Below are 70,117 nucleotides of genomic sequence, written 5' to 3' on the forward strand. Positions count from 1 at the left end.
TACATAAAGCTCTGTCACATGTTTTTTAACCTTTAAGTATAAAATAATTTGCTTTGTGTATAATAATCATCATTCAGTGTTTACTGTATTCAGTGTGTTGCTCATCTTACTATAGTTTGTTTCCAGGACACAACTGTTTATCCATGGTTCAGTCACTGTCTGAATCTGTTGTTTGCACATTTGCCTCCAGGTCAGATAGTATCTCAGATAATCAAGAAAAGTCTAGAAAAGAAGAAAGCAGCATCGGTTTTCAGTTAATCAGTATTTATTATTGCATCATAACAGAGTGACACTATAAAACCACAACACAGTCTGACTCGTCGTATGCAAAATGTTGTATATACAGTTGAATTCCTTTAATGTTGAATTTTTTTGTATATTGTAAATATGAAGTCTGCACACATGTACTGCTGGGTTACTGTTAGTGAGCTGTAATGTTAGCTTTGTTCTCATCTCCACTCTTTTCCACTGAAAAACAGCATCTCCTGGAGCATCTACTCAAACAGCTTCTTCCTGCCTTCCATCCCAGACATGGCCTCCACGTTCTTCCGCCAGTCGCTCACCTCCTCCTTCTGCTCATGACAATAAAGTCAGATTTAGTAATAATGTCTGTTAACTGACTGTTCTCATAATCACAAGGTATCCAGAAATATTGAAGCCTCTTACCTTTTCTTCTTCCTTCTTCACTGTCTTCAGGTTGACCTTAAAGTCCACAGACTCTTTGACCTTTGATCCCAGTAGAGCACCCAGCATGGCATCTGCTGAGATCTTCACCCTCTTCAGAGCAGGTCTTTTCATCTTACCCTTCAGCTCAGAGATCTTCTGAGACAGGTTTTCAATCTGCAGAAAACAAGAAAAAAAAGGTAAGAAGTGCCTGATAATAGAAGCCCAGTTTAAACAAATCACAATCGGTCACAGTTAAACTTATAAATGTAACAGAAGTCAACAAATATAAATATTACAAAATGAAAAAAGCTCCAGAAAGCTTTAAGATTAATCTGATTATTAATAAAGACAGAAAATGTATGAAAGCATACCTCCTTGTTATTTTTTGTCACCTTGGCTTCAATGTCATAGCGTTCTTCATCTACCACATCAATCTTATGGTGCAGGTCTTTGCACAGAGCCTGGAAACCAAAAAAAATTACGTCAAACTCATTTAACGTCATCACAGATGTCCTAGGTTTTCTGTATAAAAACAGTTCAACATCTCAAAGTCAGAGTTATACTTCTGTAAGGTGCATATGAGCACGATAACTTTGAAGGGTTTTGTCAGCTTTTTTAGCACTCATTTTGCTTTTTAGTCCAATGGCCCGAAAGGTCCAATGGACTATTGGTATCAGTTGTTGTCCGTCCATCATCTGTCCATCGTCCATTTGTCGTTCGTAAACAATTTTTCAAGAATCTTCTTCTCCAAAATGATCAGTCAGAATGACTTGATATTTGTTGTGGAACATCTTTGGGATAAGGTCTACTAAGTTTGTTTAAAGAATTGAGAAATATTGATTTTTGAATTTTTTTTTATGAATTTTTGAAATATTTAAAATCCCTGTTGGTTTATAATGGGACAAATTTCAAAGTGCTATAACTTAAAAACAGTTGAAGATGTAGATATAATCACTATTGGCAATAGATAGGAAGTCAGATATGGGCTTTCATTTGGTGTCATGACCTTTGACCTTGAGCGACCTTGAAAGGTCAAACAAATACGAATTAATGTATTTAAATATGCTGCTGGACTACAGGACCCTTGGTCCTATTTTTATTTCTTTCATTGTTTTGTTTGTTTTTCATGGTTCATTTTTTTGGTTCATTTTACTGGAAGAAGAGCTGTTTAAAGAGATTAATTTGAGAAGTAATGAATTAGTATTAGGAGATAATAGGTGACATGAGGCTGTACTCTCATCAGAGGTTTAAATATCCACATGGTGCAGTGGATAGCACTTGTGCCTCACAGCAAGAAGGTCCTGGGTTCGATTCCAACACCAATCAGTGGGGATGGGACCTTTCTGTGTGGAGTTTGCATGTTCTCCCCGTGTCTGTGTGGGTTCTCTCCGGGTACTCCGGCTTCCTCCCGCCATCCAAAGACATGCACTGATAGGTTAACTGGTTAATCTAAATTGCCCATAGGTGTGAATATGAGAGTGATTGTTTGTCTCTATATGTCAGCCCTGCGATGAACTGGTGACATGTCCAGGGTGTACCCCGCCTTCGCCCGTAAGTAGCTGGGATAGGCTCCAAGCGACCCCCATGACCCTAGTGAGGATAAAGCGGGTTCAGAAAATGAATGAATGGTTCATTTTTGATTATTTTGTTTACTTTTATTTAATTATTTCATTCAAATAAAATATGTTTTCCATCTAACTTTCTTATTCTTTTGATTAATAACAACAGGAAAAAATGCCTCATTTTATGAAGTAAATCTGAAACTAAATTTACTGTTTGTGGTTTCATTGAAGACATAATTTATATAGCTTTTAATTTTTATCAGCTCCATGTTAAAATACTGGAAGAAGAGCTGTTTAAAGAGATTAATTTGAGAAGTAATGAATTAGTATTAGGAGATAATAGGTGACATGAGGCTGTGCTCTCATCAGAGGATTAAATATCCACATGCAATTTCTGCACCCTGTAGCCAATCAGAACTGTTTTTATTTTTTTGTCTATGTTTGATTGGATAATTTTCACTGGATTGGAAAGTGGGCTTGAGTGAAATACAAATGCTTTTTGGTCTCCACAATGAACATAAAGCTGATGATTCCCAAAAAGAAAGCAAAGCCACTGGGGTCAAAAGCCTCTGACAAGCATTATCAGCAGACTGAAACACTAAAAATCTGATTGAAAAGGAATGTACACATACTTGTACAACATTTGTTTAGCACCAGTCGCCACTGACATACAGACTGACTGAGAAGTTAAGAAGTTCATTAGTGACCACAGGTGCACAGAAACAGACAAAAAAAATAATATGTTTTATGTATTATAGATTAGGAATGTCTGTGAGCCAAGTGAGCTAACATTAGTTAGTGTCATAAACTGTATAGGATAGGACTGTAAAGGATATGCTGGCTTTTTAAAACCAGAAGTGGCAATATATGGATAATAGTACTAGCTAAGTACTAGCTTTATGAAACAAAGCTATTTTATGGATTTATTAGTGATACCTATTAACCACAACTACAGTAGTGTAATTTATTAAATTACAGCAGATGTCTTTTTTTTTTTTTTTTGCCACAAGACGTGATTAAAAGAGAAAAAATTCTATGTGTACCACTTTATCACATAAAATGGATGAGACTGGAATGAGTCCTGGAAAAGAAATACCCACCAAGTAGTTTTAAAGACAAGTTCTTGAAGCAGCATTTAGTGGCCATCAGTGGTATTACAACTTTAAAATGTTTTCATTTTGGGGCTGAGGTCCTGGCCCTTTGATTACATGTTTTATTCCATTTACACACCTGAAGATCCTGTACTGACAATCCCGACAGCTGCAGTGGAGGGACTTTCTCACTTATAGTGTTTTCTTTCTCCAGCTTCTTTTCCTCTTTTTCTTTTTCCAGCATCGCAGTTGCCATTTTCAGCAGTTTGGTCTGAGCAAAGCCATGAAGGGAGGAAATATTAGTCTTCTGATAGTTGGGAATAATTATTGATCTGATGGATTATTGTATCGATAAGATGTAGAGAACAAAACCTTGAGAGTAAGTCTCCGGGATGCAGAAATCTTTGGCTTTTTCTACATAAAAAAGCAGAAGGCAATCTTTTTTAGAAAGCAACATTTATATAAAGAAAAGGGACACACAGGTTCCAGTTTAACTTACCGATCTGTGGTGGATGTTAACATATGAAAAGGACAGAGCAAAAAGATGGTTAGAATCTACAGTGTATAAATCTGAAAATGACCATAAGTGAACAAATATTAAGTTGGAATATAGAAAAATGTAACTTACACCTCAGACATGATTGCAGACTTTTATCTGTTAAGGAATAATTACATTTAAACTCATTAAAATTCACATACACTTATATACTTCTGTCGTGTTTACTGCCAAAATGAAAGGAAATACAAATTCAAAATGCTTTTATCTGTATTTTGCCATTCATGCTACTTGTCTTTTTCTTACATCAGAGACTATGGAAGATCCACCATTTGGCCTTTAAATGAGAAACTCTCCATGCTCAGATGCTGCGGATTCTTAAAATAATTTCCTTTTTAATCCTGATCAGTCAGCTCACTTTAAGGGCAACTGCAACCAGGATCACAAACAGCATCACTTTTTCTTTTCTTTTTTTTTCTACTTACTTTTTTTTGCCCACATCGTTGGAATAAGTGATTGTGACACATAATGCTGGTGTACATGATGTACCATATCAATCAATAATAACAAAAAACAACTCTTGCAAGGGTGTCAATGTGCATTATTTGTTGTTATTTTGGCTAAAATAATGCACCACAGATAGACACTGACATTGAAACACATTCACTGAACAATGACAGAACAGTTTGACCTTGATTTGGTGATTTAGCAATTGTTCATGATTTAGAGAAAACACTAACTCAAGTCAATGAATTTAATTCAATTAACTGCAACAGGTGAAAATCTACATACCTTCTCTCTGCAGAAAACCTGTCAAGGTTAGCAGACACTGTCTTTGAGTGTGAAGAAACTACAGATGATCAGATCAGATGTAACAGATGCTGCTTCCTTCTGTGAGTGGCTAACTAAAATAAACTCCAGTCAGTCTACTGTTTATCACTGCACCACTGAGTGGAAGCCACCAGGACTAGGTTTCAGATTGTACCACTCTAACAGTGTACGAGTACAGGACGTAAAACACTGATTGAGTCATATCTAGGTAGTTTGTATCATGTTTAGGAAAAAGTTAGATATATAAATGTTACATTTTGAAATATTAACAAAAACACACCAGACGACTGGTCGTGGTTGTTTATTCAGTATCACACATACAGTATTATATAAAGTGAGACAGCACCACCACCTGTATGACACAAGTATTACACTACACAAGAGGCACTAAACCTCAGTCTGACAAAACTGTTAAATGTACTGTATGTTATCACACTTTATTTCACATAGGCAGAGATTTATTAAGATAAAAAGCCTCTCAATGTTCTTTACAATACAATAATACATACAATGATTTCTTAACATCCTGAAACTGTTGTAAAGAGGAATAGAGATTCAACATCACTGGGCTAAATGTTTGCAAATATAAGGTTTGCCGTCTAAAAATTGATGTGGTGCTAAGACAGCTTTGTCTCACATGAGTGGTTTCTTATTGTCCTGCATCAAACAGCTTCTTCCTGCCCTCCATCCCAGACATGGCCTCCACATTCTTACGCCAGTCAGTCACTTCTTCCCTCTGTGAAATACAGGTGAACAATGATATCTATTTTTTTCCTAATATACTATATTTACTATTATTTGGTTGCTGGAGCATAACTGTTTCACAACATTAAATCAAAATGACAAAATAAGCACCAGTTATTAAAAATGCACAAAATAATAAATCCATTGAATGAAAAAGTTGTCAAAAATGAACAAAAACTGAAAGTCCAAATATGACCAAAAATTTAATTAAAATGGAGTAGAATTGTCAAAAAATGTTGAAGAATGCAGAAAAATAAATAAATAAATAAATAAATAAATGTGAATTTCTAATAAAACTGGGGAGAAATAATGTTGATTGGTATCAGCAAAAAATGAATAACATAATCCAAAAATAATAAATAAACAAAAATCACTAGAAGTGAACAAAATATAAAAAAAAAAAAAAATGATGGGCAGATAAACCAAAATAAACACAATATTTCAGACACCAACAAAAATTAAACAAAATCAATAAACATATGTGAAAAAAATCAATAAAATGAACCCAAATTAATAAAATTATCCAAAAAGTAACATACAGGAACAAAATTATTTTTTAAAAATGAGCAAAAATTAACAGAATAACAAAAGTGAACAAAAAAATGAACAATATAATCGAAACATGAACAAAAATCAGTATAAACAAAATTATCAAAAATGATGGGCAGATAAACAAAAATGAACAAAATAAGTCAGAAAGGAACAAAAATTTTATCGGTCACAAAAGTGACTAATAAAATGAACAAAATCATCCAAACTGGATGAAAAAAAAAAAAAAAAAAGATGACCAAAACCTTAACTAAATGTCAAGACATACGTATACCTTTTCATCCTCTTTCTTCACTGTCTTCAGGTTGGCTTTGAAATCAGCCTTCATGAGTTTGGAGGTGTCACTGTAGGCACCTAGCATGTCATCTGCCGTTTTCTTCACCCTCTTTAGGCTCGGCCTCTTTACTCCCTTAAGCTCAACGATCTTCTGATTCAATGACTGGATCTGTGCCACAAAGAACCAGGTCAACACCCAAACACATCTGTTGACCTTTTAACATCATCTCTCATTTCCTGATTCATATTAGATTGACCTCTTTTTCATTTCTGGCTACTTTAACCTCCATATCATAACGTGCTTCATCTACAACATCGATTTTCCGATGCAGGTCTTTGCAGAGCTCCTGTAAACAACACAAACAGTCATGAAAATATCCAACCATGATATGATCCAACTGTCATGATCACTGTCGACAGTACCTGGAGCTCCTGGACTGACAAACCTGACAGCTTCAGTGGAGGGAAGCTCTCATTCACAACTCGTTCTTTCTCGTGTTTCTTCTCTTCACTTTCAGCTACCAGTAAAGATGCTGCCTTCTTTAGCAGTTTAGACTTTAATAGAATGAAACTTTAATGAAGCGCTGATTTAATGAGGTTCTGTGCATGTAGTGACTGTTGGTCAGGACAATACCTTTAGAAGCAGTCGGCGTGTAGCTGAATACTTAGGCTTTTTCTGTGATTAAAATAAGAAAAGTTTCTATATTAAACATAGTCACTGACACAGATTTTGATAAATGGTTAAAATAGTAAAACGGTTTTAATGAATGTTCCTTTGAACTCACCGGTCTTCATCAATACAGGGCATGAAAAGCAGGCCAAAGAGTTATTTATATATGCATATAGTATATGAATACACTGAATACAATTGTAGTTAATACTCACCCCTCAGACATGCCTGCAGCTTACAGCACCTTAGGGACAAACATGCTTTTGTCATTTATTTTATACATCACTTATGAGACACAACATTTCTTATCAGAAGCAAATTGATGTCTGTCACTGTCACAGTTGTCTTTGTTCATGTGAAAGATGTATTTGCAAATTGTTAACTGTTAAATACATTTGCTCAGACTTAACTGTCCTCAAGAGCTTTCAGATCTGTTTCACTGCCAATAAGCTCTGTCTGATCTCTCCTATTGTTTTAGAGTCTGACCAGGAGCCTGTTGGACAGCTATATTTGGCCACATTGACCCAGCAGCTGCTGTGGCAGTCATGGTGATGCCAGAGGAAGGTTAGCCAAACTACTCTCACATGATTATTTAGAATAATTAAATTACATTTCTCAAATCCTGATCCTTCACATTTTACACTACTGTTTTCTACTATGCCAAACACCATCATTTAGTTTGTTAGTTAGTTTAGTTAGTAAAAAAGCATAAAATTCCACACTCAATGACCCAAGTAAAAATAAGTGGGATAAAAATAAGTGGGAGCCACTGATAAGTCTGTTATCATGATATAAAACCCATTCAAGTCATTACAGTATTTTTGTTCAAGACTAAAGTCTGATTTGTGATTAAAATGGAAGAAAACAGATGGTTATTTGTGGTTTCAACCTTTTTTTTTTAAATGATTAGAATGTTTCAGAAATCTGGATCCAAAACAGTCAAATACATTTAAAATTACAAAATAAAGGCTGTATGTAGAATATGCATGAGTAAAAACTAAGTAAACCCTCCACAAAAAAAAATACTGTGACATAAAATTTCAATTTTTATAATAATTATAGCAGCTGATCAAGGAAAATTTATCATCATATAAAAATTATATTATAGGTACAGTAGTTACTGTTATGATTTTTACAGCCTGGCCTTACCACTGACCTACATAATGTTATATTTCCTTCTTTTTTTAAAAAAAGAAATGAACAAAAATAGGAAAAATAATAAAAATGAGCAAGAATGAACCAAAAAACTTAACATGAATGAAAGAAATTGTCAAAAAAAAAAAAAAAGAGTAAAGATTCAAAGAAATTTTTAATGAACAAGAAAGATCCTCATTATCATTAACTTGGTAAACAAGTTAAAAATTCCATACTAGATGACCAAAGGAAAAGTAAGTTGGGTTGTGTGTCAATAATAACACTGAGAGACATGGGCCAAAATGTTATCATCATAAAAAGTTAATATGAGTATACCACTTTGTTCAAGTCATCATAATCATAATTGCGTAAGACATATTTTTTTCAGGTCATAGCCAATGATGCAAAATGAGGCAGTAGTTTCAGGACAGTAAAGTTACACAGATATCACAATTTTGCCAAACATATGACTTAGGCTATTATGCTATGAGGCTAACAAATGGTTGTAGTAGATGGTTATTTTTGGTTTCAGTCTTTTTTTTAATGGCCATATGCATGTTTGATCAATGTCAGAAACTGAAACATCATCACAATACGTCATTGAAACATTTTATGTTTTATTTAACAGTGTAAAACAAAACAAACGCTAAAGGCAAAAATGATGTGATATAGAATTATATTATGATAATTATAGCTGTGAATCAAGGAAAAGTATCTTGCTAAAATGTAAAGGTTTGTATGATATATGTGATCTATCATTATTTCAGAATTGTTATTGTTGAGTAAGCTGCATGTCTGTCTTTTAGCCTTAAGTTTACACTCTGAATATCTTAAATAAACCTAACCAAACAGAAAGAGATGTCACTGCTTGTTTTGACAGAGTATTATAACAATTAAAATTAAGACAGCCCGGCATCCAGCAGCAGATGGTTTCAGGAAGCCTGTTGCTTGCCCTCCATTCAGACGTCTCTTGGTTTATAAGAACCAGCCGTCATCACTTATGACCCCAGATTTTCAGCTGCAGTGCTGGGTCAGGCGCGTTTTTATCAGCAGCCAATAGTTTGGCAGGCAGTGCGAGCCTCAGATTACATTTCCTTGCTTAGCACTTAAAGAGATAATCAAGAAGCTTGAGGTGTCGTAGAAGTCAAAGGTGGGGAGCCATGTCGGAGAAATTGTTTTAAGACTCCGACAAGTAGCGACATAGCAGGGATTACCTTATGTAAATGCCAAGCGCAGTATCTGTGTCAGAGGCACGTTGATATGCAGTCTGCATTAAAACTGAACTGACCAACACAAGGCTGTAAAAACTGACACCTTTACTCAGGAGAGAAGGTAGAAGAGGCCCCTTAAATAACTGTCTGTAACTAGTGAGGCTGTTTTGGTTTATTGTGTGGAACTTACCTTTAAAGTGAGGTCAGTCAGGAAGAGCAGCAGGATCAGTGAGTCAGGAAAACAAAAAGCACTTTACGATTATTAGTGAAATGCATTCATAGCCTCATGTGAATGGCTGGCTAAAATAGCCTCCCTGTCCACCTGACAATTACTGCATCATGCAACCTTTTCTGATTTGCCCTCAACCTGTGACACGTTTAATTCACGCGATTACATTTCCCAGGGACACATCTCACACATCCCTGTCCGACTGACAGCTGACCTCTGCCTTTGTAGCCCTCAGCTGCTCACTCACTGCTTCACTTCACCAAAAGTGAATATACCAACCCGATCACTTGTTGAAATATCAAGTTTATTTATGAAACAGTATTTTTAATCTCTGGACAAACTGGTTTCGGCTGAGCTTTCAGTGAGATTTATTGTGTCTCAGTACTACAAATCCTCCTAATTCTGCACATGTCACGAGCTGGGCTGTTTTAAAGAGTATTTTTACATTCAGTACTTGGATCAAAGTGCGTCATAGTTGCAACTGCCACTCAAACACAAAACCCTCTACATCATCATCATCTATTCTGGTCAGACTTCAGTGCCACATGACTGTTGATCTGCCTGTCTTAGTGTTGTGTAAACTGAGCTCAATGTCCAGTAGGAGACAGTAACGCCAACACAAAGCGATAGGAATTAACACATAACCACAGCCGCATTTTTGTCCCATAGATGCTGAGCTCTACGGAGTAAGCAGCAGCTGGAGCTGAAGGTTTAGGGCTTATTGTGTTCACAAACCAGGGCCGCCTGTTGGCTTTGAGTCATGATCCTCTGAACTCAAATCTACATTATCTGTGTATTTAGGAGACGTTACCTGGAGGTTGTAAGAGGTCAGACTCAAACCAAAATATGCTTTCAACAGGTTGGCTGTGTTTAAGACAAGATTTAAGCACCCAGAACATCTCAAGAAATACATATTGATGTATCATTCTGTCCAACCACTGAACAAAACTTACTGTCTTCGAATAAGAAATTTAGCACATTTAGCCGCTGCTGCTCCCTAGTGGTTAATTTGATAGTTTTACATATTAAAGTTCAGGGCATCAATAAAGAGAAATGGATTCCAGATTGGCTGAGTTTAACACTTATCACAAAACTGTTTAGGAAATTGTAGATGTGCAAAGTAGAACTTGAAGCTAATGCAGCTATAAACCACATTTACATCCTTCCTGTGAATTCAGATGTCACTTTCTGATAACACAAAGCCAGTCACATTGAAACTGACTCACACGGTGAAGCCTTTGTCTAAACTATTCCTGCGCTCTGACCAAAAGAATCTGTATATTTCTGTGTTTCCTTTATACAGTGGAGCTTCCATAGATGTTACAATGATCCATATTTCTTTTCTCTTTGTTTACTTCACTGCTGGTCTCAGAGTGTCATCTTCTCTCAGGATTCTGGACAAACGTCTGGACTGCAATCAGCCAGTGAGGATACAGACTAAACTCACAAATACTCTACACTGATGTTTCTCAAAGGCTAATCTTGTGTGTTTCTTTCAGGATCTTGAACACTGCAAAATAGGTAAGTGTTTTGTGTGCAAAACTGAGATATTTACATTACTGATCAGTGTGTAAACTATCAATATTTATGTAAATTTCTGGTACATGTCAGGGTTTTCCCTTTCACTATAAGGCACAGGTGCAGCACTTTAGCATTTTAGGCATCAAATTAAGTCAAATTAATGTGAAAACAATCCAGAGAGCATCAAGCGTAACTAAATTGCTTTTTCTTGTTGACTTCTAAATAGAGTTTTTGTGATTAATAATTTTGGATGTAATTGTCTCCTCTAACTTCTCGAACACAGATATGGTCATAATAATGGTAAAAAATTATCTGAAATTAAGTTTGTTGATTATATCATTCTATCACAAACTTAAGAAAAACACTGTAACTCAGACAGCACTGAAGCCTTCTAAAACCTGGGAAAACCCTGATCTCTGGTCTTCACTGTTTTCATCCTAAAGATTACAGATTTTATGTAGCTTGTGAATCAAAATATAATTTTAATCTAATCTTTGAGTGTTTTATTTGCCAGGGGGTACAAGTGCATGTGATAGATATAATTTACTCAAAAATAACACATTCTTCTCCCATTCTGAGATAACTGCATAGACAAAGGCATGCTTGTACCGTTACGTGATGCTCCTACTGATCCAGAGTGGGTTCCTGAGCAGGTGGGCGTCGGGATGGACAAACATGGATTCACTCCTGTTTTAAATCTGACTTGGAGTATAAAAGCAGACTGTAAGTTATGCTTCAATTATCTCCAATCAAATGGTATTTAACACTGTTTTTAAAGTGGTTCGCTGTGGTATTGATATTCCAAACTCTCACCAGCAGGGGCAGTCTCATCCCAGAAAACACTTAGGACTACCAAAACCACAAAATCAACACCATGTATCCACAGACTGTATCATTCACTGAATAGGGTGTAAAGCTCAGTGTTTACATACTATTATTGCATCATCAACTTTTCTTCTTCAAACTAAAACTCATACTTTATGCTTATTTTGACAGTTGGTCAAATTAACGTTATGTTTTATAATCCTCACTTGCTAGAAAAAAGAAAGAGGTTCCCAAACCTTTTATAGCGGAAGGCATCAGAATGTACCAAGTGTGGCGGCAATCAGAGGGGAGTTTTGTGGGTTTGACAGATGTTAACCTTTAAATGCTTAACCTTTAAACTGCCTCTGATCTGTTATGAGACTTTTTGGGGAATAGTAAAAAATAAAGTTGAAGTACTGTTTAAGTACTGATTTGAGTATATTTCCATTAAATGGCAACTGTAAGGGATAACCATCCATATTCATGGATGGCTTGATCATGTGGGAGGGGCAACACGAGGCCAGCTCTAGGCAGGGTGGGCTCAGCCCACCCAAATGTTCGTCTTGTCCACCTAACTGAAAGTTAAGCAAAAACATTTTTCCAATAGAAAAATATAACAGACTACACTACTTTTGGGTTTTATTTGTGATTGGGTGGGCAGCCTACAGCCCACCCTATTCCATCGGTGATTGGCTGTCATTGTTGTTTTGCACTCCCTAAGCGCTTCATTTCCTTATACAGCAGCTCACTGTCTGTTGTCTGTTTCTGAGCTGTGGGGAAATAAATGACCCTCCTCAGTCTCTCCCGCACCTATCGAGGTCACTGCTGCACCTGTTTCTGTTTAATACCGCCATTCTCTCTATCGGAAGTTCACAGTATCTTTTATCTGTCGTACTTTTTGACGTGCTCTTGGGCTGAGCACCGTCTCTGGGGTCCTGCAGAGCAGCCAGACCGGCGCAGCCACATCATGTTATGTATGCACACACTGACTAAAGCACCGCAAATAAAACACACACATTGGGCAACACAACGCCAGTAAAACATACAGTCTCTCAATCGCTGCCCAACGAAGAGACAAAAACCGAGAGAGAGGCAAATGATCTTTGTCACTAAATTATATAAATTATCATAATAATTTTGTCATGTTGGTTTATATGTATATAGTTCTACTGACATTTGAGTCTACAGTTCAGGGTTTTAGATGGGGAAAAAAAGATTTGTTGTTTTCTATGTCATTTGTCACTTTTCAGACTGAATTTTCAGTCTGAGTTTGAACAAGAGTAGACTGCCTTCTTTTTGTATAAATTCTGGCCACAGTGAGAATATTTTATTTTATTAATATTCAGTATTCATTCTTTTGTTTTTCAAGCTCATACAATGAAAAGAAATATGCATGAAGGACTTTTAAAATCATTTTTTATTTTATATTAAAGAGTAAATGAACACAAATGAGCTGCCCGACAATTGAATTTCTCTTTGGGATCAATAAAGTGATTCTTATTCTTAAATAAACCCCCAAACCATTTCTTTTCAGTGCTATCAGGACTGCAATTCAGCCTTCAGGCCACTATTCAACTTCGCCCTAATACCAACCAAGTTGCCCACCTGTTATTTCAACCAGCCCACCCTAATATGACAGGCTACAACCAGCCCTGGGCAACGGGTATATGAAGCCTGAAGTAGATGCTGTCAGAGAGTGAAGTGTGTCCCTGCTTGTGTGGAGCAGGCTGATGAAGCTGGTTCCCTGTAGCCATGGGCTGAGCTGTAGTTTCAGTTATTGATATCTGAGTTTCCTTAAATTCTGTCAAGCTGTTTTTGTCAGTTAGGTATTTTTTTTTTTTGGGGGGGGGGGGGGGGGGGCGGGGGGGGTTGCAGTAACAGAGCCCTAATGGCTGTGTACCTTAGATGATCACTGTAAATAAATTATACCATGGTGAAGATCATTCCAACCTCCTGGTTTGCATCTTCCTCCACACGGCCAATCGTTACAGTCATTTTCTTTGATTGCAAATTATTTTCTTAGTCGTTCTCATCCCATCTGGTCACTTTCTGACATTTTGGTCAAAGTGCTATGTGGCGTTAGTTTTGCTCACCATGGGAGGCCGGCAGAATGACTCACTTCTCCCTTTAGTGGTCATATTAATCCCCCAGCCCATCAGTGTAAATAAATTCAGTTCATATCTCAACAATACATTGGCATCTTTGGCAGAACTTCAGGTGTTTATTTTAATTTATATATTAATTGATAATACACTACATATTCCTTTTAAAATGTTTTCCTTTTAAATTGCATTAAAGTAACAAACTTTTTTTTTTTTTTACAGCAGGTGTACAAGTCCTTCAAGGATCTCAGATTAATATTGTGGATAAAAGTACAAATCAAAGTATGTGTGTGCAGTATTCCTACAATATCAGCGGACAAATAAATCCAAAGAGAGGCAAAGTAAGACTGGAACATATTTGCTGTATGTTAACTAATATAAATTCTGCATTCACTTATTTTATAATGAGACGCCTGTTTTTCTTATTTAGCCGTGGACCTTTTCACTGGATGGAGTGGTGGTACATCCTGACCGTACATATACAGTGTCGGTTTTAAATTTACCACAACCTTACCTTAAAGATAAGAGGATCCAAAAGCATATCACCATCCCTGGTAGATTCACTGAGTTTTTTTTTTTTACTTTTGTGTTTCTTGTATGGTTTTGCATTTGCAAGTAAATTTTAAGTATAACATTATTTCACATATGTTTTATGTCTATGTTGTCTTCAGGTTTGACTATTTTCTGTGCTTATAATACTGTTTTCCAAGTATTACCACGGTTCTCTTACATGATTATCTTTGTAAACATATGTTAGAAAGATTTTTTGAATGCATCTGACTACTGTATTGTCTTTTTACCTCTGTCACCAGGATGTGATGACAAGAAACTCCAAAAAGCCCAGATATGTTTGGAAAATGGTAATCCTCTTTTTTTTTTTTTTTTTCAAACTGAGAGTCTAAGTGACTCAGGGCCAGGTAGACATTGTTATCATGAGTGTTTTGTTTTTTCAGGGAGTCTTTGGGAGCTTCAAATGACTAGTGATTTGTCACTTAACTGGAGATACAGAACGTTGTCTGTTGTCATTGGTTTTAATGCAGCAGAATATTCAGAGAAATATCAAGTCTCTGTAACCAGCCCTGGTGTCTTTTACTCAAAGAATGTCTTGAAGGTAATGAGTCATTATTTTATTGATACTGTCATGTAAAATTGTGATATTTGCTGCTTATTTATTGTAGTGTTCTGTTATAGTGTGCATATGGTTAAATGAATTGTCTTTGTTTCTGTTAACAAAAGGAAAACAGAAGATCACTGAATGTGACCTTTGAGTTGAGTTTGTCAGAGCTTTTGCAGTGTGAAATTGTGATAAAGGTGAGTTTTACTTTGGTCTTAGACTCTCTACAGTAAGATTAGTCATAGATACAGAGTCACTGTTCTGGTTTTTGTTTATTTCGTAGATTCAGCCATTTTTTATACAATGCAAGAATGATTGCTGGTGTGCTGAAAAACACATTGAATACTGCTCTTATTGTACGTATGATTTTTTTACAGATGTATATTAACTTTTACAACATACAATGACAGTAATCATTGTCATAATCATAAGCTTAACATTTTGTATTAATACTATGTGAAAAAATTAACCTGTTTTGTTTGATTAGATTATAAGCCACGGACATTAATTGTAAAAGCAGCCATAGGACTGATCATCACTGGCGGTTGCCTTGTTTATTTCATCTGGAGGGAATGTCTTAAAGGTATGGCTTAATGTTAATGATTAATATATCACTCAACATTACAACAAGAATAGAAAATGAATGACTTTTCTCTCAGGTCCTGTGAAGACATTATTATCTGCTGCCAAAGAAGAGCCAGAGGGCGTTCAAGTGCAAAACAGAAGAAGAGTTCTCATCATCTACTCCCTCGATCACCCTTTGTACAAAAACATTGTTCTCAAGCTTTGTGCTTTTCTGGTCAATAAATGTGGCACTGAGGTGGTTCTGGATCTTCTGGACTCTACCAGACTGGGAGTGATGGGCAGCATCCAGTGGCTGGACTGGCACAGAGAGCAAATAGAAAACTCTTCAAATAAGATTCTAATCCTGTGCTCACAAGGAGTTCAAGCCAAATGGAAAGCGATGTGTGGTGGTAAACAAGTCCTACTGAGAGAAGATGCTTGTTCATCTATGGGGGATATGCTCATTCCAGCCCTCTGCCTCATGGTCCCTCATTTTGTCAGATCTGCCTCCTTTGAAAGGTACATAGTGGCTTACTTTGATGATGTTTGCTCCGAAGAAGACGTTCCCTCACCTTTCAACATCACAGTGCGCTACAAGTTGATGAAACAGTTCGAGGAGCTGTTCTTCAGAATCTTGGATACTGAAAAACATGAACCAGGCAGACTAAATCACATTGATGGACTTTCAGAAGAGGACTATTATCACTGTCCCTCAGGTAAAGCCTTATGGGAGGCAATAGAGGCTTTCCGTGCTTATCAACTAGAGCATCCACAGTGGTTTGAGGAGGAATTGCTTGAAAGTTCAGAGCTAGACATGATATGATGAGAATTCTGCTGAGCTCCAGTGAAGCAAAAACAGCCTCAAACCCTCTTACATATTCTGTACATGCCTTGATGATCAGGAACAAAAAGACAACAGACGATGCAATTGACTGAGTTTAATCATTGAATGTTGCATCTAGTGACAAAATTGATACTAAACTGAAACAGAACCAAGTGAATTAGTAGTTGTATATCAGGTAAATGTGGAAAACTTGGAATTATACAGTATTATCTCTGTGTTAAGATGTAAACTGGATTAAAGATTCATATTAGCTGGGAGCAATTCCAGGTTAGTTTAGACCTCCAGATCTGTGGTTGATGCTTCTGGGCTGTGTAAACATTGTGTGGGTCAAAGTTTAACCTTCTGGGCAAAGTTTCTAGCATTTTTGTATCTGTGGAGTAGGTAAGCACAAAAATCTGTATGTTTGGATACTTTTTTTCAGCTAATGTAAGGGTAAATATAATGTTACATGTCTTCCAAAATATTGTATTGCATGTTGTTTAAGTATGGTTATTGTAAAATGATATCTGTTGTAGATAAATGCAATGTTTTATGTCATTATTATTAATGGCTCTAATCCTCTGTCATTCACAAACATACATTAAATGTAGTCTTCAAATACTATCATGCTGTTTTCTGAAATGTTTATCAATCTGAACACATAATTACATCAGCGTTAGTGTTTTATGCCTAAATTAAGTGAAGCAGGAAAAAGAAAACTATACAAGCCCCAGCTCTGGAATTTGGGGTTTGAGTGGCCCCCAGAAGGGGAGGGTGGTGGGAATTTGTCCCAGAAAACAGGAGCAAAGAAAATTCCCACAATGGCTGAATGGGACTTGAAGCTTGCAGTGACGGAACACACACAGCATGGTGTGATGCAACCAGGGAGACTATTTTATTTTTCCAACAAAAAACAGAGGTAATGTTGTGAACTATTTTAACTATGACAAGCTCAGTATAACTCTTTTAGTCCTTTAGACACAACTGAAGCTAGATCACACTATTCATTTATTTTTTTAGCGGAAGAGCTTCTCTGAACTTAACTCAAGGACTGAAGAATATAATATAATTGCCTTGTCTCTTAAGTATCATTCTGTAAAACCATAAACATTAGATCTAAGTTGAGACAATATTATACTTTTTCCATTGTTATGCAACTTAAAAGTGGAAAGCAGACGGATAGAAGTGGTGTCAGTGGTTACTAAGTAATTTTCTTCTTTTTTTTTTCTTCAGCTTTCCAGCCATTCATTTGAAGCCCATACAGTCACAAACAAAAATGTTAAAAAGTCAAATATCATATACCAAATCCTAATGCATATTCCTTTCCTTAGGATACTGCAGGGAGGACTAATGTCTATACACAAAAGTCAACACTGTTCTAAGCAATAAGATATCTGAATATTTACAGATTTTCCTGTAAAACCTGACCTGAGAATGCTGAAGAGAGCCCCTATGTTTATCCTGAGAAGAGGAATTGCAACATACCACAGCAGATTTTTCAAAAATGGTAAAATGTGTCATTTAATGAAAATATTACGGTTAGGTTACATTCACAGTGTTGGCCTTGTTACTTAGTTCAGATTTGTTGCTGCTGCATTTACATATATGTTACATTTTCCTGTATTTTCTAGTATTTGAGTGAGGCCCTTCAGTGAGGAGTAGTGAGAAATCTCAATCTTGTGACATGAATATCACTTTGATTCAATCTGGCTGTTTGGACTGAGATCCAATTCATGTATAAAAGTGTCCCAATCAAAAGGATGTGATTCCATGTGATTTGAAAACAGATCAGAACAAAAAGATGAGATTTTGGCCACTTTTGCCTGCACTGTGAATTTAACTCTAACTTTTACATGTTGCACAATATATACATAATGATAATAATGATAATAGTTATAAGTCACTGTCAGTTCACAATTTCTTATTTCTTAGACAGTGTCTTCAGAGTTCATCCATCTGTATCACAGGCTCTGGCAGAGAACAGACCAGTGGTTGCACTTGAAAGCACAATCATCACTCATGGCATGCCCTATCCACACAACCTAAGGTATCCACATGACCCTCAGAAAATGTTAATATTTGTTTTAACAACTGATAATAACAGCTGGTATATTCCTGCAGCACAGCCAGGGAAGTGGAGGCCATTGTGCAGGATGAAGGAGCCACTCCGGCCACTGTGGGAGTTATTGAAGGCAAAGTTCATGTTGGTCTGTCATCAGAGGAGCTTGACCACCTTGCCCGCTGCAGCACATCCATGAAAGTGTCCCGAAGAGATTTGCCTTATGTTGTTAGCCAAGTGAGGCTGCAATACACACAAAGATCTTTGTTTCCTGTGTTTAATATTTGAATGATGGAATGTGTCATTTATGTTTCTATGTTGCCCTGTTGTGCGCTTCTTTAGGGGCTTTCAGGGGGAACGACTGTGTCAGCCACTATGATAGCAGTACATCGAGTTGGCATCCCTGTGTTTGTCACCGGGGGGATTGGAGGAGTCCACAGAGATGGAGAGAACAGTAAGCAGGAAATAAAAACATAGACTGATCACATCTTTCTCTGCATGTTTAAACTAATCACAGAGTTTTAATGCAATTACACATGAAGTCGTCAGGTGAATAAGCTTTTTATGCCAACATTCACCTGATACAGCTGAAGCCACGTGACCAGAGTTTGTCCATCTCTGAGTATTAAAATAAAGTTATACAATGGGTTTGAGGGATAACACTGAACCACATGATTCTTCCAGGTCTGGATGTCAGTGCAGACCTGACAGAGCTGGGCAGGACTCCCATTGCTGTGGTCTCTGCTGGTGTGAAATCTATCTTGGACATTGGTCGCACCCTAGAATTCCTTGTAAGAATTCTGAGTACCTTTATTTTTCAGAAAAATTACAATAAAACAGCAGATCTAACTCTGCAATTCACATATTAGCATGTGAATAATCAAGTAAAATGCCTGTAAGCAATACATTATGTATAATAATGCTGCATAATTATTGATTCTTTACTGACTATTGTGACTTTATTCTTTTACGTCTTAAATTAGGAGACGCAAGGAGTCTGTGTTGCCACTTATGGAGCCTCAAAGAATTTTCCAGCTTTCTTTTCTCCACAAAGTGGATTCACTTCCCCATATAATGTATGCAACCCTGAGGAGGCAGCAAAACTTATTGGTATAAAAACATTTTAGATCCTTCAACCCTTAAAGACCTACAACTATTTTTGTGCCGACTTCCAAATAAATTTTTCTCTAGATTAATTTTTTCCAAATTAATTTTTCCCCATTTATTGTAATATTATTGCATGCATTTTACATTTTTCAGTGAAAATCAGGTATTTTCTAATTTTTACTTTACTGATTGTGTTGTTCATAAAAGCGAGTGTCAGAAATTCAAAGGTTATTATATCAAGACAGAGAGAACTGGGGAAAAAGTGACTTTTTCAACAAAATATGACTGAACGTAAAAACAAGTGTTTACAGTCACTGTCATTTGTCAAACTACATGAATTCATTGGTGAATCAATGTTGCAGAGGATGCTGATGTTTCCATGTTCACTACGGAGTGTCTGAGCATCATATCTGATGACGAATAAAAAGCTGAGAAACTGCATTTTACCTGAATTATTAAAATTATTAGATTTTGGAGCATCAAAAGTTATCAAACATTTATTTTGTTTTGCTTTTGGTTCTTGGTTTGGGTCTTTGAGGGTTAATAGCCTTTCATCACTTAATTCTTATAAAGTTGCATGTTTAATGTTACCTCTTTTTCACAGTATACCTGTTATAAATGTATTTTATTAGCAAGTACTTTGCCACTGGGTCTCCAAAGTGGTGTCCTGATAGCTGTACCCATCCCAGAGGAGCATGCAGCAGTGGGCCTGCAGATAGAGGAGGCCATACAGACTGCAGTGGCAGAAGCAAGGTACAGAAAGCCCTGTGAAACTTTCTGAGACTTATTATCTTTTGTCAAGTTTCTTTTTTAATTTACTACTTCCTGGTGTTTAGATATTTCCTTAGTGACATGCCTGTGGTTGTAGCAGCAACAGCAGCATCTACTGGAAAAAAAACCTGAAAAAGGATAAAGAATGACTTTCTGTTCTCTTTTTGATTTCCCTAGTGATAAAGGTATCACAGGAAGAGATGTGACGCCATTCATTCTTCAAAAGGTCAATGATCTGACTAAAGGAAAGTCCCTTCAGGCCAGTATCCTTCTGAAATTGGTACACATTGTTAGTGTCAAATTCTCAGATGTCATTAAAACAAATTAGATGAAAAATATGTTATTTTATAGGTTTCCATTGCAATATATCACACTGTCCTTAACCTGCCATGTTTCTAGACATAGCACTCATTCATAACAATGCTAAAGTTGGCAGCCAGATAGCCTGCGCTCTGTCAAAACTGAGGAATAAGAAGGAGTCAAGAGACACAGCTCAGTGTGTGCAAAAACTCAGACCAGATTCAAAATCAGACATTGTGAGTATAAACATGTGATGGATTTTTCCTCAGTTTTTGAGAAGTCAAACGCTTTTCCAGCAAAGAACATGACACTGTCATTTCACAGGTCGTTGTGGGAGGAATAAATGTGGATTTTATAGCTAAAGGAAAAACTAAAACTCTTCATGTAAGTTTAACTTAAATCATGCATTTATTCACAAAACTTCAACGCAAAAAGATCCAGTTGTAATGTCTTTGTGGATACTTGTTTTGTCTTACAGTTTGGACAGACCAATCCAGGAAGTGTTTGTCAATCTTTTGGGGGTGTGGGGCGGAACATTGCTGGTTGTTTTTTGTTTGTTTGTTTGTTTTTTGTTTCAGTCAGATTGCATTCAAGAACATTTTGTCAGTAATTTGACTCTGATCATCTTACAGTCATTTCTTTGATGGTTTCCCTTCAGACTGTCTGAGTCGACTAGGCCACAAACCCCTCTTCATCTCAGCTGTTGGGACTGATTCACACAGTGATGCTGTGATAAACTACTGTAAACATATGGTACCTGGACAGTACTGTCATCAAACATATTTTTTGTTTATAAATTCATGACACTGTGTTTCTTATGCATTTGCTTTTTTCTTATTTCTGTAAGAACACAAGTGGTGTGGCAAGGCTGAAGGACCAGAACACTGCCACATACTGTGCTGTTATTACTCAAAGCGGAGAACTGAGTCTAGGGTTGGGTGACATGGATATTCACCAACAAATCACAGAGCACTATGTAAGTGAGCCTAACTCTAGCATCCATTTTAATCCAGCCCAGAACACAGGGGGTTTTTTTTCATCTCTGTTTTATCTTTGAATATTTTCTTTCAGGTGTCACAATTTGAGAAGCAGCTCTCCTCAGCTGCTCTTGTGTGTCTCGATGGAAACATCCCAGTCTCAACCATCAACTATGTTTGTTCTGTTGCCAAAAACCACAATGTCAATGGTAAACAGCGGGACATAATTAGAACAACTTATCATAAATAGTAGCTTTCATTCATTTTCATGTTTATACCAATGTATGTTCCAGTCTGGTATGAGCCAACAGATGCAGATAAGGCTTGTAAACCTTTCCTGTCAGAGGCATGGAAGTGTCTTTCCTACTTATCCCCAAACCTGTCAGAGTTGTGCACCATGAACCAAACCCTTGGCCTCCCATCACCCAAAGGTAATCTGAATCAGATAAAGTTCTCAGTCTATGGGCACATGCCGTTCATTTACTGGACGTGTCAAAACTTCTCGGTCATAGTTATATTTCTTGAGAAAATGCAGTGTGATAAATGAGGATGTGGTTTTGTCTTCTGGGGTGTCAGCGCTTCCGAGCTCTGTTGATGAGGTGCTCAGTATTGCAGTAGCTCTCTCCTGCCCCCTTCTGGAGCATCTGCACTGTCTAGTGGTGACCCTGGGAGCTAATGGTGTTCTCGTGTGTGGAGAACATGATGCAGGCTCGGTCAACCTGAAGCCAAGAAAACAGAAAAGGGTAAAGGCTGCCATTATTCATGATGATAATAAAGCTGAATCCTGCTACAGTGATGATAAAGCCATCTTTACATTTGCAGAAAGGACGTCTTTGTGCGCTCCATTACCCTGCCCTGACTGTGACTGCAGAAGAGACTATGAATGTCTCAGGAGCAGGAGATAGGTGCTAAAATTCACTTGAACTACTTTCTATTTTTGTTATTTCACTTTTATATACTTCCTGTGCTTCATTTGCATCAATTTGTCATTCCTTTTACCCTCTACCCTCTGTCTTAATTCTTTCATTGTTATGGACAATTCCTATGGACAATTTTTTGAGCACTTGCAAGGGTGTCAAAGTGCTCAAAAAACAGAAATAATTTAAGGTACAGTAAGGCACCACTGATTGGCAAAGGCTGGAGAAACACATGCTTAATCAGCATAACAAAACTATGAAACGAAAATTCCAGATGAAGCAGTTATCACAATCTTACGTTTAAGGTATTTTCTGTGATTTTCAAAAAGAAAAAAACTGATTGATTTGAACACCTGAACCAGTGTTATTATAATTAACAAATACTAAAACTACAAAGGATAAAATTATTCCATCAACTGAAATAAAACAAAAACTCAAGTTTTCCAAAAAAGACTTAAAATAAATATGAACAATGCAACATAATGAAATATATAATTGCAGGTAAAATCAGCTTAGTTTTATTCAAGCAAAGCGCTTCTTGTATACCATAAACTATGACAAGTATAACTTGCATAATATAACACTTACATAATGTGGCTTGTTTATAATATTCGATGTCATGAATCTTTCTTTCTGTCTTTTTCAAATTCTTATAACTCAAGGAATTCCATTATAGTTCTAAGATGAAAATTAAATTTAAAAAAACTAAAACAAAACCAGTACATTTCTCAATATGAAACTTTGCACTAATCAAACTAAGGAAAACTAAAAACCATACTGGAAAAAAACAAATAAATACAAAGTCTAAGGAAAGTTCCAAAACTATGACAACTCTGATTTGAGTATACAAAGGTCTGCATATGTACAAAACCCACGCCTTGATCCTCCATCTCTCTGCAGTCTGGCAGGTGCACTGATAACGGGGATCCTCCAGGGCCGAGACACAGACAGCTGTGTCCAGATGGGACTCCTGGCTGCACGTCTGTCCCTCGCCTCGCCACACCCCATCGACCCCACACTCACTTTAGACTCTGTGGATCCTGACAAAGACCACACTCACTGCTGGCCCAAGCCTCAATTCATGTGGATCGATTAAAAATGTTTTTATGATGTGAAATATGCTGATGAAATATGTCACAGTAGATGATTAAATAAACATATTACACACTTTTATAATTATAATTATTTCAAGGATTACATTTTCATATTATTCTCCATAAATTACACAAAAATAGATGAATGAACCACTTTTGGGAACTTTGTGATGCATGATTTCACGCTACACAATTTATTAAATATTACAACGAGGGGCTTCTGGAGTGTTTTAAATGCTTGGGGGGGTAACGTTATCAACTTAATTTGTCCAAATTCACGTATATTGTTAGTCATAATTTTGAATGAACTGAATATTTTTTGTTAAAAAAAAAACAAACCAAAAACAAAACTGTAGCAACCAGGTTTGGCTATTTGGTAATAACATTCATTACCAAAAGTATTCAAGGAAAAAATCTCTTTAATATATCGTAAAAAGTTCCGTTTTCCCACCTCTATTAGCATACCTAAAATGTACTTAGAGCCTGTGCATATAAAGCTTTGGAAATGATTATTTGGACACTGACAGAAAAGTAAAATATTTTACACAAGTTAAATGTGACTCGCAAAGCTAAAAATCAGGCAAAAATGTTAAAATATTGCGTTACAAATAAGCTGTTTTTAAAATGATAGCATAGGACTTGTAATTGTTTCTAAAGCCGTGGACCAGGGTCCGCACTTACTTTGAACTTCAATACCCAGTGTGCGTCTGTCCCTGTGCGCAGCCTCAGTTGCAGTGAATACTTGCCCCATTCCCTCCTCCCTACTTTAATGCTAGCTAAGATGGTGGTTTGAGCGTAAATTGTCTTCACAATACCAAGAAAAAAAAGGGGCAAAACACCTTTATAGCCTTTCAATTACAACAGAGCAACACACCTGCGGTTATCTTAAGTGACCGTTTATAGAGAATTTGACATTTCAGACACATTGGCTCGCAGTCCCCGCCCAATTTGGTGTGACTCCCTTGGAGTGGAATCCTAAGCTAAATACGGACAGGGTAAGTAACACTAACGGTAGCCAAGTTGCTAACTGGGCTAGCTTGATTCCTGTCTTGCTCAATAAATAAAACACTGATGTGTCAGTAACGTTTTTGAAGACTGACACTAGAGTGTTATCAAGTTTAATAGATCGGTGTTCATTTAATCTCCATGTCATGAGATCAATGTCAGTGGTTTACAGTGCTGACAACTTGCTCAGGGTCCCTGTTAGCTTCTGTAGGCCGCGTCAAAAGCTTGGCTCCAAAAGCTCCGTACATTTTGATGACAATGTAGCATGTTAGCTACGTCAAATGCTAACTATTAGCATGAAGCAAACTGTCAGTTAGTATGATCATGTAAGCGTCACATTATGACATACATTTTCCATATTTAACGTCTATGTCACATTGATATTCAGCTACATGTGTTGTGTTTTTACGATTACTGCCGCTCACGGATGCTATAATGTCTTATACCGGCTTCTTCTTCCAATCCTCGGCTAATGTTAGCTTAGCCTAACGTTAGTCAAATAACATCTGTCATAATGAACAATCCAGGAGACATAGCAGCTAAAGTTACCAATCTGGCTAACTAGGTGTTTAGTATACACGGTTTTAACAATCAGCTCATATCTGTAACTGCGACAGTAAAGGATTGCATCTCTAAATGTTACGTGTCGCTTTCTTAGCAAATATGCTGCGAGGCGTTTGACATGTTTCCATTTCCTTGTCACTTTTTTATTCAGCTTTACATTATCGGTTATTATCAATATGGGCTTGTCATTGAATTGGCCTTCTGGCAGTCGTGTTGTCACAGATTCAGGTCTGCTGCTAAACACACACGTATTAATCATTTCTACCTAATTTTACATTTGTCTTCCAGTGGTTTTAACGTTCGTCATGTAGTTGTGTCAAGTACTGTACTGTCAAACCATAAAACATACCACAACATAACCACATCACGTAGCATCACGACTGCTTTTTGGCTGGATTTTAATGATTTATCGTGATTCCTTTGCAAATTGAAAGTATGAGCCTAATACTAGTCCTTCTGTCAGGTCAGGTTCCTTCATGAGCAGGTTTCTTGATGAAACTTAGACATTAATTTACCTATACAGTTTTGTGTAGGTAATTAACAGAAAGCTATGATTCATCATCCATAAATTTAAGCAAAAAGGTCAAAATATTTACTACCTTTCTAATCGAAGCACAAGGTCTTAGCTAATATATGCAAATGAAATATTTTGGGTTTTAATAATAATAATGGATTGGATTTCTGTTGCGCTTTTCATGCTTTTGATCCATTATTCATTCACTCTCACATTCACACACTGGTGGTGGTAAACTACATCTCTAATTGTAGTTATATTTAAGTAAAAATTGAATTAGGGCTGGATAACAAAACAACAATAATTATAAATAAGATTTCATGTTATATCACCTTGATTTTTTTGGTATGTTGTGATCATTTCAACAGAGATCCTTGGCTATGATTATCACAACACAATTGCTTGTTACAATAAGTTAAAAGCACAACATGTTTTAAAAAGTAAACATTTGATAATTTGAATTGTTTTAAAAATTGTGCCACTAGATTCACACCATCACCACCCATCTGGTTTCTTCAGTTTTAACTGATCTAACCAAAAACAGTCTTTAACTTAAAAATAATAGTGATTTGACATTTATTATAGCAACCTTTATCAACTGATTTGAAAACTTTTGTCATGATAATATTTGTGGCCACATTGCCCAGCCCTAATCTGAATGAGTAGTTAAAGGGCAGGGAAGTTGCTAATGAAAATAATCAAAGGTTGTTAAAAGTGATCATTTTGTCAGTGTTTTGTCTTTATGACATTAAATACCTTTGTTCAGTTACTGCTTCCAGAATGAGCATTAAGTTGAGCTGTATCATGTTGTAGTGGCGCTACCATGTTCAGTACTTGTATGCTTCATAGCCCTGTGTTCTGTGACCAGCTTCAACACTCACCCGTGCCACGCCATAGGATGTCCCACAGCCCTGAAATGAAGGACGACCCCATGGAGTGCCCTCTGTGCATGGAGCCGCTGGAGATTGATGACGTCAACTTCTTCCCTTGCACTTGTGGCTATCAGATCTGCCGCTTCTGTTGGCACCGCATCCGCACAGACGAGAACGGCCTCTGTCCTGCCTGCCGAAAGGTGATAAAAAGATACCATGAACATTATAGTGTTTGATTTTGAGTTTTGGCAGTAGGTGTGCAGTGAGGAGGTGATGGGTTTAGTGAAGCAGCAAAGATGATATTCATTGTTGAGGCCTTAAATACCCATTACTCTTTGGAGGATTGTTCTAAATGTTGGCAGTCTCAGGTTTTAACTAAATTGATTTTGTTTTTCTGTAGCCGTACCCAGAGGACCCCGCTGTTTATAAGCCTCTGTCACAGGAGGAGATTCAAAGGATAAAGAATGAAAAGAAGCAGAAACAGAATGAGAAAAAGCAGAAGGTGACAGAAAACCGCAAGCATCTGGCCAGTGTCCGAGTGGTCCAGAGAAACCTGGTGTTTGTGGTTGGGCTCTCACAGCGACTCGCCGACCCAGAAGTGAGCACAGTTTTTGATCATCAAGTATCTTGGTTTAGCTGTGATACTGTATTATTAAAACTGTTGGTATTTTGATAAAAATTAGGTACTGGCTCTGGGCACTGAAGGCACTACACTTTTGCAGTTACAGTTTATCAAAGAAGGAATTAAACCCATCTTTCTGTGCAACTGCCCACTGAATCATTTTGTATTTGTATGTTTTTTGGAGTCTTGTACAAAAGAATCAAAACTTTGTGACAAGTGCTCTTTTCAGAATTGTGCTTTCATTGTACTCACAGGTCCTAAAAAGACCAGAATATTTTGGGAGGTTTGGGAAAATCCATAAAGTGGTCATCAACAACAGCACATCTTATGCAGGTTCACAGGTGAGAAATTAAATTAATTCCAGAATTGGCCACTTTAAGATCAGTTTGATTTTCAGGTTCTTCTGAACAACTTGTATGTTTACCTAAGTGTTGTTGTTCTATAGGGGCCTAGTGCCAGCGCTTATGTCACCTACATCCGCTCTGAAGATGCTCTTAGAGCAATACAGTGTGTAAACAATGTGGTGGTTGATGGCAGAACACTCAAGGTGAGTTAAATAAAACATTGTTCGAATAATGTAGAGGAATCCCATAATGCTTTTTGGTTAAGTTTTCTCCACATATGATGTGGAGATAGGTGTACTATTTTTGTTTGTGTTGTGTAACATTGTGTAACATTGTTTGTGTTGTGTAACATTTATCTTGTTACACTAAATGTTTGTGTACTTTTTCTTCAATCTTTATTTTAACAGGCTTCCTTAGGAACAACAAAGTACTGCAGTTACTTTCTCAAAAGTATGCAGTGTCCCAAACCTGATTGTATGTATCTACATGAGCTGGGGGATGAAGCAGCTAGCTTTACTAAAGAGGAGATGCAGGTACAAGTTTTTCTGCTTCTTTCTGCAGTCTAAATGTAAGGTGCAGAAGCCTTGATGTTTACTTCATCTTGGTGTTTTTTGTTTAGGCGGGGAAACATCAAGAGTACGAGCAGAAACTCCTGCAAGACCTCTATAAAATTAACCCTAGCTTTCTACAACCTCCAGCATGTGGAACAGAGAAGTCAAAGAGTAAATCCAACTCCACACAGAGGTTAGTTTTTATGCATTATTTTCTTTATTCCTCCTGTTGTTATTTATACAGCAAAGTGATTCATGTTTTGTTTTTCTCATGTATGGCAACAGAACCAATAATAGCAATGGTAAAGATGGGTGGCCAACGCTGTCGGGGCATAACAAACTGGCCAATGGGCTTTCAGAGGACCGCAAGTCCCCTCCGCTGCTAGATTATCTAGACCAAGAAGTTATTACTTCAGATGGACTAGAAACAGAACTGGGTCCTGGCCAGCGTACTGCTCTGTCCCCTTTCTCTTCTAACTGTGACAGTAACAGGTAAATGTAAATGATGCATCAGCATTTGGGTGAAAATATCCTCAAATAAGAGCAGTTTATTCCAGTATTTGTACATTTTTCTTTGTCTATCTGCAGTCCCAGTGACAAACCTCCAGAATCGATTGGTATGGTGAATGGAGAGACTTTACAACAGGTAGAAAGACATCACTTCCTCTTATTTTGGTCACAACTGCAGTTTATGAAGGTGAAGTCAGAAATCATGTGCTTTTGTTTCTCTCCATCTCCAGATACCCACCAGTGACTCCCCCTCTCCCCCTCCTGGTTTAACAAAACCCAGTCTAGTGGTGCCCATCAGCGTCTCAGACCTCACAGCCCGTTCGCCCTTCGAGGGTGCAGCAGCTGAGTCCCAGTCACTCTTTTCAGACAACAGTAATTTCAGACATCCTAACCCCCTTCCTGCTGGCCTTCCACCCTTCCCCAGCTCACCTCGGGGCAGTTCTGACTGGCCCATGACCCCTGAACCGCAGAGCCTCTTCACATCAGGTACAGTTTCACTTTAAATACCTAATTTATATTTGTTGAAAACTCAGCAACAGCAGGTAGCTGCATCTGTTTGATCTGACTGCATGATGTGTTAGATTAGTTTTCTGTACGGCCATCTGAATTATGCACTTTAATACTGACTGTAAAAGGGTTAGGGTTGGAAATGAAGCAAAACTCAATAATTTTTTGCAGCACGTCTTTAAGTTTAAAATTGTTTTGAACTTTGGAATTACTTAAACTTAGTCATATGTGTTGATAGGGACTAAAACATTTTATGGTGTTTTGTGGTAAATAAATGAGCTCAGAAATCTTAGAGTTATTAGTCATGTGTAAAATGTGTGACACAGTGACTCAGAGGTATTAATAAGAATCTAATTTTAGAAGATCCCTCTGCACTTGCAGACACATTTTATAGAACAATAATACTGGAAAGAAGTTTCGATAATTTGAGTTTATTGTAAAATACATTCATTCATTCATTCATAGAAAAGTACTGCCATTTGTCTTTGGGTTTCTTATTGTCTCATCTTTTGTCTTTTGTCAGACACAATACCAGTGTCTTCTTCCACAGATTGGCAGGCAGCCTTTGGCTTCGGCTCGTCCAGCAAACAGCAGGACGATGACCTAGGCTTCGACCCTTTCGATGTCACCCGCAAGGCCTTGGCCGACCTCATAGAGAAGGAGCTATCAGTGCAGGATCCCTGCCCCTCATCCCCAGGACCCCTCTCCCAGGGGAGTAACCACGGCCCTAGCCTGCCACCCCTCAACCCTAACCCCAGCACCTCACATCACTTCCCCAGCGGCCTGCCACGTGTTCCCCAGCTCCACCACAGAGCCATCTACAGCTCCTTCAGCTTCCCCGGTAGTCAGAACAGCCAGGCCAGTCAGCAGCAGCCAGCTGCCAGACACCCCTGGATGGGGGTCCCCACACGGAATAACCTCACACACTTGAACCACTCAGCCAGTGCTGCCTCACACAGTAATTTCCTGGACCTGAATCTGCCCCCTCAGCACAATACAGGCCTGGGAGGGATCCCCATCTCAGGTACCAGACACCTGGGTCACTGTTGTACCTTTTCATGTCCTGTGGAGACACTAAAACAGATCTGATGTTTCACATAATGAAATGCCACCACATGTTCCCTGCTACATAAGCATTGTAGTTGTGTTTTCAGTAGCCGACTTCTGGACAGCAAAAATACTGCTGCAATCTTTTCAGTGGGCCACTTAACCTCTTGTGTGTTTCAACTGTTTTTGTTTTCTCTCCTGCAGAAAACAGTGGCTCCATAGACGGCTTAAATGTGAAAGAATGGCAGGATGGCCTGAGAGCCCTCCTGCCCAACATCAATATCAACTTCGGGGGCCTCCCAAACTCCTCTTCCTCGTCATCGTCCTCATCCTCCAACAGTGTTAACCACATCGGTGGGCCAACTGGGCCGGCAGGAATCTCGCACAGCCTGAGCTGGGATGGTACAGCCAGTTGGATGGACCCTGCCATCATCACAGGTAGTCTGCCTGGTCTCACCTCAGAACTGAACAGTTAAACACAGTTACGACAAATGAGTTTCCTTAGCGTAAGGACTGTGTAACAAAACTACTCTCTGGTTTTATTGCAATATATAGTTCATTATCATGTAATGATTATATTTGTCAATTCATTATTAATAATTCACTCTATAAAAATGTCACGTGACTAGAGTTACACATAATGTAGTTATAGTAGTTTTTCTCATTCAACCAACAAATCCTTCAAAAAGAACTTTCATTATTAAAACATCAGTGTCACATTTAAGAGGCTGTAGAAAAACAACAAAACAAAAATAATTACAAATACTCTCAGCAGTTTCTGTTTTTTTCCTATCCATTTATCTATGGATTCTACATTCTAAATATTTTTGCATAGTTGTCATACAATATGATGAAATAACCTTAATCTTTCAGATAATGCTATTGGCTTTTTTATTTCTAAGCCTAACAAACAAAATATTTAACAAATCAGGCTGTTAGTAAGACAACTCTTGCATTCCTTTGTGCCAGTTATCCATGCAACAGAAATGTTATGTTGCTGTTCTCTTTTGTAACAAATGGATTTGCAATTGAGTTACCATCCCAAATCATTTAACATGTCTGTTATGTGAATAATGTCATGTACAAGTTAATATTGTTAATCATCTTTAATAAAGTGCTGAAAGTCCAACTGATTCAGATTAGTTTTGGTATATTTATATTTCCTGCAGAGTTGTTGTGTTTCTTCTAAGTGTCCCCTCTGTATTTTTGTCATCACTAATCTGCTGTGACCTCCTTCCCCCTTAGGCATCCCTGCCTCAGGCAGCAGTTTAGACTGTCTCCAGGACGATAACCCACCACACTGGCTCAAGTCCCTGCAGGCACTCACAGAGATGGACGGCCCAGCCAGCTCAGCAGTGCCCACTCCCCAGCCCCTCCACAGTGGCCTCCTCGACGCCCACCTCCCCCCCCTCCACCACAGAGCCGCCGGCGGCTGGGCTCCCTACCTGCCCCCTCCCACAGCCAACCCTGCCAGCCAGTTTCACTCCCCTCCCCCAGGCTTCCAGACCGCCTTCAGACCCCCAGGACAGCCCGCAACAGAGCTGCTACAGAGTGCTGCTGTGGACCGCCACTGAATACAAACTGCAGCAGACACCCATCCGTTCCCCCACCACCACTTTATACCCACTCATCCTGTACCTGCTCCCCTTCCCAATGCAATACACACCAATCTGCAGAGTATGAAAAATTATTAACAAAGTAACAGACATGCTTTCTTCTTTTTCTCCTCCTCCTTCCTTTTTGTCTACTCTGAAGGCCTATTTGTTTTTGTTTGTGGCACCTGAGTTATCAGTACCCTTTGTCTGCTACCATCACCACTCCTTAGACCTAGTTCTGGGCAAAATGTTCGGGATTCATTGTTTAGCTTACTCTTAACAGAGAGCTTAAGAAACAGTACAGCCAGAGCGCCCAGCGGTAACACAAGAGTTTAATTCCACAAACAGCAAATTAGCTGAAGTGAGGTCTTTTTAAAAAGTAACTAATGATTAAGCATGAACAACATTTGTGTTTTGAAAGTTGAAGTCACGATTAGTTTTCAAGGAATGAAGCAAGCTGTGAATCTGCTCTAGAAGCTTTGCCCCAAAGACCCTCATGCTCCCCACTTGAACAGGAGTTTGTAAAACGGTTAACCCTTACACCTGATAGTTGTGAATCATGAGGCGAGAGTGAGGGTTGGGGTGGTGGCACTAGCTTTTTTTTTTTTCCAGAGTGGTTTTCAGTGAAATCTAAAAGAAGCTGATGTTGGTCAGAGAGTGAATGCAGATGACACAGGGGACTTGAGGGCACAGGCTATGCATGGGCTCCCTGTTAGGTAGGGACACAAATGGCCTGCTTGAGAGGCCACTTGGCCCATATTCCCTTCAGTGGAGGGTCCCCAGGGGCCCCATCTGGCTGGAGGGAAAATTTTGCTGAACCTCTGTATCAGAGGATAGAGCACTGCCTAACTGCAGGGAGCCAGGGCTTTGGGAGATTGTGGCACACATCCTGAGCACTAGGGTTAGACTCGTACTCAGTGCCACTGTGTGGTACCTACAGTAGCTAGCCCTAACATGGACAGCCACCAAGAAGACAGAATGATGACCAGATGGATGAGCATACATCATCTACTACGAGGGTAGCATAGGGTTAACAAATCTCTTCATTCTACCCTGGAGGGCTTAAACGCGGCCTTAAAATGGACAGATGAGAGAAAGGAACTTGAGTGATTGGAGGGGGATTCTAGTGTCAATGATTGCTGAAAATATGCAATATTGTATGTGACTTCAGCAACTGTATGTGAGTGTGTGTTACGGAGGAAGGTGCTGCAAGACAATAACTGAGTACTGTAGTAGTGATTTAAGGAGCTCTCCGCCTTTAGGTTTCGAGATCGACCTCTCCAACCACCACCTTTTTCTTTTTGAAGTCTTAATTCTGATCTGTGTTTGCTCTGTCTCTCTCTTTCTCTCTCTCCCTCTCTCTCTCTCCTACTCCCCACCCTTTGCTGTTCCCTGTTAAAACAGTATTCACATAAATGAACAAACTCATCCAGGAGAAACCAACACAGTCATACAGTGGGTTTTAACAGTAATGTTACGAGAATTAAAAAAAAAAAAACAAATTGAGGCGCTTAAAGGAAGTGAACTGTCCTCTGCAGGTCTGGAAAAATGAACCTTAAATAAAACTGAAAACTCAGACTTGGTGTTTGTCTGCTGTCGTTCTTGCCACCATCATATAAACATGAGCACCTATAGACATTCATACCCTCAGCAGCTTAGAGTACTCATCAGAGGTGAGAGGAACTCTGACTGTCAATACTATTTTGTTAAACTTGGGGTTGATTAAAGTTTATGTTAAATCATACACCTATTCCACATGTTTCAGTGGGACTTGGTACTTTTTATTTTGAGCATCGTGATGTCAGCTCTGATCATTTAGTGGACAAACAATACCTCTGTACAATACTGGCTGATAGTTCATGGTTTTTCATGTAAATTCCTAAACTTTACAATCTTTGTTTTTATTTTCTATAGCTCTATTTTTTCTATATTTTTTCTTTCTGAAGCTCTTGTTTTTAATTGTGTTCTCATACTATATATTTCAGATGTATCTTGGTACACAGTCACAGATAATGCATATGTAGATTTTCCTACATCATAATCTTGCTAAAACAACAAACCAACTGGTAGCCAAAGACTTTTGCACAGGACTGCAAGGTATTTAACAATGTAATTTCCAAAGCTCCCTATGTGCAGCAGTTTTTCTTCTAACCGTTTATTTTGTTTTGTCTTTTCCAACATTGTACATAACACCAACCTCAATGTCAGAATGAACCACATCAGTTTGTAATTCTGTTGTCTTTCACTAGGGGGCACATCATTTTCTTGTCACTGATAAAGCTCTGCAGTAAAACTTCAATGTAACACACAAGGTTACACAGGACTGACACTTGATATAATATTGCTTTTACATAAACCCTCATGAGTTCCTACATTACTTGAAGCTTAAAGTGTTTTTTCACTATCACTGCTGCATGTGTGTGTTTTCCATGGGCTGCTGGGAGTGGAGTATGTGAGCATATGGCTCCTCAGCTCACAGCTCTGCACTCTCCCCAGTCGATGCAGCAGTAACAGCGATGTAGCTGATACCTGCAGCAGAGTTTTTTTTTCTGTCCTGTAGGACTTCTAACAGACACAGGGAGGAGAAGAGTCAATATTTATACAGCAATGCACTATTTTTACTCTTAAAGTGTAGATTTGAAAAGGTACCTCACTGATACAGTTATGTGGGACTGACAAGAGACATAGCATCTGAAATATCATGGTTTTTATGAGTGTAGAGCAAACAGCTTGAAATGAAACCAAATCTTAAGTTAGTAGTGGTGTATGTGGACATGTGGGTGAAACAGACGGCTCTGCCCCGGGGCTGGAGCTGCCCTTCTGGTTTCAGGCTCCAGGTGCTGAGGAGGCACGAGCAGAGGAAGGTAAGTGTGTGAATAATGCAGGCAGGCAGTACATTCAGGGGCTGTGACAATGAGTCAGCAGCAGCACAGAGGGGGGAAAGCTCTGCCGAGTGTTCGCAGGCCAACACACACTCCCACAGTGTACACACATGCACACACGCTAATACAGACACTGCACACAGGCATAATGGAGGTATGTTTTCAATGATGCGCACCTAACATATTTAGGGATGGAAGAGCTTCTGTTTTATTTTGTGGCTGCAAGAACTAACTCCAGTGTTTAGTTTTTTTGCCTGGTCCAGTGAATCCACTGTGCTAACAGACTGACACATTTGCTTAAAAGCACATCAGACTTAATTATTAAGTGCTTTGTGACAGTGTTCCCAAAAACTAGTGATTAGTGCATTGATTCACCTATTGTGCTGAAACTGCATATTCATGCTCATTATCATAAGAGGATGGGTAGGACTGTGCAGTAAGGATGAGTGATAAAGCAAAAGAGGCTGGAGTCATTTATAGACATTTTAAAAGTAGTAGCAATGTTACAAAGTCTGAATTAACCATTCCTTTTTATCATAAAAAACCAAATTTGGTATTTACAACAATCAGACATTAAATTCAAAAGAGTCTCTAAACTGTTCACACAAGGCAAAACCCACGCATTCTGCATTTTCTGAATGATGAGCATTTATGAATCTACGTAACACTTAACTACAGTCAGGTCTCACTGCAGGACAAAAAAAAAAGATATTCCTCTTGTTTTCTCTCACAGAGCTGCCCACTGCAGGGCTTCAGTCTGTTAAACTGCTGAAATCTTGCTTTCCTTAAGGACTGCAGCTACCAGTGCATGTGGAGAGGGCACAGCAGCTGCAGTGGCTACTGCCACCCTGAGTACACAGCAAAGATAGGTGCAGCAAAATCCACAAATGGTTTTCTTTATCTTAACCTGCAGTTTGATGAATCTGAAGCTTCTGTAGGAGAAATCGAATCATTAATCATCTAATCCTCATGCATGTCAGCAACACAGAAATCTACATGTATGTGGTCTTATTATGACAGTGTTATAATGATTGATGATGCATATATTTAACTATATATGTAAAATTTCCTGGCCCTGGTCTGGCTGCCTGCATGGGAAACCTGTAGGGACTGCTCTCAGCAGAAAGCACTCTCTCCATTTGTCAGCCTTTGACAGGCTCTCTCACCAGCAGAGACTTTAACTCTCCCTTCATCTGCCTGCACTGCAAAAAAGTGAGCATTTTAAGAAATTAGGCTGTAAGTCTCTATTTAACATTTTCATAACTAGAGCTGGAACAGTGACCTAACCTGTAGACTGGTCTGTTGGCAGAAATAAGGCAACTTCTATTTTTTTCCAAGCAAAAACTGTGATCATGTTTTGTTTACTATGCAAGAGCCTGATGTTTTTCTCTGTTTTACATTATTTCAATTATTTCATTACGTTTCTGAATATTGTTTCCTCTCACTTACACATATTTATTCTCCTTTTAGAAATAAATCAGTGCTCCGTGAAGACTGTGTTTCAAAGGCTGAGTGGAGTGGAAATTTTTTGCAGTGTACACAACTCTCCACTGACCCACACAAGCCTTTACTGTAAATTCCACTAGCAGTATAGTTAATGTGTCCTGACCAAGAAAAATGACATGCAGCTCATCATCATATAATACGCACTGGCTTTGCTCTTTGGGTCTGGATGTGTAGAGAAACATGGACCAACATTAACTGTATGTCCAACAAAGATGCATCTCATGAATGTTGATTAATTTATTTCACAAAAAAAAATGACATCTGTTCAAGACTTTAATCTTTATCCTGAACGACCAACATTAACTCTGCAAGAAAAAGAACTGCAATTAGACAATTCATAACCGTTCCATGTCCTCACTAAGACAAAAACAACAGAAAAAAGCATTTTCTGTGCATTTTTTAATGTACTGGGGGCAGTAATAACCTGAATCATGAGGATGTGGTCAGAGAAGAGTGAGGGGTAAAACGGGAGCTTACTAAAAAAACAGACTACATCTGCTAACAGTGAAATAATAAACAACACTGAGTAATTACAGCTACTTAATGAACGTTAACACATGCAGTTGTGTTTGATAATTGTAATGTCAAGGTCATAAAATGTGGCCTACAAACATACTAATAATGGCTACCTGAGCTAATTAGCAGGCTAGCAGAGAGACCAAAATAATTTAATGCTAACATTAGCTAAAGCAGCTAAGTTACTGTGATTATTATAATTAATTACCACTAAGCTTCATGACAGAATCCTCTGACAGTTTGACTACTTAAACACAAATACAGCAAACTACCTGTCACAGAGAAAAATAAGTTTTATTCAGTAAAGAAAAACTCTGAATGTCTGATTTAGCAGCTGAGCTGATGCTATCTGTCAATCAAAGAGTTTGATTTCAACCAGTTCAATATGTAAAGTGTCATGAGATAACTTTTGTTATGATTTGGCGCTATATAAATAACATTTGATTGACTAATTGTTTAAATCCAAGCCCACATTGTGGACACAACTTTAATTTTGCGGAATTTTTAGATTAATTTTATATAAACAAGTGAGTTATAAAAATTTACTCCTATACACTTGTCACAGAGGAGGAAATTAACTATAGAGATCAAAGCCATTCTATGCACTAGGCTGAAAACATGTTTATTTGAAGTTGGACATTTCTTCGGTGTCTATGGATCCAGCTCCTAGTGGACATTCAGGTTACTGCAGACTGTGACACTGGCAAATCTCTGACAGTCCTGGAGGCTGGTATGAACCATTGTTGGTATCAACCAATGCAATCTTCAAAACAATCAGAAATCAATCAAATCAATCAATCAAATTTTATTTATATAGCGCCAAATCACAACAAAAGTTATTGCATGACACTGACAAAACATGAAAGAGGACATGAGGCAAAAATGAAAGCAGCTTCAGGTATTTTGGCTAAATCACTTTTAACTTTTACCAGCATTCAACATTAGCAATACATTTGGATAGAAACCTGATTAATGAGAAATGATGATACAGAAATTCATTTGCAAACTTTAAAGAAATATTGATTCTAAAAGTGTAAGTGAAGACAGCCAAATGACTGAAGTCCATTTTGAGCATGAATCTTTCTATGTACAGAACCCTCTGCATTTCTTTCAGAGTTTTCAGTGCATTTTTTCCATTGCATTTCATCTTAAATAACCTGAATGCAGCAATAACCTGACAACCTTCACAGTCCCACAATGACCTTTGCTGGTACATAGTCGCTGTTTAAGTCAGCGTGTGCAAAGGATGCTGCGTTGTGTGGACCTCAGCACAGCAACCCATGTGTGTGGTGATATCCTTTTGTGGTTTTGTATTTGCCAGCCTCCTTGAGCGGCAACGCAGTGATGTAATTGAAGCGGGAAGGTCACAGCGGCAGTTTCGTTGATGTTAAGTTTTGAATTTTCTCCCCCAGACAAGCACGCTGACACTGCACACTGAGAAGGAGGAGCATGTAAACTGAGAGCCACATCGCTTGATACCACAAGGACATATTCACACCAGGACCACTGATACTTGTTCTGTCGCTGACGGAGTGGAGTTTTGACTCAACTAAAGCATTAATAATCAGCCTTATTTTCACTGTCACACTTTCAGAGGAAGGAAACTAATTTATAAATTATGATTATTTATAATTACTGATGCATTAAAATATAAGTTGCATTTATTGTAGCTCGTTAAAATTTATCTAAATGAGCTTTTTATGATTCTGCATCAGTGGCAGTTCGTCAATAGAGGGCGTTAGGGTGTCACCCTACCTGTTTCAGATGAAGAAGAAGACAATCACATAAAATAATTTTACAACAACCTTAATATTTAAATAAATGAACTATATATGATACAGCCTGTGAGTATCGTGTATTATCTGCATTCAAGTCTAGTTTAAAAACGTTTTCAGTTATTTAGTGAACAGTTAAGGGATACGTTTCGTCTTTTGGGGCACAAAAATTTGGTCTGTCGGTAATACTACTGAGGTTCATACATGCTTCAGTACAGCTCAGTGAGTAACACTAATGTCGTCGATGCGTGAGACTGGGGTTAGAATCATGGCACAAGTGGTAACTATGACATCTTTTAACCCATATGTTGATTTACTGCTTTTTTTAGTGCCTGCACTGCTTTTGTCCCTGGTGTGTATGCATTGGCCATATTATCAGTGGAAAAGACAACTGTCAGGGACATGTCTCACTTTAACAATAGAGTCATGGAAAAATGATGTGATAATGTTTGAAGGATAGACGGGTGAAATTTATATATGACAAATAAATGAGTGAAAACCCATACTGTGTATTTATATTTCAATTTAGATAAATATTTTGAATTAGTGGTGCATGTGGTTTGGTGTTTCCTAGTGTTGATATGTGGCTATAGTGCATCCAAATATCAATTTGCATATTACGCCCCACCAAAAAAGAATTTCACCAGCCACCATTGCTCTGCATGGATATTTTTACATATTTTACTGGATTAGAGCCATGAGCTTCTGTATCAGTTAAATACTGTGGAGTCTGGGGTCTCTACTCTTGGTGTCTTGGCAAATGTAAAAAAAAAAAAAAAAAAAAGACCTAAAATTAGATGTTAGACTATTTAAAATAAAGAGCTCTGAAGTTATGGCAAAGATGCCAATGTACTGTATTGTAGAGATAGGAACTGAGTTTATTTACATCAATGGGTGGTGGGAATTATGTGACCATTAAAAGCAGTAGTGAGTCTCTCTGCTGGTCTTCCATGGTGAGGAAAACTAAAGCCTGGGGCCTTTGACCAAAGTGTCAGAAAGTGACCAGATGGGATGAGAACCACTAGGAAACAACTTTTTGAGTCAAAAAAGTGACAAAGTGATAAAAACTAGAAGCACTGTTGTTTTCACCACTGGAAACAGCTCTAAATGAAAAGAATGGTGTTTGATGCTAAAATGACAGCATTTCTTTTACACAGGTGAGTTTGATCATGAGGCTTATGATAGTATAAAGTTATTATGTGATGCTATTATCATTGCTAAGTTGCCATTTGTTGATCCACAGTTCAGACTAAACTGTAACAGTTCTGACTTTGTTTGCGTGATTGCAAACAACACAAACTGTACAGAAAATGGAGTTGATTTGTGGTATTTATTGTGGCTGTTTTCTGTCTAAAAACAAGCTAAGCTAACAGAGCTATAATATAAACTATCAGCTGATGCACCATTTGAAGATTGTAGAACACAATATTATTTTGAGTAACTGTCAAAATAAGTGACTATGAGTTTTAGTTTGAAGAAGAAAACTTGACGATTACCAAATACTTTATTCATTAAGTGGTACAGTATGTGGATAGCATTGATTCGTTGGTGGTTTTGGTAGTCCCCAAGTTTGCAATAATGATACTACATAGAACATCTTTAAATCAGTTATACTACATTTTGCTCTTATGTGAATATTGACCTGTTTTTCCATAGTTAGAAGGAGGTCAGAGGTCAAAGGATTTGATAGGGTTGATTCAGACTCTTGTTCTTGTTGAAGTTTATCTGTTGCAAGGTTATAATAGTTTTGGATTTTTCATTATAGTTTAGTTTTATTTGGTTTTGACTTTTTTCTCTAATTCAGTTAGTTTTAATTAGTTTTCAGAGCAGGTTCGCTATTTTTTATTAGTTTTCATTAGTTTTCTTTTTTTTTTCTTAGTTTTAGTTTAGTTTTAGTATTAATTTTAGTTTTTTCATATCTTTTATCTTCCTCGCTGTCGTATTCAAAGAAATCCCATACAGGGCTCTGCTGCTTTCTCCCAACTTTAGTCTCCATGTTTCCAGGTAAAGTGGGGCCGAGAAGATGACTCTAAACAACAAGTGACGAGAAATGACAGACCATGAAGTGTCGTGTGGTGCCACCAGCTAAAACTGCTTGAGCAAAATAAATTGATGTCATATCAATTCGACATTGACAAACACGAAAATGATGTGAATTTTATCCATAATTTTCATACATTTTAGTTAGTTTTGTAAGCACACAATATAGCTTCAGTTATTTATTGTTTTTTCTTTTGATTATACTTTTTATTAACGAAAATGTTTTTTCAATTCTAGTTTTTGTCATTTCGTTGGATTTCGTTAACGATAATAACCTTGGCCTGTTGGACTAAATTGATTGTGATGCAGTGGACAAATCCCTGATATGGTATAAAATACAGTAATGCATGTAACATATCACCATATAAAACAAAAAACGAATATCTGCATTTTGGGATGGTTTTAGGAAAATTGAACCTGAGTAATAACTGATTAAAACATTGGCTAAATTAGCTAGAGAATGAGAGTTTTCTTCAAGTTTACACAAAAGTTTCAGTGTCATATTTTGGAAATAAAAATGTCCAGCTCTGAAGAAAATACACTTAGCCCTGAGTGAAATGAGACTGTTTGTGTTATCACTTCATAATTCCTTCTTTTCCACATAAATTCTCCAACCTAAGCAATCGACCCTCAGATTTAACTTCAAAAGCGTGTATGTGTGCAGGGCATTTAATCTGTATTAATGCATCACATTTAATAGGCTGCTCATATATTTTGTGAGTAAAACCAAATATCCAGTTACATTAGCTGAAATTGTAGTAGAGTAAAAGGATTACTATGACCCTCTCTAAAGTTGTAAAGTACAAACATGAAGCAGTGTAAAATGAAAATATTTTTGTGAATTACAAATACCTAAAAACAAAAGTTGAGTTCAGTTACAGAGAAACATAAAGTACATTGTGCACTGAAGTGTTTACATTCTTACACATTTCATAATTAAAATCTGTATTTTAGAAGTAAATACTGAGCAGATATAGTTATTTTTAATGTAGAAAATTAAATAAAATACGATCAGCCTGTATAAGTATTGACAGTATACTGTATCTACACTCTATCTATCTATCTATCTATCTATCTATTAGGGATGCACAATAATTGTTTTTTACACCGATACCGATAACCGATAACTTCCTGCTTCTCGTAACCAACACCAATACCGATAACAAACAACAATCGTTCCCAATCTTCAGATTCTTTTACTTTTACTTCAAGTCAGTGGTAAAACTCATTAATAGTAAAATAAAGGCTTCTATAGAACTAAAAGCATATGGCCGCTTGAAATGGACAATAGACCAAGTTTTTTCAGCTACTTACTATTTATGTACACATATATAATTTGGTGATGATCGACTGCTGTTTTCAGACATTAAGCTATGTTAAGCTTTTTCTCTTTAATGTGTACCTATGGAGAGGAAAAGTGGACAACATCCATAAAACTGGGGATGCCATAGTATTTCTTGCAGAGGTGAAAGTGGACATGACTGTCTACACGAACTTTGGTGATGATTGATCACTGCTCTCGGGCATTAAGCTGCATTAAGTTTTTTTTACATTAAAGGGGTCATATTTTGCTAAATCCATTTTTATAAGTCTTTGGTACATTTATTTGTGCATTTGGGGACCCTAATAGTTCCAAAAGTTTGAATTTGAACCCTCCAGGTGCTGCAAAGTTATCTTTATATTAATTTTGGCAAAAATCAAGTGGATTTCTACAACAAACAAGATGGGCCTGTGGAGTTTAATTAATGTAGAATTCAGAGCTAGACATATTATTTACAGTTTATGTACAGGGTGGGGAAGCAAAATTTACAGTATTTTGAGGCAGGGATTGAAAAACAGTGTATGACCAATTAGTTTTTTCAAAGTCATGAGAATTTATTTGCCACAAGAAAATTTACATAATAGAAAATGTTTTTATTCTATGTGTCCTCCTTCTTTCTCAATAACTGCCTTCACACACTTCCTGAAACTTGCGCAAGTGTTCCTCAAATATTCGGGTGACAACTTCTCCCATTCTTCTTTAATAGTATCTTCCAGACTTTCTCGTAATAGTTTTGCTCATAGTCATTCTCTTCTTTACATTATAAACAGTTTTTATGGACACTCCAACTATTTTTGAAGTCTCCTTTGGTGTGATGAGTGCATTCAGCAAATCACACACTCTTTGACGTTTGCTTTCCTGATTACTCATATGGGCAAAAGTTTCTGAAAAGGTATGGATAATAGTGTTAGGTATGATTATGACATCAATATATGTTTGGTTTCAAAACAATTGACATAGTGCCTGCTGAGAAAAAATAACTAAATGTTCATTGTAAATTTTGCTTCCCCACCCTGTAGACCACAGGGAAATGTTTTAAAATGTATAACTTAATTTTAAAAAAGCAAAATATCACTCCTTTAAGCTTTATAGAATGTTCCTCTTCTGCTGCTGCGAGACCAAAACAGTGGCCACAACTGCTTGATCTTCATCTTGCAGCTGTAGCAGAGAGTAACTGAAAACCTTTTAACTTATATATATATATATATATATATATATATATATATATATATATATATATATATATATATATATATACATATATATATATACACACACACACACACACACACACCCATATGTGTGTGTGTGTGTGTGTGTGTGTGTGTGTGTGTGTAGAGATGGAAACTGATGAACTTGAATTGATTCCAATATCATTTTCAAGTCTGCTTATTAGTTCGATTGGTATCAGTTCATTTGTTGCTTCCTGGTCACTTTTCTACATGAAAAAAATAAACCTACACAGGTTAAGTGAAATAAAGCCCTGATTTCTTTTTTCATCTGCCATTTTGTTGCAAGTTTCCAGAAGCGCAGACACACGCATCAGTCATAATAATAATAATAATAATAATAATAATAATAATGATAATAATAATAATAAAAAATGATAAAATGTTAAATACTATAATGCTGTTGAGAGTGACTTTAAGTTGTTACATAGAGAGTTAAGTAGAGTAGTTTTAAGATGCTTAATGTTAAAGCTAAATGCTAAAGTGATAATGATCTTCATGATATATAGCTTATTTCATTTTGCTTTTTAATTTTTATGGTGTATAATGATATTTTTCTTTGGAGTATAGCAGTGTTGATTATCACAGTATAACATGATATATGGTATTTGTAAATATAGCACAAGAATTATCATACATTTGATTAACATTGTCAAATAAAACAAAACGGTTCACTGTTTTGTTGTCATTTTTTGCCACATTCTTACATCACATTCTGACTTAACTTGTAATGCATTTGACCACATATACTTTCCTATTTGCAAATGAGACTTTAAATTCTGGGCTTTTATTGATTCCAAATGTTTGTTTGTTATCCTTGTGCTTCAAGCATTGGTCCACAGTGTGACATAGACTCTGCACTGCATTAGAAACTAAACAGGAACCAGTTACAACCATCAGAAATGGCTCTCACTTCTGTGTTGACTTATCTTCTGCATGATGTAGGGCTGTCAGAGGCCCGAGCTAGAGAAGTACATTTATTTGGCCTGAGTTTCACAAAGACCATTTGTGGACTTCCACAAGGACGAGGAAATTATGGATGTGCCCTTAATTATTAAACAAGTGTGTCAGCAGCCCAGCTTGATGGAGGTAATGCAAAGAGGAAGTGGGCCAGATAGAGGGCCTTGGGGATCGGGGGATAAGAGAGGCTGGTGGGCTCGGACCTGGGGGTGGGGTGTTGTTAGGCCCAAGGGCTTTGGCTGAAGCCTGGGAGATCCAATAGTGCTGTCAAAGCTTTTTTTCACATTGTTAACATTCAGACCCTGTACGAGGCTGTTAGAGGTGGACTGTACCAGGCATCTCAGTGGTTTGGATTTAGAAAGAACAGTGGCAGAGGACACTTGTGATTTGATATCGAGTAATCATACGATACTGTGCATGGACAGCTGATTGGGCTGCAATGAAAAGGCCCTTGAGAAACTTTTTGGGTGATGTCAACAGGAATGGTGTGGCATTTTTCTACAAGGGATATGGGATGAGTGTCTGTCTTCAACCAGATCGATCAGGGAATATCAAGTGAGCCAGAGGTCTGACTCAGGCAAATCATCCGCTGTTTGTGTGAGCCTGTGAGTGTGTGCGATAGAGGAAGCACATGCAAACACATTTTATTTGCAGGCAGACATGATGATCGTAAGTGCTCCTTGATAAGGACATTGTTACCTAACAGCTGTCGAGCGTCTTCATTGAGAGTGTTTGGCTCGATGGATGTTTGGCTCGATGGAGGCCTGATCTATCACTGCCTGACAGCACCTTGACATGACCACCCAGTTGATCAGGGATTAGACAGCAGCTTAAACCACCATGTAACTCCACTTCACGTAAAGACCTGGGTCCATGTGCAAGACCTGAACTTCCAGTAACTGTTCAATGTGCTTATTTTAACTTGCATCTGGTCATGTTTTGTATTTTCCAGTCTCAAAACAATACAAACCAACAAAGAATTGGTGTAAAAAGTATTATCTTTGTGTCATCAAGCTCATTTCTTATCCACAGAAAACACTAACACTACAGTTTGATTTAAAGATGGAGTATCCTTTACAAGTGAAATAATTTACATGTATGAACATCTTTTTTATGTCCAATGTATGAAAAGATCATGAATTACCTCCTTTTTACTTTGTTGTTGTCATCTTGTAGACTTGGGCCAAAGTTTACATGAAAATGCAAAGAATAAGATTCATTCTTGATCTTGAATGTCTCAGTGGATATGTTCCCATTCAGCCAATTCAGTTTTTATATATATATACAGGGTGGAGAAGCAAAATTTACATTGAACATTTAGTTGTTTTTTCTCAGCAGGCACTACGTCAAAGAGTGTGTGATTTGCTGAATGCACTCGTCACACCAAAGGAGATTTCAAAACTAGTTGGACTGTCCATAAAGACTGTTTATAATGTAAAGTAGAGAATGACTATGAGCAAAACTATTACGAGAAAGTCTGGAAGATACTATTAAAGAAGAATGGGAGAAGTTGTCACCCGAATATTTGAGGAACACTTGCACAAGTTTCAGGAAGCGTGTGAAGGCAGTTATTGAGAAAGAAGGAGGACACATAGAATAAAAACATTTTCTATTATGTAAATTTTCTTGTGGCAAATAAATTCTCATGACTTTGAAAAAACTAATTGGTCATACACTGTCTTTCAATCCCCGCCTCAAAATACTGTAAATTTTGCTTCCCCACCCTGTATATATACAGACCTGGTCAAAATCTCAAGACCAGTTGAAAAATAGCTAGAATTTACCTTTTGCACATTTGGATCTTAATGAGGTTTTAAGTAGAGCTACAATATACAAAAGCAAGAAGGGGGAGTGAGACAAAAAACACTTTGAAAAAGTAATTTATTGAAAACAACAAGTAAACTGAAATAGGCTGTTTATCAGCTGATCAAAAGTTTAAGACCGCAGGCTATAAAAGCCAAAATCTGCTCAAAATTCTCATTTTCTGTCGGGCATTCACACGGTCATGCCCTCCTGATGGCTAAAGCTAAGAAGCTTTCTCTTCTTGAACGTAGTCGGATCGTCGAGCTGCATAAGCAAGGCCTCTCGCAGCGTGCCATTGCTGCTGAGGTTGGACGCAATAAGACAGTCATTCTAAATTTTTTGACAGATCCTGAGCATTATGGAACAAAAAAGTCAAGTGGTAGACCCAAAAAAATTACACCTACGCTGAGCCGGAGGATCCGATTGACTGTCCGTCAAGACACAGGGCGGTCCTCGACCCAAATTAAGGCCCTTACTGGTGCCGACTGCAGCACAATAACCATCAGACGGCATCTGCGGGAAAAGGGTTTCAAAAACAAAAAACGAATTCAAAGACCTCGTCTCCTACAACGCCACAAAACTGCCCGTTTAGACTTTGCCAGGGAGCATCAAACATGGGACATTGAAAGGTGGAAAAAAGTTTTATTCTCTGATGAGAAAAAATTTAACCTTGACGGTCCAGATAGCTTCCAACGTTACTGGCATGACAAGGAGATCCCACCTGAGATGTTTTCTACCCGGCACAGTGGAGGGGGGTCCATCATGATCTGGGGTGCTTTTTCATTCAGTGGAACACTGGAGCTTCAGGTGGTGCAGGGTCGTCAAACGACGGCTGGTTACGTGCAGATGTTGCAGCGGGCATCCCTCATGACTGAGGGCCCTCGTCTGTGTGGTAACAGCTGGGTTTTTCAACAGGACAACGCTGCAGTTCACAATGCTCGCTTGATGAAGGACTTCTTCAGGGAGAATAACATCACTTTTTTGGACCATCCCGCATGTTCCCCTGATTTAAATCCCATAGAGAACATTTGGGGATGGATGGCAAGAGAAGTTTATAAAAATGGCCATCAGTTCCAGACAGTTGATGCCCTTCGTGAAGCCATCTTCACCACTTGGAGCAATGTTCCCACCAGCCTCCTGGAAACACTCGCATCAAGCATGCCCAAACGAATTTTTGAAGTGATTAATAAGAACGGTGGGGCTACTCATTACTGAGTCCTACTGAGAAAATTTTTTGTTCTGGTTTAGAGAGTTTTTTGTAATTTTTTGAGCGATGGTCTTAAACTTTTGATCAGCTGATAAACAGCCTATTTCAGTTTACTTGTTGTTTTCAATAAATTACTTTTTCAAAGTGCTTTTTGTCTCACTCCCCCTTCTTGCTTTTGTATATTGTAGCTCTACTTAAAACCTCATTAAGATCCAAATGTGCAAAAGGTAAATTCTAGCTATTTTTCAACTGGTCTTAAGATTTTGATCAGGTCTGTACATATATGTGTGTGTGTGTGTATATATATATATATATATATATATATATATATATATAGATAGATAGATAGATAGATAGATAGATAGATAGAGAGAGAGAGAGAGAGAGAGAGAGAGAGAGAGAGAGAGAGAGAGCTTCAAATGTAAAAACATGTTTATATATATATATATATATATATATATATATATATATATATATATATATATATGTAGAGAGACAGAGAGAGAGAGAGAGAGAGAGAGAGAGAGAGAGAGAGAGAGCTTCAAATGTAAAAACATGTTTGAGCTTGATAAATATTAAAACAATTACTACAATTTCCCAATTTGGATCAATAAAGTCTATCTATCTATCTATCTATCTATCTATCTATCTATCTATCTATCTATACGGAAAAATGGGTGAATTAATAAAAGTTAAAGGAAAATGAGCACCACTGAAACAGATTCAATGAATAATTATGCATATTTGCAAATATGATCAATAAGGAGACACAGTTATCACAAAATTAATGCAGGAAACAAACTATAAATCCCACATTAGAATTTACAAAAGGCGACCATTTATGACTAGTGTAAAACAAAAATTTTACAGGGGCTTTAATTTTACAGGAATACTGCATGATCCAGACCAGCAGGGAAAAGCTGAAATAGCTTCAGGTTTTATGTTAAAGTATCTCTTACAACTACCAGCTCCTCTGTCAGATGCTCATTTCATGTGTCATTGCAATGTGATACCATGACATTGCATGAATATACAGTCCACTTTTAATTGGCGTTAGCTGGCGTGTTATCTGTGCACATTATAAGCTTTCCACGTGTATGTTCAAGCCGCGTCAAATACCATGCACTGAGGGTTATGGTTAGGGTTACAGTTAGGGTAGGGTTAGGGTTAGGGTTAGGGGTTACGGTTATGTGAACCAGAGATCTTTGTGTCAAATGACACGTGACCAAATGTTGCTGAATAACACACAAAAGCACAAAAATGAATAGCATGCCAAATGCCATAAGAACTGGCGTGACATACAACGTGATTTTTTGAGGTCAGTCTTGTTATTGAATGAAACTCTATCAAACTGGCCAGTAAAAGATGTAGACATGGAATGATTTGTATTTTCTTTTGCAGATTTTCTGAAATTTTGAAAAAAAAAATTGCAATATATGGGGAAGGGAGTCGGAGGCTGCTCTTTTAGAGAGAGGTTGAGGAGTTCTGTCATCCATTTGAGGTGTTGCGGGAAGTTATATCTCTCAGCTGGCCCAGGGACATCTGGTGAGGTTGACAAGGGAGAGGGAGGTCTTCTCTGCTTGGACTATGGCCCCTGTAACCTGGATCCAAATGAGAAGAGGGATGGTAGTGAAGGGCTTCTTAGCAGCAGCGGCAGCAACAACAGTATACAATACTACAACTGTCAGCCTAAAAATGGAGTCTGTTAATATCAGCGAATCACCAGATCTCAGTACAACACAGACACAAATGGAAAGTTCACATTAACTGATGGTAAATATTATACCTTTAAGGCAGGGGCAGAACACAAAATGGTGGTGTTTTATTAAAGCATCATCATTTGGATACATGTGCTCCAAACTTTTACTGGGGTCTTTCTAATAACCATTGAGAAATATCATTAAAACCATAAGTATCAAACTTATAAACTTGGTGCTTGTGGTAAACACGATCTAGACTAACACTTACATACCAGTAAATGAAAGAAGATGATGGCCTATACAGACAGGTAACAAAATAATGGAAAAAACAAATGGCGTCTTAAGAAAGTGTTGCCCCCAGAACAGCTTAAATACACCAGGTCTGTGAGCTCCTTTTATAATTTGTCACCTCTCTGCACATGCTTTGGCAAATATCTGAGGTTTTATAGAAACCTGGGTGATATTACACCATTCCCAAAAGGAATATGCAATTACAGTGCCCGTTTTGGAAACATTGTTGAACAGACCAGTGGTTCCCTAACTATTTCAACTTGAGACCCTTAATTGGCTTAAGAGTCTGGTCTTGACCAGCTCTAAATGGAAAGTGTCATGAGATAATTTTTGTTATGATGTAATAATAATAATAATTATTATTATTATTATTATTTATTTATTTATTTATTTATTTATTTATTTATTTATTTATTTATTTTAATTTTATTTTTTTGGTGGTGTCTTTCAAGTCACCCAAGCTCACTTTCCAGAGAATAAAAGCATATGTGGCACTATATGAATAGAATTTGACTGACTGATTGAAAAAGTAAACTCAGGAATGCTTTCATGTTGTTGCCTGATTTTCATAATTTTTTATCTGTTATATTTTCATCTTACTAGATGTCTAAACATTATGTCTTTGAAGTTTAAAGTGTGATTTGTTCTCCCGAGTGAGAGCTGTGGAAACAAGTTATCTGTGGTGTAAAATGAGCATTTATGGTCATAATATGACAAATATTTTAAAAATCTAAAGGTAGAACATTAAAATTAAGTAAAAACTGCAATGCAAACAAAGCTAAACCTAACGACAAAGTAAAAATGTGGATTGCAATAATGTTTACCTCGATATACAGTGATGATTTTATGATGATTTATTTGATCATTTTGCAGCATTTTGTAGTACATTTGTACAACTATTTACACGTCATTTATGATTTTATACATTTTGTAAATTTTTCAAAACTTGAACAAATTTAGCTGAATCCCATATTACAATAACAAAGATATATTTCTTGCTATTCTGCCTCTTGCTCATGTTCTAACATTGTATCACATCATCTAGTGACGGTCATCTAGTCAATAAAACATTTCTGAGGTAAGTTGTCACAGAAGCTGCCATTGCATTCGAGAGTAGCACAAAGTGCATCTTAGGATATTTACCAGCCAAGTCTACATGAGTCACCAACCAGTGTATCCTTGGTTTACAATAGCAGACAAGAACAACATCCAGGTATTCCATGCATTCTTGGTTTGTGTGAACTTTCACATGGAACAGTACTTGGGCCCCGACTGATGACATTTCACAAGATTGTGAGAATGGAAGAACAGACAAGAACATGTATTGAGAAATGATGGAGAGCCTCGGCCACAGATTTCTGAGCCTCAAACAGGAAACATGTGACTTGACTGCTCACTAAACCACCAAAAACATTTTAAAAGTACACTTGAATCCATATTCTACTCAGCACTCATGAGCTGTATCATAAAATTATTTTATGTGACTCCTATTCTCTTCTCCTTACCCAATTCTACTTTTTATGGGCTATCCTCACACAGACAAGTCTGAGGAATAGCATGCTAAGGTGAAAAATATTTATATTCACTGTGGCACAAAGATTCTGGTTATGTATGTATGTATGTATGTATGTATGTATGTATTTTTATTATTATTATTATTATTATTATTATTATTTCTTTTACAAAGGTGTCCAGTCAGACACTCCACTTGACAGTGATGTTGTGGTTCAGTGGACAAATACGTTATTTTTCAGTCACAAATTTAATAATCACTTATAGAAATTCCTCTAAAACATGACATAATTTGAATCAGATTGTATTATGTGTTTCTGTTATTAAAACCTAAAACATGTGTTTCCATGCATTGAACAAATACTTCTTGGGCTGTGATGTTTTTCTCTTATCTTAGTTAGAGAGTACTCGACCGTTTACCTGGAATAAGACAAAAAATAAGAAAACATTGGTAAATCCCACAAATCTTTGTGTACTAACAAAATAAGAGAATATGTAGAATATGGACAAAAATTTGAGAGAATTTTCTCACATATTGTTTCTTGCATGAGCCCCAAGGTGAGCATTAACTTTGTGGACCCTCATTTGATGATCCTCATGAATACTGTATGTGCATGTACATGATTTAAGCGACTGGACAAGGGGAAGAACCTAACAAAATCAGGTGTGATATCCTTCAGCCAGGCAGAGGAATGACTGAGCACCTCTTCTGAGCTTTCACAGTCCAGAGAAGAAGGAGAGGGAGAGACAAAGACAGACATAGAGAGAGGGAGGAAGAGGGAGCATGAGCAAGAAGAGCAGGACCGGCGCCAGCTCACCCCACCCTTACTGCTGCTGCCTGCAGAGCAAGGAGTGCTGCATTTCCTGAGGGCAATGCAGAGGACAAGGAAGATGAGGTTCGTTTATGTTAAGGTCACCATGTAGCACACACAGAGCAGGGCTTCAGACACAGTGAGCCTGCGGTGGACAGAAAAACACAAACAGACAGGCAGATGGGCAGATTGATGGAGAAGTAGATGAGCTGATGATGCCTGTGCTGTCTAATGTTCTCCACAAATATTCAGCTTCACGCCATCAGAGGACAGAAGTGGGAATGAATCATTTTCACACCCAGAGAGCTGTGGCTGCTTATTTCAGTTTCAAATGATGATTTTTCTCTTTGACTTTGCTACAATTTCATTTGTTAGCTGGGAATTCACTGCCCTCGACAGCTGGCCTTATTTATTACAAAGTTTTATCTCTCACACCTTTTCACACAAGATGTCTTTCATTATGTGTAAGACTTAACTTGGTGTATAAAATGTAATTTGAACATGTAACTGTGTAGTCAGCACTTGAAAAGGTGTGTGTGAATAAAGAATGAAGCAGGGAGTAAAAGGGAAGCTATCCCTGCCTGTGAGGTGTGTAACTACTTGCATGACAGAGGTAAGTAGGCTTCTCCGGGGACAGGAGGATTAGTGTGGAACCATTACCTTAGCCCTGTGAATCACTGCTAATGGCTTCAGTGAAAGGGTAGTACAGAGGTAGGACACATTAAGATTGAGACCTTGAGTTCTGTAACACAGCACACTGCAGCACTTTCCTCGTGTCAGCGCACTACAGAAAGGGCTACTTCTGCACAAGCTGCTTTGATTTATGCCAGCCGTGAGTGGGATTCACTGAGCAGATACAAAACACCCCCATCCCGAGCCGAAATGAGCATACACCAGCAGATCCTTAAAAATTTATTGAAGTTAATGTAAGATGAAATCATAAGTGATATAAGAAAAAAAATAATTACCCTTGCATAGATCACAGACCATGCCATGTCATCATCTGACAAACTGAAAACATTGTAGCATAATCCTTGTTAAACACAACATGACAATGACGGCTGGATAAAATAACATATCTGAGTTTGGTTTGCATGTTCAACAGTCCTTTTACTCCAAAACAACCTGACTTCCCTGCTGACAATTATACATTATGTAAAGGATAAACTCATCATACCAATAACACAAACAAGATCTTTTCATTTTTTTCATCTTTTTTTCCTGTAGGGAGGCTTGTGGTGAGTGAGGCACACAATATCCCAACGTTTATCTGTAATCCTGGTCCATGCCTTCTCAGCAGGCAGACACACATCCATGATCAACACTTATCAAGACCTCTAGCAAACAAGAATGCCTATAAACTGATGTGGTACAGAGGAGGGAGTGTGGCACAGGCCCTGTTTAGACATGACAGGCATGTTTCCCACAACACAGTATCACTACAGTCTAGACTGAGAGAAAAGACTTCCACGAATGGTCAGTGTCATTTGAAAGAGCGCTTCAGTCCGAGAATAGAGATAAAGATTGAGAAACTAGCCCTTAATGTCCTTGCTCACATTCAGAGCCTACAGCTAGCAGAATGTGAACATCACACACAGACGATGGATACGGCTCGAATACCCAACGCCGTCTCAGTGACGAGGTCAGCGCTAAGGTGCTTTTTAGGAATCCAGCGGAGGACATGTTTCACCACAGGTTCTGAACAGGGCCTTTACAGGAAGCCTTGGTGCAGATGAAAGCAAGGGTTTCTTTAAAATGATGCAACTGTATAATAGTTGATCCACAGTTTGAAAGGCAAAGCTCATGCAGTCTTCCATTGACCATGCAGGTTCTGTAGAGGTACATTTCAGCAGTAGAGACTGGAAAAATGACAATGTTTGAATGAATCCTGTTATTTTTTTCTTCTTGAAACCAAAAAGACATGTTTCTGTTAATAATAGTACACTTCTTGTCCACATCTTTTAGTGTAATTGATCAGAATACAGTAGTTTTATCATCATGGCTTTGCCAGAGGAACATATTGTCTTTGACATTCCAGCATATGGCATGTTCTTCCTAAATTATTCATGTTACAGTGTCACAAAAAACAGAAACAAAAAAGAAAAAACACATTTGAATTTATTCATTGTATTTCTTATGTAATTGCAGTATATAGTAGTTACTTTTCTCTATCTTATTATAGCTAAATGGTATCTGTCCTCATTTTTCTTAAAGTTTAATCAAGTTAATGTCTTTTTTTTTTTTTTTAATCTTCTCACTCATGTTTGTTTGCAGAAGCATAACATCTGACGTTAAGCTAAACAAATGAGAAAAAAAATCAACAATTTAGGCACCTTCTCTGACATTCTTTTACACATCCGATCAGTTCTGTGAACTGCATCATGGGCGCTTTCCCTTTGGATTTTTATTATATGTTCTTCTAAATGCTTCAGCAGCCTCATTAACAGGATGGTTAATGCAGACCACTGCGATTACAAAGCCTATATTTGGATTTTAATGGTTGTCTCTCCAGATGTTGGCCTCACCCTTTGAGCCCACTTGCCTTAATCAATCACAGAACTGAGGGTAAGAGGTCGGTACAGAAACAGCCCTGTTCTGATTTTCTGTCCAGTGATCGCAGTTTCTCTGACATTCAAAAACAGATTTGTTTTTCCTATTTTACAAAAAGCTTCTAAGAAACAGGTTATCTGTTATTCTATTGCTGTTAAAAATGCATGTTCTGTTGGGTAATTAAATGCATAGCACCATCCATACATGCCCTCACAGCAAGAGTAGCGACAGCACTGATAATGTGAGGGTGTCATTTGTATTTTCTTCACCTCACATTGAAATGTTTCATGCAGGACATGTTATACACATCACTACTGTCAAGCATTAGTCATACGAGAAACTCGTGACCAAAGCAAATTTCCTGATAGCTGCATTTATGAGACTACTATAATGTCATTTTATATATAGTATTAGAATATATGATATTGGATATTATTAGTGTCTGCAGATTTGATGTTCATCCATACCATAAACCCCATAAAGATCCCTGACACAAGAGTACGTCTGTTTTGCTCTCATAGTGAGTTACTGACATGTAGCAAGGCTCTAAAATGGTAACCTTGCCTGAGGCAGATACTCTTCAGCAAAATAGTACAAAGATCAATTCCAAATAAAATGACAAACAGTCCCCTTAACTTCTGACCCAGCCACCAACAACAAAACACATAAACAATAATTATAAAATGGAAAAAAAAAAAAAAAAAACTGTGTCGAAAGCTAAGACAATGATCATAGTCCTGTACTAGCACCACAAAGGGCAGCCAATGCACCAACAGAAACAACTATGACATTCAAGTAGCACTGCAGTGGAGCTTTTTCACAGGACCTTGTCAGGAGAGTGCTGAACAAAAAGAGCGTACAGTACATTACAGTACAAAATTTCAACTATCATTTGGATGAATCTATCTCAAAATTGAGAAGAGATGTACAGTAGCTTGAAAGTTTCAAGTAGTCTTTACAATTTGTCCCAATCTGACTTTGTTAAGTCTGCCGGGAACAATGCACTACTTGTGAATAACCACAATGACAAAGATAAAAAAAATAAATAAATCATCTAAATAGCAAAACAGATTCAAGCAACAGAATGAAATGATTGTGCAAAAAGACGGGCTGCACGTTTGTGTACGTTGTAATGCCCAAGGATCACCATGTGACAGATTATACATTATCTCAGACACACAGATGTGTGTTGAAACACATCAGGTGTGTTTATTTCTAACTTACTGATAGAATTTATCACATTCACTCTCATCCTATAAGAAGAGTAAAGGAATCTCTACAAACTCTACCAATGAATGCTCTGATTGTGCGTAGCTTTGAGTGAAACAAGGAGCGAGATTGTGGTGCACTATTTGTTCTAAGAGCTTGTGTAAAGGCTATGCTTTGGGACTCTCACATTCAATATTGCATGTCTGCAGTTTACACTTAAGGTTCCATTTTGCATTATGGTATAGGAAGCCCTGCATTGAAGCTTGCAGCTGTGCAGCAAGTTTGCAATGACCTCACTGAGGTAGAGACCCTGAAAAGATGCATGGTGCACAGAAAACAACAATAAATAAAGTGTGCTGAAAATCTATAGATATTCCCTTTTGTTTTGAATTGGTAAACATGCAAAGTACAATACATTGCTGCTTTAGGGCTTAATTAAGTGCATGGTAGCATGAAAACGGGGTTGTGCATGACAGTCATGATTTTTTTTTTTCCTCTCACAGTCACCTGCTGTTCAGCCTTCTCATCTGGCTCATCAAAATCTTCAACATCTTAATTAAGTATCGGTATCAGCTCATACTAAAACAGAAGGTAAACCAGCTCTGCTCATCCTTATTAATCCCATTGTACACAGAGGCACTTTCACTGATCCTGTTGGTGAAAGGGATAAAGGCACTAGCAACTAATGTCAGAATAATTCTCTCTGTCATGATGTGAAATTCCAGATAAATCCTTATCATTGGATTCCAAACCAATATGTACTAAAATTTTATGTGGAAATGGAAGCATGACTAATAATATGTTAACTTTTCTTGCTCAAAGAAGGTCCATGCACTGCACTTGACGTAATACTGTAATTGGTGCTTATAATGACTATATGCATCTTTAATATTTATTTAGTTTCTTCAACTACTTTTTAATTAGAAACTCTGCATCCTCAATGTGGGTTTGGATATATTTGATCGCAATTCAGAAACATTTAGAATTTGATTTCCTTTGTTTCCCTGACAATAGGGCACCGCAAAGTGCCTGAATTGCAACAAGCTGTATACTCATGTCATGCATTAAATATACCAGGATACAAAAGTACCTTAGTCGATAGACCATAATGCAGGTTACTTTTTCATGCTATGATCTCATTTATGTACTGATCCCTTAAGATTTAACATTCAATTTCTATACGTCTACATGATTAGCATTTCAAATCAAAAACTCATCCAGTGCACTCAGTATGAAAACAGATGAGAAGAGGGGTGGAGTCAGGTATCCAAAAGAACATCCTTTCCATTATGAGAGATATGTCTCATGCATGCCGATATCAAAATGGAAAGTCTCTAATCATGCTCATGTGAAGCTCACTTATCATTGTGCTGTGTTGCATCTAAAGGGCATGGCATTGAATCACTTGGTGATATCACAATTACAGCATCTGCTGGAAAACAGCAGCATTGCAGATGTCCACGAAGCGAATAGATCACCATCTGTTTACATCCAAACAAGTGAGTCAGTCTTCTTCCTATAAGGTGCTTTTGCTGAATAGTAGATCCTTTGTGGGGAAGGGAAGGTGGAGGGAAAGGTGGGGGTCACCTAACTTCTTGGCGTTTACAACATGGCTGCAGATGCTTGCATGTCTCTGCAGACTTTTCTGGTGCATTGTGCAACTTGCTGAAACGTTATCTGTATTCCATGCATAAGATTTGAATTATCACGCTGTCGTCAGATAGGACAGTGTGTGCTCTGCGTCCTCCAGGGCGCTGTGAATAGCATTTTCTTTTTAATATACCTATATATTTGAAGGAATCAGTAGAATTAATTATTCTATCTACCTTTCATATACTCAGCTTTGTTTTTTTCTGTTTCCTTTCTATATAGTTGAGCATAGTTGTAGGCCTAATGCCATAGAGCGCTTTGGGGAGGTAAATGAAGCATTTCTAAGTGATGGTCTACTCCACATATGACAGTCCCACAGAGATCCCAGAGTTCCTAAATTATGTCTAAACATCTGTAAGCAGCTTGCTTTTATTTACACAGTTTTGGTTGGCTATAGTGCAATTGCCAGTTCTGAGATTTGCCTCCCTAAAGTTGTCGATGCTATTGTTTATGTCTCCGTCAATCTCCATGTATTCTGACTTGCTAACGGTTGATGAACTACGGCGGCTGGAATTGGTTTCAGAGGGGATGTTGGGATTGCTGACATTGAGCAGCTGGGCCTGCTCCTCTCCCTCTGTTTCCCTGTGGTAGAAGTAGTTGAAGTTGGACACAATGACAGGCACTGGGAGCGCAATTGTCAACACTCCAGCAATGGCGCACAGAGAACCTACAATCTTGCCTCCTATAGTGACCGGGACCATGTCCCCATAGCCCACAGTTGTCATAGACACAACAGCCCACCAAAATGCATCTGGGATGCTGCCAAAGTAGGATCCTTGCTCCTCTGCTTCGGCAAAGTAGACAGCACTGGAGAACAAGATGACTCCAATGAACAGAAAGAAGATCAGCAATCCGAGCTCTCGCATGCTGGCCTTGAGGGTCTGCCCCAAAATCTGCAGACCTTTGGAGTGTCGTGACAGCTTGAAGATCCTAAACACCCTGACCAGACGGATCACCCTGAGTATGGCCAGAGATGTTGCCTGCTCCCCCACTCCCTCGCTCTCTGGGTCTTCAGCCAGCTCAGTGCCTAGTGTGATGAAGTAGGGGATGATAGCCACTATGTCGATCATGTTCATCATGTTCTTGAAGAAGGCTGGCTTGCTTGGGCATGCCAAGAAGCGCACTATCAACTCAAACGAGAACCAGATAATGCAGAGTGTCTCAATGACGAAGAAGGGGTCTGTGAGGATATTTGGCTTGTAATAAATAGTAGTGTTCCCCACTCTCTCAAACCGACCCATTGGATCCTCTTTGAGCTGTGGTAATGTCTCTAAACAAAATATGACTATTGAAATCAGAATGACCATCACAGACACAATGGCAATCCCTCTCGCAGTGCCTGAGCTCTCTGGATGCTCAAAGAGGAGCCAAATCTGGCGCTGAAACTCTTTCTCAGGTAAAGGCCGCTCTTCCTCCCTGATAAAACCTTCATCTTCACGGAACTTCTCCATGGCCTCCACTCCGAGCTCGTAAAACTTGATTTCTTCTGAGAACATATCCAAAGGGACATTCACAGGTCTTCTCAGCCGACCCCCAGATTGGTAGTAATAGAGGATAGCATCAAAGCTGGGGCGGTTTCTGTCAAAGAAGTATTCATTTCTCAAGGGATCAAAGTACCTCATGCGCTTTTTGGGGTTGCCAAGTAACGTCTCTGGAAACTGGGAGAGAGTTTTCAGCTGCGTCTCAAACCGGAGACCAGCTATGTTGATGACCACCCTCTCGCAGCATTCATGGTCATTGTGGTCTGGGGGGTAGGTGTCCTGAGGGTGGCCAGGGACAGCCGAGGTCTCGTCCATGTTATCTCCTGCTACTACGGTCATTTTGGGAGGAGGAGGAGGTGGAAGAGGAAGAGGACAAGGAGGAGGAGCTGTTTTGGGATGCCGGTTAGTCTGAGAGAGCAGGCATTCAGGTTCAGGGTGAATTTTCCACTCCTCAGCTTCCCACACCACTTAAATAGTTGGAGACGTCCCCAGATACGAGGGACTGGTTGGCTGCTTTGCCTCAGTGCGGCTCCACTGCGGTTCTCGCTGACTTGACCATTGCTGCTCTCCAGTGCATCTGCTGCTGTTGTTACTGCTGCCTCTGTTACCCAGGCAGAAAGGGAGGGGGTGGGGGGTGGGGGCCAGAGAGAGAGAGAGAGAGAGAGAGAAAGAAATAATGGGATCAAACAGCCAAGATATCTGCTGGCTCAGCATTTTCTGCACTTTATTTATTTATTAACTGGCTTCTCGCATTAGTGCAGAAGTAAAGGCAGAAAATGTAGCATGTCTATGACTCTATATCTTTATTGTAGAGTTCACACTTCTCTGCATTTTTACATCCTTATATCCACATTGTTAAAGATTCATAAGCTTGTCTCTGTTTCATCATTATACATATCTGAGTTTTAAAAGGGTTCACTTTTCATCTATGTTGCAGATGTGTTTTAGGCTGTGTTGCAGGCAGTGTTTTAAAGGAGCATGGCAGTGATTTATCCTACGCCACTCACTCCAGCAGTCTCAACTCTGATGTGACGCATAATATCTGTTACTGGCGTTTTCACTAGCTCACGTTTCTACATACATGAAACCAACTGGTCTAATGCTAAGCAAAGGATGTAAAATTATTCTGTGAAATAAGAACATAATACAGTAGTTATATATTGATTTTCATATGAGAACACAGAGTAAACAATTTGTATAAGTCAGCAGTTTTGCGGCTTACCGTAGGTTGATGGTTAAAGATCTTGAAGGCGTCTTATCCTCGAGTAAAACCATCCACCGGCAGAGCAGCACTTGGCGATCTGTGGCAACTTTACATCGCACCTAGTAGAAAAAAGCCTGTATGACTGACCTCATCACCATTCTAACCGCTTCCGTCTCAGAGTGAACCAAGAAGGGATAAAACACAATGAAAATCAGGTGACTCTAATGAGAAAAGCCTGGGACGTAAAAAGGAGCGAACCTACAGCGTCGGAGTTGCTTGCGCGGTGGCACAGCGGTGTGAGCTTACAGTATACCGCAGGAGAAAATCCTGCGCTGCAATTCAGGGGGGGAGATACATTAAGGGGCAATAAGCAAGCCCTTGACATTTCCAGACATCACTGCATCAGCAGAAATCTGCTGCTTTTTTGCGAGTAGACAAGATGACGGGTGGAGTGCGTTTCGGCGCGGCTCGGAAAACAAAATATTTAACAAAAAGAAAAATGGGCAGTAAGGAGACGGTCAAGCGCAGCTGCAGCGACGTCCAATTGCTTTCTCAACAATGTCAAGCATGTTTTGCTGTGTACTGTACATGCAAGTGCAGGGGAGGTGAAGGAATAGAAAGGTGGGGAGAGGAGGAGGAGGAGGAGGAAGAGGAGGAGGAAGAGGAGGAGGAGTTGGAGGGTTTCGACGCAATGCAGACCGGCTCTACTAAAGCACGCCGCCAGAAGTTCTCCATACACCACAAAAACAAGAGCTCCTGTGTGCCAGCACTGGCGCAATCAGTCTGCAAAGGACAGTGTATATCAAAACCTGGAAATAAACTCCACCTTACTCTCTAATCAGCACAGTCATTTGGAATAGAAACATTTGTTAATGAAAAGTTAAAAGTATTTCATTTGAGCTCTGACGCGCTGGGATGGATTATATAGATGTTTAACTCAGGGACTGACAGGAGCCATGACTGAGCTAATGTGAGAACAAATTTGGTATCATTTTACTGGTAAGCAAAGAGAAAGATAAAACCACTAACACTGTGTTTGACAGCTATGGACACAGCTGCCCTGATATATTGTTTCATAAAAGCTGTCTCTGCCTAAATCTAATATTTTATGACACTAAGCACAAATTCTCCCAGTCTGTACTCGTTGCTAGATTTTTAAACGCAAGGATTGAGGTGCAGCCCTCTGAGAGAAATCCAAGATCCGTTTCAGGACCAGGGACAGCGCAGGTGACTGATTTGACAAAATCAAGAGCAGACATGCGAGGATGAACAGATCTTTAAGCAGTCATGCATATGACAAAGTACTAGTAACATGCCACCTGTCGATTTGCAGGGCGTGTTTGAAAGTGAAACTGGTTTTAGGGCCTTAAAGCCTTACGAGGGTCACAACAACTTTCCTCTGCTCTGACTCTGAAAAACATATAATTAATATAAAATCAAACCTCTGAGTCATTTATTTTCAGTGCGCTTCAAGCTGAATAAATACCCTGCATTTATCACACTGACATTTTATTAAGTTAATTGGTTTTGTGGCAAGACCTCGTAAGTCTGGTTTTCCATCATTCAGCACCAAAAATTTACCACGTAATTTACAGAAAGTGGTGAAGTATATCGAACTGATAAGAGGGCATGCATTTGACTTTTTACAAAATAAGCTTCTGTCTGATTAGACTGAAAAATAAAAGAAAAACAGAATTTTTTTCTGAGTTTGAATTTATTTGTAAAAATGATTAAGTTAAGTTCACATACATATTGAAATTAGAAAAATAAATATTTATTACATTTAAAATTCATGAATGAACTTATGTCATGCAGACATACTGTTCTGGGCTACACTGTGGTACCCAGGACACTGCAACGCAAACGTAATGTATCAACCCAGAGATGTAAGCTGCAAGTCCAGTTTTACATTATGAGCTGCACAGGAAAAGATTACATTTATATTAAAAATGCAATATATACACAAGGCTTTAATACAAAGATTGTGTGGTCATTTATAAAGCCTAAATAAAAGAATGTAATTTGTTTTCTACCGATAAGCATAGGATCCATGAAGGCAAACTGAACCTTTTTCAGGTGTTTCTGTCAAGGCGGCAGCACTGTCAATGTGAAACCCTTTTTTGCCTGCACTGGCGTTGAAAAGAATCCCACACTTTTCGTTAGTTCTCTGAGGGATTGACATGTTGCACTTAATCGCCTGCCCCCTGCCCCTGAAAACAAAACTCACTGTGTTAACACTGGGAGGTAAAAGAGAGCAGCCAGGCATCTGGTGTGCTTAGTTAACCATCACAAGCATCCGGTAAGTCAAAGAGAATGATCCCAGAGGCTTAAGTCTAAATCAGTCAAGGCCAGCTGCAACAGTGCAAATATACCGAAGCTAAAGTGTTAATTTTGCACACTGTGTCCTGAGCAGAAGTGTTGTTTGCAGGAATATTTATCATCCACAGAGTGGCGCTCAAAGCTCACTTATTCTGACAAGTCTGATCAGTCTGCTGTGGAGGCGCATTGCACCCTCCAAATGCAAATAAGAGATGTTTTCGTCTTCATCTATCATCATTATGTTGCAGCACTGTCATAACTTTGAGACAGTCACATTGTTGTCGTGCGCTGCCATGCCACATAATAAACAGTTCAGCAGGCTTCAAGTTGGTCATGACAGGCAGGTCATGAGGCAGGTAGTTCTGCACATACCAGTAATGTAAAACACATGTGAAAGACAGTCACTCATATCCATAATATTGCCTACCTATAGGGAAAAAGATTGGTATGGTTTGTGTGTCAGTATCTGTCTCTCGCCGTGTTGCGCTGTGGAGCCCTGTGCGTCATTGAGCGCTTTTACGCACGACTGAGCTCCAGTCTACGTTTTTGAGGGATTAATGGGATTTAAAAGATATTCAGTGTCATTTCACTGTAGAAGAGCACCCCTCTAACAGAGTCATTTCTATACTCGAAATACGTGTAAAAGAAGACAACATTTAAGTGTTTTGATGTTGCCACTCTATGGAGAGTTGTATAGCTATACTTTATTGTACCCCAGAGATTGTTTTTATGTAAATATTTAGTTCAGAAAACCCGCTATTATTGAAGTTTATTAACTCTATACCCTCATGTGAGATGTCAAAGTTTGCAGTAGCTGGACAAACACATTCTCTGACTGATATAAGTTTCTGCATTTAAGTGAGACAAATAGCAGATGAACAGCAGTCTTCATTTGGGTGAGCCACACTGAAGGCTCCAGCCTGTATCTCTGGGGGTTACCCTAAGACAGCGTGATTAAAACGCCAAATACATCATTAATGAAGACTAAAATGCACGTCCACTGACAGACATCCAAACGACCAGTCCTCCAAAACTGCGTCTTTATACGTCTGTCAGTTTCCCTGTGTATGTTTCTAGTGGGTTCTCAGAGGGATATGTCAAGGTTTCCAAGTCATCGTCATTCTGATAGGAGTCTGATTGGAAGAGCGACTGGGTACTTCTGTTGGAATCACATTCACCAAAGGAGGGCTGCTCCTGCTGCCCGCAAGTTACGTGTACGTACTGCACATTGTCTTCCTCCTCGTTTTCCCTGTGGTAGAAATAATTGAAATTTGACACGATGACAGGGACAGGTAGAGCTATGGTCAGTACTCCAGCGATGGCGCACAACGATCCGACGAATTTCCCCCCCATAGTAGAGGGGCACATGTCTCCATACCCCACCGTGGTCATTGTCACCACAGCCCACCAAAACGCATCAGGTATGCTTGAAAATCCAGATTCAGGGTCTTCTGCTTCGGCGAAATAAACTGAACTGGAGAACAAAACTACTCCAATGAGCAGGAAGAATATCAGCAGACCAAGTTCCCGCAGACTTGCATGGAGTGTTTGCCCGAGAATCTGGAGACCTTTGGAGTGTCTGGAGAGTTTAAAAATCCTGAACACACGGACCAGACGGATGACCCTGAGTATGGCCAGAGACGCAGCTTGCTGACTGCTGCCCTGATGCTCTGCGAGGTCAAGGCCCAGGGTGATGAAATATGGAGCTATGGCCACAACATCTATTAGGTTCATGATATTTTTAAAGAACGCCGCTTTGCTGGGACAAGACAGGAACCTCATGGTGAATTCAAAGGAGAACCACACGATGCAAAGTGTCTCCACCATGAAAAACGGATCTGAGAAGGGATTCTGCGCTTTGCTGTGCGCACTTCCATTGATGTTATTCTCGGGCACTACGGGGACTTCTCTAAACTCGGGTAAAGTCTCCAAACAGAATATGACAATAGATATTAAAATAACCATAACTGACACAATGGCTATTATCCGTGCAGGTCCTGAACTCTCCGGATATTCAAAGAGAAGCCACAGCTGCCGCTGGTACTCGTTTGAAGGCAACGGGCGCTCCTCTTCCCTAACCAAGCCCTCATCGTCACGGAAAAGCTCTATGGCTTCATTTTCAAGTTCATAAAACTTAACTTCTTCCAGGAAGATGTCCACGGGTACGCTTACGGGCCTCCGCAGCCTCCCTCCTGACTGGTAATAGTATAAGATGGCATCAAAGCTCGGCCTGTTCCTGTCAAAAAAGTACTCATTTCTGAGCGGGTCAAAAAAGCGCATCCGCTTACGCGGGTCTCCCAGGAGCGTGTTCGGGAAGCGGGAGAGGGTCTTTAACTGCGTCTCAAAACGCAGGCCTGAAATGTTGATGACCACCCTCTCGCTGCACTCTTGATCCTCTGGTTCCAAGTCCACAGCATCTTGCAACAAAGGAGTCACGACCACAGTCTCGGTGGGGTTCTCCTGGGACACCACAGTCATCTTTTACCCCTTTGAGGGTAAATCCCTCACTCACCTCCTTGGTGTCTTCCTCTTACCCTTTTCCTCGTGTGTCCTCCCAGCTCTTTCTCATACAGACGCCCGAAACTCAGGCAAATTCCCTTCTGCGCCCCCAAAATCCAGCTTTGTTTCTCCGACTATCCAGAGTCGTTGTGCTGTTGTTGATTTACAGTCTTTTTTTGTCAGATTAGAGCCTCTGGACTGTCAACTTTCAATAGTGCAGACAGATCTCCACTTGCATATACCGATGGCGAGGGATGGCTATCATATTCACACCATTTTAAACTCCAAAGCCCTGCCCAAGTTGGAAGACAAGATGACACTTGTTGCTGCTGCTGCTGCTGTCCCTCTCAGGCTTGTTGCTTTAGTGCAGTGATTTACCAGTAAATATTCAGCCTTTCACAATTCATTTAGAATCTTAAGACATTTCTGAATGTCCCATAATAAAGTCCAGCTGTGTTCTGCTCAAAGTTAAATGTCCAACAAGTTTTCAGTCAGCTGAGTCCACTGAGAAATGGAGTCTCTCACCCAGCAGGTCCCTCATTCATGAAATCATAGGGCTATTCTTGTCAGGGGGGGAACCTCCAGGACCCAGCCCACAGCTACTTTGGGTCACGGCCCACAGTTTTAGAAACAAGGAGTACAGATGAAGGCGGCAAATAGCTCAAGCTTGTTAAGCACAGTGAAGTTTTTCTGCTGCTGCATATTAAATGTGCCCTGAAATAAATAAGGTGAAATAACATGAATGCTAGAGACTAACATAACCAGGGCCCCTCCTGGATGCAGCCAGTGGAAACTGCTGGCTTGACTGTCACCTGAGTAGGCAGAGAGGATAGCGTCTTCAGGAAACTGCTGCCAAAATAACATTCACCATTCATTGCAGTTGATGGGCTCAATTGTACAACTTGGAACAGAAATGACCTAGACTGGGGGTCACCGACATACACTGCAGGTATGCAGGTTTAAGGATAAAATGGAAACAATATGCTAAGCAAGGACACATTTTTAAAGATAAAAAATCCTAAAAGATGTGCCATTGGTGAAAAGGGTAAAGTTATATATGCAATGCAGGGATGTAATCTATAAATAGCTGTGTTTTTCCACTTTCATTGCCTTCATAAAGCTGTATCAGTTATCCAAGTCAACAATAATAGCACTGGGGTGATAATCAGTGTTACTAAAACCAACCTGGATGCTTTGCATTATTACATAGATGAGGGCAATCTTTTGCAATCACAGCGTGCCTCCGCAAACTTTTTCTGAGAATTCCATATCACTGATTTTTTTTTCAGTCAGTTTAACAAGCATAAAAACCCCAGAAGAGCACTGTTTTTTTGGCCTTTCCATTACTGAACAAAGGGTTGGATTTCAGAGTCAAATGTCAGTGTCAGGACACAGTCCTGCCTGCCGCTAATGTGCTAGCATATAGCGTTCACCAAATTACTGACTGGGTCAAGCCAAGGTGCCCCTTGACCGTATCCAAGGAAACACCAATAACAAACAAGCTGGGGAACTGACACACAAGTCAAAGAAATTAGTCCAGGCAAAAAAAGACAATACTCAAAAATGTGAAATTGCAACATGTAGGATCAAGAGTAACCGCAATCTGTCGTGTTGTCTGAGTTTGTGACTTATGTCTGAACTGTGCTTTGTGTAAAAATCTGTACAGTTATATAGGTTATGTAGGTGAATATTTAGCAGTGAAGACACGTAATGAGCTAGTCTGGGAGACACATGCCATAAAGACAGCAGGGTGCATGAATGCTGACAGCAAGGAACCACTCACATTATTAATGGCTCAACCTGCAAATACAGGACACCCCACAGTAACATGATATGTGGATTCACTCATACCAAGGAAACATCTGCTTTCTGGTCATTTAAAAAGTAAAATATGCCACATGGGTTTTTCTGAACAGTGAAGGTCATTAGTGATCTCATGATTAATGTAGCAGAAAGATGACTGTATGAAATTACTCTTTTATCTAATTAGAAAAATAATCTTGTTAAAACATGCTTTTTATTAAGAGAGTCATCTTATTTTAAGGACAGTTATGGAAATATGTTGTGAAAAGTCAATAATTGTTTTAAATCAGGATTTTCTTGTGTGCAAAGGAACAGAAATCTGGCACAAACGTAAGTTAAAAGTTTTCTTTACAAATTCAGCAAAGCAGTGCTTACCAACAAGAGCATCTGATGGTGTATAATCCCAAAAACAGAGGAGCAAATGTCATTTGGTTTGAACTATTACAATGATTTTCTCTAGGAAACAGGTATTTCTAAAGCTGCATTTGTAATAAGACATCCCAGCGATTGTTGAGCTAGATTTAAAAAACAAAAACCTAAAAACAAGACAATTTCCTTATTTTACAAATTAAACTGTCCAATAAAAGAATATTGAGTTCATCTTATACCTTAAAGGCCTTGAACTATTTTTGTACTGACTTTCTGCAATTAACCTTTCCTAAGTGATTTATCATCAATTATTATTATATTATCCTCTGCCTTTTTAATTTTCAAATTTGAAATTCCAGTGTTTTCCTTTATTTAGAAAAATATTCCATTAACTGAATGTAAAAACATACAGTCTACAACCACTGGCATTTGTTAAACTACATAGGTTGTATTGATGAATCAATGTTGCAGAAGATCATGGTGTTTTGATGTTCACTATGGAGTTCATGAACGTAAAAACTGGTCATATCTGATGACAATGTCAAGATAAAAAACTCCATTTTACCTGAATTATTTCATTGTATTGATAGGATTAATAGTTCAAAAGTTATTAAACATTTTAGATCAGTGAAGGCTTTTGGTTTCTGACAGCTGTTTAGGTCTTTGAGGTTTAAGAAACATACCCTGTCACAAAAAAAAAAAAAAAAAAAAAAAAGATACTGATTGAAATGTAGTAAAAGTTTAACTCAGTCATATTCCCAACATAATTGCTTAAGACACTTTGAATGGTTTCACGAATAATAATGATGTTCATAAGCATTGTGATAAATTGTACTTTTTCCCTTTAAGTTGGTCTTTGTCTAAATATAGGCACCATGAGACACCTTCATAACTCATTACAGACGTGAGGTAATCACAGCAGCAGTGACTCCCTTGGCTTTCACCTCCTCCCAAACCCCAGGCCAAGTATTTACAAAGTGCGTGTGTATTTCTGTAAGTGTGTATCCGGCATCGCTATCAGTACGTTGGTGAATGAACGCATGTGCATATCATGTTTGTGTGAGGGTCTGTGGTATAAACTGAAAGAGGAGTTTTTAGAAGGTCAGCTGTGCTCGTCAACAGCTCCTTCGGATCACATCGTTCCAGTGCCAACTACTCTGCTCAAATTGAAATAGGGGGCATTTGAGCCAGTGTGTCGTATGCTCTGTAGGCCTGGTGATGACAGCGTCTCAGACACAGGAATGAGTCTATTGAGGTAAATATACACCTGTGGAAGCTTGGTCTCCACAGAATCAATATGGTCCTAGGATGTTAAAATTTATGAAGACTGAACCTCATATCACTGCTGCTGAATAAATCCCCAAAAACACACAGCTAAAATAAAACTTTGGTTTCATGTAAGTTTCACATAATAATTATTCACCATCTCAATGGCAACAGATGTATCTCATCTGATGTTGCACTAATTAAATTTGTTCCATATTCTGGGCTTATGGCACCACCTACTGAGTTTGGCCTCCATAATAATACATCACGTTAGTCTTCGTCATCACAATTGACTGTAACACTGTGTACACATAGCTTCATAGAGTTGAAATTTTCATTTATTCTTCAACTTCATTTTTCATTTTGGCTAATTTTCCAAGTGCAAAAGCAGTTTTTGGTTTTATTTTTAGAAACTGATGAGCTGTACTTGACGATTTCCCTCAATTATAATTCTATTTGACTTTTATTTCATTGTTCAATTTGATTTATAGTTTTAGTTTAACTTCAGTTAAAAAATATTTCTTCACTGCTAGTAGTCTTATTTTAGTTAGTAATTAGTTTATTATAATTATCTTGGTACACATGAAACATTCTGATATATGTCATATGTTGTGTTTTGTAGTAATTCTGCAAATTTTATCGTAGACAGAATGACAGAATTGGTTTTAAATGTTTATCTGAGGTGTGAATCTTTATGCTTTGATTTCATTTAATGTCACTTGTTAATGACACTTTTTCATCATCTACTTTTTCATCAGTTGTATCAGCAGTAGGGTATCATTGTAATACAGTAGAAAACATAGCCCTGACCCACCTGTTTTGGAGATGTGTTGTTGCCAAAAATTGCTCTATTTTTTTCTGTAAATGGTACAGTGTACAGTTTAAATATTTGATATGCATTCTATGCTGTGCTGTAAATTATTATGGGTCAATGATTTTATATATATATATATATATATATACATTTTTCACAACATCCTGATAACATCATTGTTTGGAATTGGTGTTGTAGAAAGTGCTTTCAAAAGACTATATCAGAATACAACAGTTTCCAAAACTTACGGTCCAGACCTAAGATTTCAAGGTCGAGTGATTGCTTTTATTGAGTCGCCGACTGTCAGTTTAAAACACATAGCATTAAAATGACGTGTTAGTTAATTTTCCAAATTAAAATAGTGTAAGATAGGTCAATTGAAGAGTTTATATATGTCAAGTTAAGTGAATGGCAGACAAAATGACATAGAAGATGTATCAAGATGAAAACAAATGATTCAACATGGTGAAAATTATGTACAAATAAAAGATGCAGATGAAAATTATGTTGAAGAGGTAACATCAATATCAAAAGATATAAACGACACAAGAGACTGGATTTAACTCATCAAAAAGACAAAGCCTGTTATTTAAGAAAGGTAGGGTTCTCAACAACCATCAGTTTGATAGAGAGCATAAAGACTGGGCTGTGATGTGTGTGTGCGTGCGTGCGCGTGCTTGCGTGTGTGCGGACCTTTTTCAATGGAAAAAAGTCATGTTGTCTGACGAGTCCAAATTGACCCTGTTCCAGAGTGATGGGTGCATCAGAGTGAGAAGAGAGGTGGATGAAGTGATTACCCATCATGCCGAGTGTCTACAGTATAAACCTGTGGGATGGGTATTATTATGTGTGGTTGCTTCTGTTTGTCAGGTCTAAGTTCAACAACACTATACGTCCATAAAATGAGGTCAGCTGACTACCTAAATACACTGGATGACAAGGTTTGAACATCAGTGGATTTTTTCTTCCTCGATGACACAGACATGTTCCAAGATGACAATACCAGGATCAGGATCAGATTGTGAAACAGCATGAGAGATCATTTTCATACATGGAATGTCAACCACAGAGTCCAGACCTAAACCCCATTGAGAATATTTGAGATGTCAGGGAGAAATCTGGTCTGATTCGCCATCATCAATTTAAGACTTTGGCCAAAAATATATGCAATGATGGACATAAAAATGTGTGACATTCATTGTGACAATACATAGATATTACAGAGCATTAACAATGACACACTGAATGCATCCACATTTAATCAAAGCTAAATGTGGATCAATAACATATTAGACTGTCATTTACAGCATCATTTAGCATTACATAATATACATGACTTCTAGTCCTACTTTACCATATATTTACAGTATACTTCAAGTTTCAAGGTATCTTTATTATCCCAATGGGCAATGTGATTTAGAGCTAACAGTAAATAAATAAACAAATTGGAAGCAAACAGTCATCATCCAACAACAATAACTGACTCAGTTTAAATGACATCATTTACATAGCTGATAGCAGTAGCAATAAATGGCTCTCTGAACCTCTGAACAAGGACCGATTGGGTCGTCTTCCATGACCTGATCTTGTGCAGGTCATGAAGACAGATGTTTTACTGCATACCTGCACAATGCCCTTCAAGCAATTTGTCCCATT

General features: G+C 38.3%; 7 protein-coding genes across 13 annotated transcripts; 3 read left to right on the plus strand and 4 right to left on the minus strand.

Annotated features, from left to right (window-relative positions):
* Positions 1–414: 414 nt before the first annotated feature.
* Positions 415–4,659, minus strand: LOC115420721 (troponin I, slow skeletal muscle-like). Of its 2 annotated transcripts, XM_030136193.1 has the most exons (8): positions 4,608–4,659; positions 3,948–3,974; positions 3,819–3,822; positions 3,692–3,733; positions 3,459–3,590; positions 1,038–1,127; positions 667–840; positions 415–572 (listed from the first exon to the last, which is right to left on the minus strand). In XM_030136193.1, the coding sequence occupies exons 2-8, from the start codon at positions 3,956–3,958 to the stop codon at positions 495–497; spliced, it is 531 nt and encodes a 176-aa protein (XP_029992053.1). In that variant the 5' UTR covers positions 3,959–3,974; positions 4,608–4,659; the 3' UTR covers positions 415–494. The 2 variants fall into 2 exon arrangements, with proteins under 2 accessions (XP_029992053.1, XP_029992054.1); XM_030136194.1 differs by lacking the exon at positions 4,608–4,659 and having other exon boundaries at positions 3,948–4,193.
* LOC115420719 (interleukin-17 receptor A) lies at positions 699–17,419 on the plus strand. Of its 3 annotated transcripts, none has more exons than XM_030136189.1 (12): positions 699–870; positions 10,834–10,883; positions 10,959–10,980; positions 11,560–11,703; positions 14,109–14,227; positions 14,317–14,440; positions 14,699–14,746; positions 14,840–14,997; positions 15,123–15,197; positions 15,284–15,356; positions 15,488–15,583; positions 15,660–16,973. In XM_030136189.1, coding segments are annotated over exons 1-12 (1,638 nt in total). In that variant the 5' UTR covers positions 699–869; the 3' UTR covers positions 16,388–16,973. The 3 variants fall into 3 exon arrangements, 2 of the variants coding, with proteins under 2 accessions (XP_029992049.1, XP_029992048.1); XR_003935586.1 differs by lacking the exon at positions 699–870 and adding an exon at positions 17,408–17,419 and having other exon boundaries at positions 10,687–10,883; positions 15,660–16,805; XM_030136188.1 differs by lacking the exon at positions 699–870 and having other exon boundaries at positions 10,687–10,883.
* LOC115420720 (troponin I, slow skeletal muscle-like) lies at positions 4,932–9,693 on the minus strand. 2 transcript variants are annotated; one of them, XM_030136191.1, is made up of 8 exons: positions 9,421–9,693; positions 7,101–7,129; positions 7,001–7,004; positions 6,850–6,891; positions 6,639–6,770; positions 6,473–6,562; positions 6,214–6,384; positions 4,932–5,382 (listed from the first exon to the last, which is right to left on the minus strand). In XM_030136191.1, the coding sequence occupies exons 2-8, from the start codon at positions 7,109–7,111 to the stop codon at positions 5,296–5,298; spliced, it is 537 nt and encodes a 178-aa protein (XP_029992051.1). In that variant the 5' UTR covers positions 7,112–7,129; positions 9,421–9,693; the 3' UTR covers positions 4,932–5,295. The 2 variants fall into 2 exon arrangements, with proteins under 2 accessions (XP_029992051.1, XP_029992052.1); XM_030136192.1 differs by lacking the exon at positions 9,421–9,693 and having other exon boundaries at positions 7,101–7,205.
* LOC115420718 (pseudouridine-metabolizing bifunctional protein C1861.05) lies at positions 17,177–23,687 on the plus strand. 3 transcript variants are annotated; one of them, XM_030136185.1, is made up of 19 exons: positions 17,177–17,306; positions 17,796–17,894; positions 18,320–18,434; positions 18,509–18,683; positions 18,789–18,900; positions 19,131–19,237; positions 19,430–19,556; positions 20,186–20,306; positions 20,502–20,587; positions 20,724–20,860; positions 20,949–21,008; positions 21,103–21,166; positions 21,283–21,377; positions 21,472–21,600; positions 21,696–21,810; positions 21,895–22,032; positions 22,178–22,344; positions 22,424–22,506; positions 23,419–23,687. In XM_030136185.1, exons 2-19 carry the CDS (start codon positions 17,822–17,824, stop codon positions 23,612–23,614), a joined length of 2,100 nt encoding a protein of 699 aa, XP_029992045.1. In that variant the 5' UTR covers positions 17,177–17,306; positions 17,796–17,821; the 3' UTR covers positions 23,615–23,687. The 3 variants fall into 3 exon arrangements, with proteins under 3 accessions (XP_029992045.1, XP_029992046.1, XP_029992047.1); XM_030136186.1 differs by lacking the exon at positions 17,796–17,894 and having other exon boundaries at positions 17,193–17,306; XM_030136187.1 differs by lacking the exons at positions 17,177–17,306; positions 17,796–17,894 and having other exon boundaries at positions 18,327–18,434; positions 18,514–18,683.
* A 674-nt stretch (positions 23,688–24,361) lies between these two features.
* On the plus strand, positions 24,362–33,319 carry cnot4a (CCR4-NOT transcription complex, subunit 4a). The gene is made up of 13 exons (XM_030136184.1): positions 24,362–24,607; positions 26,564–26,767; positions 26,968–27,165; positions 27,444–27,530; positions 27,635–27,736; positions 27,941–28,066; positions 28,153–28,277; positions 28,370–28,576; positions 28,673–28,730; positions 28,825–29,080; positions 29,625–30,125; positions 30,353–30,586; positions 31,394–33,319. Exons 2-13 carry the CDS (start codon positions 26,594–26,596, stop codon positions 31,720–31,722), a joined length of 2,397 nt encoding a protein of 798 aa, XP_029992044.1. The 5' UTR covers positions 24,362–24,607; positions 26,564–26,593; the 3' UTR covers positions 31,723–33,319.
* An 18,877-nt stretch (positions 33,320–52,196) lies between these two features.
* Positions 52,197–59,949, minus strand: kcna1a (potassium voltage-gated channel, shaker-related subfamily, member 1a). Its single transcript, XM_030137431.1, has 2 exons — positions 59,410–59,949; positions 52,197–58,788 (listed from the first exon to the last, which is right to left on the minus strand). Exon 2 carries the CDS (start codon positions 58,524–58,526, stop codon positions 57,051–57,053), a length of 1,476 nt encoding a protein of 491 aa, XP_029993291.1. The 5' UTR covers positions 58,527–58,788; positions 59,410–59,949; the 3' UTR covers positions 52,197–57,050.
* Positions 59,950–62,751: 2,802 nt separating this feature from the next.
* On the minus strand, positions 62,752–64,188 carry kcna6a (potassium voltage-gated channel, shaker-related, subfamily, member 6 a). Its single transcript, XM_030136839.1, has one exon. The coding sequence runs from the start codon at positions 64,186–64,188 to the stop codon at positions 62,752–62,754; it is 1,437 nt and encodes a 478-aa protein (XP_029992699.1).
* Positions 64,189–70,117: the final 5,929 nt, after the last annotated feature.

This window comes from Sphaeramia orbicularis, chromosome 6, assembly GCF_902148855.1.
Source record: "Sphaeramia orbicularis chromosome 6, fSphaOr1.1, whole genome shotgun sequence".
In the NCBI taxonomy this organism is placed as follows: Eukaryota; Metazoa; Chordata; class Actinopteri; order Kurtiformes; family Apogonidae; genus Sphaeramia; species Sphaeramia orbicularis.

Bases quoted from the DNA above. Each gene is read 5' to 3' on its own strand.
- kcna1a (XM_030137431.1), bottom strand. From the start codon at position 58,526: ATGACCGTAGTAGCAGGAGATAACATGGACGAGACCTCGGCTGTCCCT.
- cnot4a (XM_030136184.1), top strand. From the start codon at position 26,594: ATGTCCCACAGCCCTGAAATGAAGGACGACCCCATGGAGTGCCCTCTG. The intron at 27,166-27,443 runs GTGAGCACAGTT...TTGTACTCACAG, and splicing joins AGCGACTCGCCGACCCAGAA to GTCCTAAAAAGACCAGAATA. The intron at 28,731-28,824 runs GTAGAAAGACAT...CTCCATCTCCAG, and splicing joins ATGGAGAGACTTTACAACAG to ATACCCACCAGTGACTCCCC.
- kcna6a (XM_030136839.1), bottom strand. From the start codon at position 64,188: ATGACTGTGGTGTCCCAGGAGAACCCCACCGAGACTGTGGTCGTGACT.
- LOC115420720 (XM_030136191.1), bottom strand. The intron at 6,771-6,849 runs GTATTGTCCTGA...ATTCTATTAAAG, and splicing joins CACGCCGACTGCTTCTAAAG to TCTAAACTGCTAAAGAAGGC. The intron at 6,563-6,638 runs GTACTGTCGACA...TGTTGTTTACAG, and splicing joins TGTCAGTCCAGGAGCTCCAG to GAGCTCTGCAAAGACCTGCA.
- LOC115420718 (XM_030136185.1), top strand. From the start codon at position 17,822: ATGCTGAAGAGAGCCCCTATGTTTATCCTGAGAAGAGGAATTGCAACA. The intron at 20,861-20,948 runs GTGAGTATAAAC...GTCATTTCACAG, and splicing joins CAGATTCAAAATCAGACATT to GTCGTTGTGGGAGGAATAAA. The intron at 22,345-22,423 runs GTAAAGGCTGCC...TTACATTTGCAG, and splicing joins AGCCAAGAAAACAGAAAAGG to AAAGGACGTCTTTGTGCGCT.
- LOC115420719 (XM_030136188.1), top strand. From the start codon at position 10,785: ATGATCCATATTTCTTTTCTCTTTGTTTACTTCACTGCTGGTCTCAGA. The intron at 14,228-14,316 runs GTAAGACTGGAA...TTTCTTATTTAG, and splicing joins TAAATCCAAAGAGAGGCAAA to CCGTGGACCTTTTCACTGGA. The intron at 14,441-14,698 runs GTAGATTCACTG...CTCTGTCACCAG, and splicing joins AAAGCATATCACCATCCCTG to GATGTGATGACAAGAAACTC.
- LOC115420721 (XM_030136193.1), bottom strand. The intron at 3,591-3,691 runs GTTTTGTTCTCT...GGCTTTGCTCAG, and splicing joins CCCGGAGACTTACTCTCAAG to ACCAAACTGCTGAAAATGGC. The intron at 841-1,037 runs GTATGCTTTCAT...TGTTTTCTGCAG, and splicing joins TGACAAAAAATAACAAGGAG to ATTGAAAACCTGTCTCAGAA.